Source organism: Trachurus japonicus, chromosome 7 (genome assembly GCF_045865225.1).
Source record: "Trachurus japonicus isolate A0001 chromosome 7, Traja_1.0".
NCBI lineage: Eukaryota > Metazoa > Chordata > Actinopteri > Carangiformes > Carangidae > Trachurus > Trachurus japonicus.
Genome location: NC_140913.1, coordinates 2,913,363 through 2,975,558, shown reverse-complemented (window position 1 = coordinate 2,975,558; position 62,196 = coordinate 2,913,363). Strand labels below are relative to the sequence as shown.

The window sequence follows — 62,196 nt, the reverse complement described above, 5'->3', positions numbered from 1 at the left end:
TCCTCCTTTCGTTTCATGCTGTCACATCGTATACTTCATACTTCAGACTGCAGCTTGTACCTGTGTCTTATTTAGACATTTCATAGCACTGCTGAATAATTAAGAATAATAATAATAACAATAATAATAACTAATACAGATGCTTTGTTTATACCTTACAAGAAAACAAACTACAAACACTTTTCTCAGACGTTAAACCAAACAACTGTACCATTTTGTCTGAATAAAATACTACTTGTCTAATACAACAGTGTTAAATCAGGAGCCAGCTGAACAGTGAAGGAGAGGAGGTCAAGGGCTTGCTGGGCCACATCCAGGTGAAACACACAATGGGAATACATTGGTTTCATGCTCACAGAGGACTTTGAGAGGATCATCAAAGCCATTGTTTTTTCAGTAGTTATAAATGGTCTGAAGGGATCCTTCCTCCTCTTTAATAAGAGACCAAAAGTGAGGAGGATTTTCCCTCAGCTCCACTGCTGCTCTGCATATCAATGTCCTCACTACTGTCCTGTCGCCATGGGATACCACCCCAAATTCATGTGCGAGAAAGAACATGCACAAGCACGCAGGCACGCACGCACACACACACACACAGACAGAGTTAATATAGAAACTTCTCTTTTCTAATCATTGAGTCTCTTTCTGGTTACCCCCTGACCACTGTTCTGTCCGTTCACACTTAGAAAGAAGCAGCTATAAGTGGAGTTTAGATGAAATGAAAATGAACTACTTCATATTTTATGTTCTTTTTTTTTTTACTTACAAGTTCATAATTCATGAATTGTAAACTGATTAGTTCTGTTTGGTGTTCACGTTATGGAAGTATTTCGGTACCATCTGAGTTTAAATATGAATTCCTAAGATTGAATTTTTTCAGCATCAAAATCAGACTTTGAATTTTAAAAATCAAATTTCTAGCACTGAAATTTTTTTTGCCTCTGAATTTTTTGGGGTGTTGAATTTCTTTACATGTTGAATTTTGAAAAACGAAATATTTTGAGACAACAATTTTTTTTTACACTGAATTTATTTCAACATTGAAAAAAATTCATTGGCAAAAAAAAAAAAAATCAGTGCTAGAAATGTGATGGTTTTTAAAATTCAAAGTCTGATTTTGATGCTGAAAAAATTCAGTCTTAGAAATTCATATTCAAACTCAGATGGCACAGAAATACTTCCATTCACGTCTTTAATGAATGTCAGTCACTGAAGGTGTTGTACAGCACTGGCCCTGACAACTCACAAAGAGGATTTAAAAATGTTAAATGCTATTGGAAAATGTTGTTTTCTGTCCTACAGAGGCTCACAGACAAACACAAGTTGGACATGTGCAGGAGATAATGTAAAAAATAAAGAAGAATAATTGAAAACAGGGTTGCATATGATCAAATATTAACAGAATAGTCTGAACTCCTGTTCATAGTTAACTCAGTAATGAGCATAGAACTATTATTTCAATTACTCGTCATTATGTTACATAACGTGTTGTTGTTAATAAACAGACAATCACCAGCATTATTTGATCCTGCTCCATGTGCTTCAGCAGAAAATCCTCAACACCAACAACTTGTAAATGACAGAAGTACTCTGAACTTTTACCCAAGTTAAAGTATAAACTGCACATTGTTGAAATACTCTGGTGAACTTAAGTCCTGCACTCATTTAGCCCAAAAAGTATAAAAGTAGGAACTCAAAGACACAGCAATGTGAGTAACTCTTAAAAGCTCTATGCTTAGAAAGTTGGATGACTAGTTTCCCATCTTGGTAGAAAAGCTCTAAGTTAGATGAATAAGTTTCATGTAGTTTGATGAAACCGAGCCTTAAATGACTCGGTGAATCATGGACAGAGAAGAGAGAAAAAGTGGGGAGAGGATGGAGAAACAGAGGGAGATTGATGTGGAGTTGGAGGAACAGAGTGTTTCAGGAGGACGGTGATGTTGTTCTCATTAGTAGTGATGAGAGCTCGCCCCTCTGATACAAACTACTGAACAGACCGCCTCTGTTCGCTAATGAAGCCACACACACAGGCGACTAGACCTCCATTGGTCATGCGACAATGTCTCTGGGACAGACTGGATGGGAACCAACTGCAGGCTGCGGTTACGTAACAACAGGAAGGTCACAGGTTCGAGTCCCACGCCTATCTTTAAGGTTTCTCACAATGACGTCCACTTATTTCTGGACTCTGCCTGTCTCTCAGGGAGGACGTGGGCTTGATGTTTGATTTCATCATGGGTGAGATGTTATTTTTCAGGTCCCCGAGGTTCCTGCTAAATTCAAAGAATTAAAGCAGAAGTAAGCGGAATTTTTCTGTTAATATAAGTCTTAAATAGTTATATCTTCCGACAGCAATCACTTCTATAGAGTGTTTGGTCTGAAACACGGGTCTGTCAGTCACTCTGCTCTGCTCTGAGCCGAGGAGAAAACTTTTCTTGTATCCTACAAGTTTTATCCAATGAGGAGAGAGAACGGCATGAAGGGCTGTGTGTGCAGCCAAGGGATGCGCGTGAATGTGGTGACGTAGGGACGAGGACCAATAGATCCATGACAAGGGCGGGGGCTGCTAACTCCATCGGCTGACAAGAAGTTATAGTGCGTTCAAGGCAACCCGTAACTCGTGTTTTTCCGACCTGTGAAGTCGTACCAGTTCGATCTGGTACGAGTTCATGGGTCGGAAAAACACGAGTGGCCGTTATAGTGACTTTCACAGGCAACAGGTCGGAAAAACACGAGTTACGGGTTGCCTGGAACGCTACAAAGTAACTTACGGTTTCAAAAGCCTGCCTGGAACGCAGCATTAGCCAAAACGACTGGATCGCTTACTTTTGAGAAGGAGTGGTCGAAAAAAAGTCACTCTTAGAGTTTGTCATAAAAGAAAATTGTTCATAGTTTGTACGTTAATGTTCATTGAAGATTGATCCATTAGGCAGAGAACAGCCCAAAAGGTCAAATGTGGCCTCCCAACAAAAAAGTCAGACCCCTCAATGACAGCTTTTTTTTTTCCTTTCCTAGTTCACATTTAGGGGAGACTAGGGACAGTTGCAACAAGGGACGGTTGCAACAAGCCTTATTTCTCAACCAGAAACATGCTGGAGTGATGACACTCACACTGCACATTCACAGTTAGACCCTCTACCCACCAAGAATAGAAAAGACATATTCAGCATCTGCTCCTGCTTGTACTGAGACAAAGTTGTTTTAAGCGTATGAAAGTAGCTTTTTTCACGAGTTGTATTTTTGTCATACTGTTCTGATCTTTTGTATGAATGAATCCAAACCTACCTAGTTTGAATCACTGTTTTGTTGACTAGTACATGATGTTTTGTCATGGCTGACAGGGTGGGGACGGTTGCAACAACTGCCATTTGAATATGGAAGCACTATGCAAATGTAAATGTATAAGATGAAACATTTTTAGCTTAAAATAGGCACAATATATCCATTTTATTCCTCATGATGAACAGAACAGCCAATTATATTAAACCATGAGAGACTAAGATTTCAAAATAATTCCCCAGATAACTTCCTATAATGAAATATGCAATTTTTGTCTATAGCCTAGTTGTTGCTTATTCTATGGGACAGATGTAGCCACATATATTCCTATGAAAATTAGAGAAAAGTACATTTATTTTATGTCATACAGTGAATAAATCATCCAAAAGTAGAGTACATGTTTATAAAAGTTTTTTGTATTGCAAATAGTTCCATCCTTCTTGTCTCACACTGAGCTATTGAGTTTTATTACCACCGTTAACCTCTGCACATTGACTCAAGGCCTATGTTCTACGCAAAACAAAACTCTCTGAGAAATATTACTAAATAACTAAATAATACTATAGTATTATTGTAAGACAATGCATATTTTAGGAATACTATGCTGATTGAGACAAAAAATGTAATGTTGCAACCGTCCCTTATCCATGTTGCAACTGTCCCCACGTTTGGGGTCAGTTGCAACGTCTGGATTCTTCCATTCAAATGAATATTGTGATTGATGTGTCATATGTAACCATCTTTAAATGGTATGACTAATTAGCTGACAAATGTATGTTTAATCTGTAAAGGTTTGGTGAGCCTAGTCCAAATAGTCTCCGAGTAACTGAGAAAAATGTAAAAAGTGTTGCAACTGTCCCCAGTCTCCCCTATGTGATTTCTCAAAAATCATCTAAGTAACAATGTGCTCATACAAGTGTGTACTCTACAATTAATGTGATCATGTCATCATCAGTTTGAGAATAATCAATGGCTTGTTCATATCATCTTGATTCCACAACACAAACAAAATTAAACTAGGGTATATTGACATGATGTAAAGGGTCGGGGTGGGAGTCAGACCTGAGACCAGCTGCTATAGTGGGCCACCTGAAAGTAAGCTTTTTAAACAACACACTTGCTACCAGCTGCCCTAGGCCTGTGCCTGAAGTCACAGTGGAGTTGTGGATGTGGATGCATTTTCTAGTTGCTATAAGGTATTTCTATAACTTATCAAATAAACAAATAAGCCACTGCCTATTCATCTCTGTGGTACCTGTTTCCATATGTTAATGACATCCACGATTGGACATTGGACAGAAAATTATTTTAAAATGACAAACAAAAAAACAATCCCAGCAAAATCACCTTACTCACACTAGCTGTTATCAATGCATTGGTATGCAAAAGTACACAATCCCACAAAAGTGTAAAACGCATTTTCAAATTTCAGAAAAACGGCGGCAGAGGTAGGAAGTCATGTGGACGGTGCTGATGGCGGCTTCATTTCAAAGTAGCGTGAACCGGCAGCATACAAAAGTAAAGTAAAGGTGAACAGAGCAAACAGCTCATATTTTGAAGGGCGACAATTGCAATCACAATGCAACTGTCACTTCCACTAAAATTTGCTATTAAGGTTAAGAAGTCCCAACGTAGAATCCACAAATTTTGGCCAATAGAAAATCAAAACATATAAGGGGAGTCAAAGAAATCGTTAAACAGTTATCAGAGTGTTATACAGCTCTACATGATCAGATGTTTCAGGTAAAAAATAAAAAGCCAGGGAGGGGCATGTCGCAGGGACGTAAAATTCAAGAAACAATTTTGGAAGGAAAATTATAGGACGCTCTTGAAATCATTTTACAGAAGGAGAAAATACATCGATTTAGATACATGTTGATACAGGATTCAAGCTGGAAAAGACGTTTTTCACTTAAAGGGGACATATTATGGAAATATCACTTTTTGAAGGCTTTGTAAAGGGACAACGAGGAGTTTCTATTTGGTTATAAAACATTCACGCGCATCCCTTGGCTGCACACACAGCCCTTCATGCCGTTCTCTCCCCTCATTGGATAACACTTGTATCCCACAAGGAAAATTTTCTCCTCGGGTTACAGCAGAGCAGAGTGACGGAGAGACTCGTGTTTAGGCTGAAATACTTCATGTAAGTGATTGCTGACGGAAAATAGGACTATTTAGGACTTATATTAACAAAAACATTCCACTGATATCTGCTTTAATGGCTCCATTTTTGATAAATATATTGTTTTGTCATATCGTTATTTTGTTATTTTAACTAATGGTGGAAATGCTGGGCGAGCCGACCAGTGTTTCCTTACTTTCGGTTTCGCAGACGCTACCTGGCGGGTCATGATAATAACGCCGCCGAATCGCCGTTTATGGTCGGAACTACGACGGTATCTGATCGTCTTCGAACCTCTGACTTTTATTCTTGATGAATGAAAACATTCATGGCAAGACGTCTGTCTTGCGCCGGTCCAAGAATTTCACAGTGCGCGCGGAGGCTCATGGTAAATGTAGTAGGAGAACACTTCGCTTTCCAAAACTCCTCGTTGTCCCTTTAACATAAATCTGGGTTTGTCTTGCCTTCTGGCTCCCAAAATGTGAGAATTGACAAAAAATTCTGAAATGTGCAGTTGCCTAGATTGAAATCCACGTGGTTTTATGAGCTGTTCCCTCAGTTGTCTTCCAGTGACGTGACTAGGATCTGAATTTGCATAACCCCACCCCTACCTGGTACCAGCAGAAGGGGCAGGGCAAGCAGTGGTTCATTTACATTTAAAGGGACAGACACTGAAACCAGCCATTCTGAACAGGGCTGTTTAGAGAGGATGAAAAGAGCTGTGATGTTTGATCCTTGGGGGATTTTGACCAAAGCACGTCACAGACATGTCTTTAAGACACCTGGGAACTATTTTAATTTGTGGAAAGGGGGGAGAATATGTCTCCTAGTTCAGTGTAAACTCTGGGTCTTAGATTTCCCATAATGCAACTTAAACACGTTCCTGGTATACAGGGCCCTCTGCCCAACTCCATAGCTCAGTTTAGCTATGAGTTTTCTCAAGGTAAAACCACATTGTTGTTTCCAGTCCGCACATGAAGAAAGACAGAAACTGAATAAGTGATGGTGTAGAACATAAGGCAGTGTGTTCAGGGTTTCTGTATGCTCAGACTTTATAAAGCAACCAGAACATAAGTATTATGGAGTAGTTTGTGGACACTGAAATCAACACTTTAACTGTTTCAAGGTCTGGATTCTCTGGTTGTGCCGATTCTTCACTGACAGAGACAGAAAAACAAAAGACTGAGTATTAAAGTCGGTGCCTCATTTATTTCATTTCTTTGTTTATGAGAACGTTTCACAGAAGTGGTGAACCTCTCGCTTAGGGTGTGAATTCCTTTGATATGAAGCAAAGCTTGTCTGTGTGTGTGTGTGCGCGCGCATGTGTGTGTGTGGGGAGAAGTACTTTTACTTAGCCCTTTCATCAACAGGATGAGGCTGAGTGAATGAAGAGCAACAAGTGTGTATTTGTGAGTGTGTGTGTCTCTAAGCGCAAGCTCAATGAACACAAACTAATCTGACCTGAATGTCTCTCTCACACACACACACACACACACACACACACACACACACACACACACACACACACACACACACACACACACACACACACACACACACACACACACACACACACATACAGAAAACCAGGGACACAATGTTGGTTTTGTTCTGTGGGAAAACTGATGAGGGAAGGAGTGAGGAGAAAGAGGGGGGGAGTGGAGGGGGGTCCCGTTGGCATGACAACGAGCACGGGGTCCTGATGGAGAGCTAGGTTGACTCTCATTGGGTACACGCACACATACACCACAGTGGTGAGACCACCTTGTCCTGCAGACAGGAAACACTGAGGCCTGCTTCTTTGTCGATTGCTATAAAAGTAGCTCTCCACACACATACATGCGCACACACACACACACACACACACACACACACACACACACACACACACATACACACACACACACCTCGCACTATGAAAGAAAAGTTTTACCCACTTGTTGACAAGTAGCTCAGAGAGAATAAAGGGGGAGGCACTGATGGAGAGAAGCAGTGAGGAGGACGAAGTTGGAGGAGTTTTTATCAGTGCGATCACGTCACAGCCAAGTGGCCAGATGACCAGCTTCTCTCCTGCTTCACTGTCTTCACTTCTTCTGAGTTACTGAGAAAGCTAAGCTTCAGGTTTTCTGTCCTGTCTGATAGTTATCCTCCAAAATAAAACGCTGACGGTGTGATGGAACACATCTCTCCAGGGAGCCATATTGATGTGACCAGAGGTGTTAGAATTTAAATACTTGGTCTGCTAGGAAATCTAATGAGAGAAACCTAATTGGAGAAAATGCCTCCTGAAGTTGGAATTCCAAATAGGGGAGACCGGGGACAGTTGCAACACTTTTTGCATTTGGCTCTCTTACTCAGAGACGGTTTGGATTAGACAAACCAAATTTTTATACAATAAACTTACATTTGTCTGTTAATAGTCAACACAATAAAAAGATGATTACAGAATCCACATTCTTCACAATTTGCATTTGAGTGTAAGGAGTCAGATGTTGCAACTGACCCCGGGCCCGGGGACAGTTGCAACATGTTACAAATACAATATATTTAATGTCTAGTAAAAGTATTATTATCAAAAATGTAAGTTCTATAGTGTTATTTATTCATCAGCTTTGATCAGATGGCAATTACAGTATAGATTTGTCTAGATGAGGAGGAATTACTGCATGTGCAGATGTCAAATATTCAAATTGAAAAAAAAAGACTTTCAGTGACATAGGATGAATGGAACAATTTGTGAGGTAATAACTTTTATTTTGCCATTGTCATTTATTATCTCATCATTTTAATATTAGCAATACAACAGTAAAAAATACTGTTTTGTGGTCTGTTTTTATATTCATATATTAACTGTCCCCGTCCGGTCAGCCATGATTAAACCCCATGTGCTAGCTAAACAAAGTGCTCTTGATATATGCTAATCATATCATCTTAAAGTTAACATATCACTTCTTTAAACCATATAAGTTTGAGCAGAATCACAAAAAGATTGACAACAGACAACATTTAACAAAAACAAAGCTCAAGAAAAAAATACTTTCATACCTCAAAAACAGTTTTTTTTGCAATAAATCCTGGAGCATCTTTTGAATTCAACTGATTTTTCTCTGCAAGGGGGGGAATCCAACTAAGCACGTGCAGTGTGAGTATCATCACTCTAGCTTGTTCCTGATTGGAGAAAAATTACATGTTGCAACCATCCCCTGTTGCTACTGTCCCCGATCTCCCCTAGTACCCCTTTCCCATTGGCCAAAAAAACCCGTTTAAACCCGCTAACCATCGGCTTTTGGTGCCAGTGGGAAAGGCGCACCCACCCGCGTCAAACACCTCGGCAAGTGACGCGGGTTAAAGGGATAGTTCAACATTTTGGCAAATTGGCCCATTGCCATAATCACTATAGTCATAGTAGTAGGTTCATTACCTTTATTTGTCGGTGTAAGCTGTTTTTAGAACGGCGGAGCCCAAACTAACCCTAACCTTCATGGGATTTCTTGGTTTCCCTCATCAAACTCATAAAATACACAATCCAACAACTCCAAAACGCTCTGGTGGACAAGTTGTGACCTGCACATTCACCACGCTATGAGATAATAACGGAACGTTACGAGACGGAGCTATTATAGAGGAAAATTCATGCAAAACTGCTGATGCGCGTTGCCTTCAGTCTGCAATCTCTGCAGGTCGACCCGCGTTTAAAAAACCGGCGTCGACCCCTAATTTTAGTGGGAAAGCAGCTTTAGCAACTTTAGTAACTCTAAACTGTCATTCACGCAGATGACACTACAATATATGCCTTGGCAGAGAATGATACAGACCTGAGTAGTGTACTTCAAGATGAGTTAATGCAGATCTCTCAATGGGTCACTCAAAATAAGTTGAAACTGAATGTATCAAAAACCAAATGTCTTGTTATCAGCTCAAATTATGCTCATAGAAAGGAACAAAAATTATATGTTTCTTTGCTTGGAGCTAATATTGAGCAAGTTAAGGAGGCCAGACTGCTGGGGATTACAGTCGATGAAACACTTTCTTGGGCTACTCACATGGACCTCATTATGCTGTGGAAAGCATGTTTTTTTCACAAAAATATAATTTTTGCATGTAAAAGTAAATTTTCTTAAGCAAATTGATTCAGGTAGAAAAACTTATATAATACATGATGATGAACTACCAACACATAAAACCATGTGATGATGCTGGCTGAAAATTAGCCTGAATTTCTGAAAGTGAGACAAATGCTGCGGGGTAAAGTGAGACCATGGATGTATTACAGTATTTATGCATAGGTGCCTCTGTAGCCTTCATATGCACACACGCACGCACACAATAATCCGCAATGTGAGAGGAAGAGAGAAAGGTCTACATGCGCAGCGCGCAGGCACGCGCTCACATGAATATCCACCGGCGGTCTCCGCTGAGTCCGCTCCGTTCTGACTCCGTTGCGAACAATCAGAGAATTTCCACCGGTGGAAGAGGAGAGAGGTGGCTGTGACTCACCATCAATGTGAGACGTGAGCCTGGTACGACGCATTTTTTTCATAGCGTCCGGTGGACACGGACCCTACTGCTCTGAGTGCCCGTGACCAACGGCCGTGTCCACGGAGCGGTCTCTCTCTCTCTCTCTCTCTCTGAACGCTGCCGAAACGAGCCGCCAGCGCCGCTTGATATAGGCCTACTGTATATATCAGGGGTGGAGTGGGGCAGGGTTAGAATAAGAAAAATAAGAAATATGGGTAGCTATATTTTGCTATTTCCTTCAGAAGTGGGCACCAGTTAGATCATGGATTTGTATTAAAAGCAGGCTACAGAAATGCTGAATGGGGTGAAAGAGCTGCAATTAGTGCCACTCAAGCATTAACGCTGCTGACCATAACATTACATCCAGTCAGGTATATTTCCCCCTCCCTACTCTGCTCTGCGAATGGATTTTACTGACAGCGCGCTGCACACGCCACGGTTTTGGGTCTTGTCCTACTCACCAACATGCCTCGGTGCCCATAGGTTCCGACTCTCAAGTGGTTAAAATCCAGAAGTAACGGTACCGCGTACCGACCAGGTACCGACGTACCGGCCCACTTAGCACGGACTGTGTTGTCTTGTTAAATTAATATAACTTAATGGTAACGTGACACACGGGCAGGACTGATAAGCTTTGCTGTTTAGCTTCCGTGAGTCGTTCTATTTTTAGCCGTAGCCGCTAGTTTAATGATAACTTTCTCAGTGACTTTTCTCTAGCGCGTTTCCCATTTCCCATGAGGCTTTGCGCCATTCTACAATTTAAGAACGAACAAACATTGCTGGTTATTTTATATGTTTGGTCATGAAAGTTCAGTTATATCTGAACAAAAAGAATTAGATAAAGACAGGAGGCTAAACAAAAATCATTTAGTAGTCTGGATTGATGAGAGTCTGCGTCACTATCGCAACCATGAGTGAGATGTAAAAAGACAAGAAGTGGTATAATAATGGTTGGACTGTTAACATCAATTAATTCAAGGAAACCTTGAAGATTATCATGAGAACATGATTGACTTACATTCATTAGCCTTAACTCACTGAGGCTGGTCATAAAGGCCGCATTACCGCGCAGGGCAACCTGCTCGCTGGTTCGCTGGAGCATATTGGCTGGGCGGCCGACCGGGAGATCTCCTGGTCGTCCTGATAGCCATTCCACAGCTGGTATATATATATATATATTTCAACTCTGAGCGCCGCGACAAAAAAAGGAAACTCCGACAGCTTTTTTCCGAGCTCCATAGGATCTGAATGGAAAGTAGACGGTGGACACGGCCCCTTTGCATATATAAAGAGAATGTATTCTATGAAATGTCAGAAGAGGTATTTTTTTCACGGCACCCTTGACGCAGTCAGACGGCACCCCAGTGTGCCACGGCACCCACTTTGAGAAAGGCTGGCGTAGGGGTTTGCGGGGTCGCAGACGGCTCTGTGGCTGGGTTTCTGTTATTTGGTAATTACTAGTAATTAAAAGACATGTACAAAGTGAGTGATGTTCCTGCTTTAATCACATTGAATCTTATTTTTCGATGCTGTTTTTATTGCATCTCTTGGCTGAGAAGTAACAAATTCAAACTAATTGTTTCTGTGCTTTTACTTTGTGGCCTCGGCCTTCAGAGCAGCTGACCGTCTCCATGACTGTGATGATGATTGTCATGAAGCAGCTGAACTGCTGAGCTCAGCAGCTGCTGCTCAACAGACGAATTAGTCTGAATTTGACCCAACATACACACACAAAATCGGGCAAAGAACTGCACACAATCAAACACACAACACACACAGCACAGAGACGCAACAACACTGATGAAGTTAGTATCTGTGTGTATGTGTGTGTACTGCCCCCTTCTGGCTCATCAGCAACACTGCAGGTCTAAGCCAGTCTGTGACAGAATGGAAAAGTTCCTACACAGATACAGAAAATACTGATTCCTGATTGGTTGGCTGGTGAACACTATTTGGGAGATACTCTCAAAGCTCCAATGAACCATTTAACCAACCACTGTCTTTTATGGCTCATTGTAGGTTGCCATGGCAATAATACTGATGCTACACTGCTGTCATCTTGTGATTACAAGGTAAGACGTTAACAAATTCGATTGGACCATTCTGTGACTTTGTGACATGCCAAGCTACAAGATGAGACTGTTGTTCACTCATGACATGACAAATATGGACACATGTGCAAACACACACGTAATCTGTATGTACTGTCTAGAGCTAAACTTCAGCTCTGTATACTACCTACTGCCAACATGTTATGTCAAAATGCCATAAGTAAAAGAATGTTATATCAAAATGTAAAAAAGCAAAAAGAAAAGAAAAGATTATGATATGATCTGTATACTACCTACTGCTGTAACATGTTATGTCAAAATGCCATAAGTAAAAGAATGTTATATCAAAATGTAAAAAAAAAAAAAAAAAAAAAAAAGAAAAAGAAAAAGAAAAGAAAAGATTATGATAAAGATTTTTATTCTGTGGGTAATGGGAGCGGGACTAGATAAGCTTTTGCTTCTCCCGCTTTCCCTTTCGGCCATGTGTATTGTATTATTTGAACTAAGATGAAGTGTGATGATGATGATTTAAATTGACATGCCCGAAATAAACAAATTGATTGATTGATTGATTGATTGATTGATTGATTGATTGATTGATTGATTGATTGATTGAAACTGGTGAAATAAGAAACGTTGCCTGTCGTTTCTCCATAGTATTTTTATTAGTATCATACACAAGCATGTTTCTATTAAAACACATTATATCAACTGAATCAAACTATAATGTACAAACAAGTTCAAAGTGACAGGCCGTCTCCACCGTGTTCATCCTGCATGTACAAACCAAACCTTAACCCCACCCAGTCCCACCCACCACCCCCCGAGCCTTTCTGCACCAACACCACAGGATCAGGAGCAAAACCAGAACCGGTTGAGGAGTCAGTCAAACGTGTGACCTGGTCGAGCGTCTTTGAGCAAGGCACTGCACAACCAGCAGCTCACCTACTGTGTGAAGTGACTTGAAGTGGAGCAGTCTGTGTTCATCTTGGGTAAATCCGTATCGCTTCCGTATCTTAAAATTGATTTGAATTTGAATCATGTCTGCACACTTTATAGGAAAAGTTCAGGTGCCACAAAAATTGACTGATTGATTTGGCTGGGACTGACATGTAGTTTTCTAAATACACTAGGGATCAAGTATAAATGTCAATTTAGGTGAAAAGGGCCTCAATTCCATGACAACTGATTAAACTAGAGAAAGCTCACAGCTTATGATTGAAAGCTGAAAAGCACAAGACTGATATGTCACTTAGCGCACCACTACACTACCAGACTGGCGTGAAGATAAAGAACTGGTTCATTTGTCAACTCAGTTCCACAGGTCTGGGCAAAATCCATTTGTTGATTAAAACTGAGCGATCTGGTCGAAAGCTGCTACAAGACCAAAGTAAATAAACCTTGATCTTGAGACTGTTGTGACAAACCAGTATTCTCTACACACGTTTGAACCCCGAAACCTGGATCAATGAAATGATCATCTACTGGTACACATTTCATTCTTGTTGGGATTAACAGTCATTGAGGTTCTGTGGTCATTATTAAGCAAGTTTCAAAGGTCAGAGGTCACGATTCTACCCAATAAACTGCCACTTGGGGTCGACACGGTGTTGTGATGCTGCACATTGTGTCTGGGTTTTTGGTCCTCATTCTGTTCTGAATCTCCAGTTTATGACTTTTTGATGATGAGTTTAACTGTACAGGATTATCATGAAACATTCAACATCACATCCTGCACAGCTTCAGTTCGTACATGCAGGATCACACGTTTTTACTGGTTTTTTTCCTCCCATTTAAAAAAAAAAAAAAAAGTTCAAACTTTACATTACAATAACCATATTCCAGTGTATTTATCTGTTGGAAAAGTACTGTAAGTACACCATCACTATGTACTTTAAAACATGTAAAAACACAGTTTAAGCATAATATCAATACTTGTGTTTTATTGAACTGTTTCAAGTACATATCGTGTTGTGCGCTTGTATTACTTTTCTGTAGATTAATACTCAGGCTGATGCACTGGATTAAGGCTATCCCATGATAAAGTTGCACCAAAGTAACAATTCACTTCATCAGGTCCTACAGATATATAATCCCCTGCCCTCAGCATGCAAACATAAGAGACCGGAGCCGGGAAGAGCACTGCTGCAGGGGGAGGTCAAGGTTCACATGTTTGGCCTGATAAGCAAGGACAGGAAATACCAGCAGCCATCATCTGAGGGTGTCGTCAGACTTGAACAGACACCTGGCAGGTTGGTAAACTAGGCAAAGTGGCTGGTGAATCTCGAGAGTTTACCAACGAGAGATGACGCAATCCAACTGGTCTGGTACAATCTGTCTTTTTGCCATCTGACGTTAGTCCAATTATTGCCTTTTCTGTTTCTAAATAAAAAAGGTGTTTCTAGTGTTAACAGGATTTCATTAAAAAAATGGGTGAGAAAACTGGTGTCCTCCAAGGGCTTTTATGCTTAAAATAAAGTGTTTGTTGGTTCTTTCAACAGCGCAAGAAACCTGGAGGGGCACCACAAATGTCTATCCCCATTTGTACAATTGTGTTTGGACAAGCTTTTTTTACGCTTCAGAACAGTTCCTTTTCAAGAATATCAAACCTTTTCAGGTCTAGACTGAATCCCTGTGGATTCCTGTTAACACTCAGCTGGATATTACCAAATAAAAGCAAAATGTCCCCAAAAAAAGCCATGATGTACCTTTGAAATTCCCTTGGCAATCTGATCTGTCTGGCGGTGATGTCAACTAATAATCACTGTGCTGGCTTGATCAGCAGATCAATAGGAAGAATCAGACAACAACTCTTGGCTGGTTAAGAAAACACCAAAACCTGACATCTGGAGCAGCTGGAGGCCAAAGGAGATTCAGTTTTTCCTTGTCAGAGTATGACGTAAAGAAGTGGCTTGATACAACCAGTGCCAGTTGTGCTTGTTGTTGTATGGGCTTTCATCTGGAAAGCATTGACATCTACTGGAGCCTCCATCTCCTTCAGACTGACTGGCCTCTGTCATTAAGAAACAAGCAGCTTTCCACTGTTGGGTTAAGACGACCAAACAACTGATTGGCCCTGTAGTAGAAACCACTCAACAAACATAACACAAGGACTTTCTCAACCAAAGGTACACCAGGATCAGACTTTTAGATGTAGCATTCTTACAAGTTTGATATCATGTTGGTGGGAGCTCAACCTCCTGATGTTGGGTCTTTTGAATTTTTAGCTGAGTTTTAATTTGGTTAAATCATAGCCAACATTTCAATAATTGGCACCATTTTTAAACTTTGAATTTGGGTATCATATAAGTCTTAACTAACCAAGTTTCTCTTGAGTGTCTAATAAAGTCCTTAAGTGTTGCATGAACATAACGCCAGGCTAATTCCATTTGGCCCGACAGTGTAAAGCAGGTGGAGGTGTATCAGCAGAACTGATCTCCCATGTATACTGCTGGCAGTTTAACCACTCTTAATCTAAACAACCTTTGAACAACATACAGACAGGAAATGTTTGCCCATTTCCTGTTTGTTCTGAAGTCTGATTGGCTGCTGTCAGGACCAGGATGTGTCAGAACGTGAGATGAACATTTGTGTTTCAAATGATACAGATTCATTTATATAATTAACAGAAAAGGAAATCAGAATTACAATTTATAATTTATCTAACTGTAAAAGTAACAGTGACCATTTAAAATGCATAATTACTGGCAAAAAAAATAATAAATATAATTTTCTGTGTATTAAGTGTAACAGACTATGATGAAACTAAATGTAAAATAAATATAATCAAATAGTCAATAATTGCACAGCATAAATTTGAGACTATATAGCAAAGTTGTGTTGTGTGTGTTAATTATGCTCTATTGATTTTGGTGCATTTTTGATTACAACAGGATGATAGGATTCTCTCAGGTCATACGGCAAATATGAGAATGGTTACATTTGATTATCATTAGAAATTAACTAAATCCAGGTTGTAATGAAAATTCATATTCAAATTCCACAATTTAATTTTTATGGATAGGTTGAACTTTTCCTGGCAATTTCATTTGATGCATTCAGGTTCGTCCTTAGTATGCCAGTGTTTATTTAGTATTTTTGTAAAGTTCAGTCATACATCATGAGTGCAAAAATGCCATATTAACTGTAAATTCAATTTTAAAATGTCGTACTGGCAGCCGCAGACCTCCATGTTTATGTTGTGGTTATTAAAAAGAGTGTCATTGTTAGTATTTTAATGTATGTTATCACACTTTGAGTTGTGAATCACAGAAGGGAAAAAATGGATGAAAATGAAAATATTTAAGTTAATAAATTCTAAAATAAAAATTTAATATGTAGTTTTCAGAGGCTCAAACACGAATAGTTACATTGCTCCGTTTTGATGTAAGCGTTGCATGTGATCACGTGACAACCCCTGGTGCAATCAGCAGACGCCTCAGAGCAGAGAACACTGAACTCTGGCTGTTCATCCAGAGAAGACTTATGAAGTCAACATACAGCAATAAAAAAAAGACAAAAAAAAACAATAACAATATAAAACAAATAAGAAATAAAAAGCTTATTACAGAAATATGAACAGAAACAATAACATTTCTTCTTCTCCGGTTAAAGTACCACTTCCTTAAATCTGGACAAGACCAGGTTATGTCACAATAAGAAGATTATTAACATTATTCTCATTATTAATATCTTACAAAACCAAAATCAACAGTGCAATAAAAAGGTTTTTCATCCCTCGCTCAGCAGGAGAGAGAGAGTGAAAGAGAGAAAGAGACGGCAAGGGGCGGGGTTTTGGCGACAAGGAAAGAGAGAAAGAAGGTAACATCCAAAAATAAGAAAAGAAAGGAAGGAGAGATCGAGGGACACAGAGGAGGACAAACAGTTTACACCAGACGAGGGAGGAAGAGGGGCTTCTCAGGATTATATAAATGGGAAATAATGGATGGAGAGATGATGTGGAGGTAGAGGGGGGAAATGGAGAGAGGGAGACAGCGAAGAATGAGAATCAGCGGAGGTGGAGGGGAGAGGAAATGATCGTGGCAGATTTGTGGATACTGTCTAAACGGTGATGAAGGTGTGGTTGTGGGAAAACAGATCCACAAAACAGGCTCCAGCTGACCGGTGTGTGTGTGTGTGTGTGTCTGTTCATCGGCTCTTTGAAAGTTGGGTGATGATAAAAGTCAAAATGGCACAGGTTGAAAGGAAAACAAATATACGGCATTCAATTTGGAATCTGCACCAATTTAAAAACGCAGATCACAACCGAGGCTGTTATGAGGATCTGTAAAGATGCACTGACACCTCTTTCCTGTTGTCAGTATCAAACACTTATGTAACTGTGGTGTTATCATTTCAATGATATAGGGTTAAAAAAAAAGAGTCTGCTTCAGTCTTGTGGTATCTGTTCACATGGATGGTTCTGGTTTTATTCATTCAGATTTAACCCTCAGCCCAAATACAAACTGGAAAGTGGAATTTAGATTTTGTGTCAAATAATTTCATTTTTAAAAGCTTCTTTACAAATAAAACAACCTAATTACTCGGCATTAATCCCCATGGATTGTTTCCCAGTGAACTGTAATTTGGTGAACAAACACGTGAAATGTCTGTGTGTACTGGTAACATGTGACACACCCCAGCAAGAAAGAGGCCGATCAGCCTCCAGTGACTGTATGAACTCAGGTTAGACACAGTTAATGGAGGGTTTGATATTTGCTTCCAGAAACAAACAAAACAAACCTTTGTGCTGCGTACTGTTATTAGCATACTGAAACACTTCCTGGGACCGTCACACACACGTTATTACTGTTGGTCTAACAGTACTGTAGCTGCAGAGCTGTCTTCCACTGACTCTTCATGCTCAGTGTTGAGTGTTGAGTGCAGGCGGACATCAGGGGCCTTATGTACTACCGTCGTGTACGCCAACTTTCACTTTCATGGTCAAATGTATGAAGAGTGAACTGGATGTGGGAATATGCATTCCATCATGATCGACTGCACACACTGCTATAAAGGCACCGTCAGAGGACGACTTTATTTTTGTCAACAGGGAACGTTTTCATTTGAAGTGCACATTGTGGCAGGGTGGCCATGCATATGAACTTAAGGTTAAATCGTTTAGAGTCAACCTTGACATACACAGGAAGCAGATACGCTGTGAAATATAAATATATGGAAGCGTCTTTAAAGCTTTATTAGTCCTCAGTGGTTCTTTTCCTGTTCAACTATACCAGCAGTGCTTTGTGGAAAGCCCCTGCTCGTCTGCCAGACTCATTTATTCCCATCAGTAAACTAATGCATCATGTCCTGATGAATCTCGGCATTAGTGTTTGTCCAAAACGGCGCGTGATGGACGCGTTGTGTGTGAAATGAACTAAACAATAGGCTGCTGTAAACATTTGTACTCATTTCAAATCAAAAGAAAGTGCATAAAGTTCAAGTGACATAATTCTGGTGCAGGACGTCAGGACCTCGCACCCTCGGCCACACTCTCCCACTTTGTTATCTGGCTTTAATACTAACGGCACTTTTTTTTTCTCTAACTACTTCTCAAAGCTACACATCTTCTCCGTCCCCCTGCAGCGTCTCCTACCAGACCTGCTGTGTTTCCTGATTGTGAACAGAGAGGTAGTCCTGGATTTTATACTCATTCGCTTATTACATTTAGGGTGAGAGTGTGGCATTTGTGCGTGTGCTCTAAATTCCACGTCCATTGGGATCTATAAATTAAACTGTGCATGGAGTTCTGCTGCGTCTGCAGTGTTTCATATATCTGAAATCTTTGGTGCGTGCGCATCTTCTCAGCTTTGTGTGTACGCCAGGTTTCAGTGTGGAATCAGTCTAAGGATTTTTTTTTTTTTTTTTACATGAGGCCCCTGATGCAGACACTCACCTCCACGTTATGACTTCATCTGGCCGCTGTATGTGACAGGGTTTCCAGTTACTGTTCAAAACGCAGCACAGACGGTGTTAACACTACCCCGGGTGTCTGCGTGTATTATACTCTCACATACTTCCAGCAGTCAGGAGTGTTTGAGCTGTGAGCAAACAGCCTCTGACGTTCCTGACCTGAACTGACGGAGGCTGAGGAGCTTTTTTACTTTGGCTTCTGACACCTTCCAGTGTTTGCGCTTGATTCGATACTAACACAAAAGGTGCGTTTCCACTGCAGGAACTTTGGGGTAATTTTACCAGGACCGTTGGTGTGTGTCTCCACTGCAGGAACCAAAAAGGGCAGCTTACAGGAACTTTTACAGGGCCAAGTCCCTGCCTGGGGGTAGGTACTCAGATCGGCCCTGAAGAAGTCTTGGTGGGGCTTGAGGTTTACTCTGTGCTGATTGGTCAGACTCAAAGCAGGATGTGACGCTAAGAGAAAGCCCCGAAATAAGCGGTGTTTTTAAAACCCAACGTTTCTAAAAAGGCGAGACGGCCGAAAAAAAGAAAGAGTAAGTCAGTAAAAGACGAGAGTAGCAGTAGGCCTGGTAAAAAAAAAAAAAAGTGTGATAAATACGTGATCGTGGGATTTCGTGACGATCGAGACGGCAATTAAAAACCCCGTCTTTTTTTTATTTTTAGAAAGCGTCTATATTGCTGGAAAAAAAACAACAACAGCAAGAGCAGTAAAAAAAAAACGCTGCACAACGACCGTGCGATGATCGAAACTGTCGCGCATCGCCATAAGAGCCCGGTGGGTTCCTGTCCCCAGTGGAGTCCAAGTCCAAGTTCCTACCCCCTCCTTTCACCAGGAACTCCTGCAGTGGAAACGCGGCTAAAGAGGTATCAATGGATCCTGAGGTGGGAGGGGAGGAGAGGGAGGGGAGGGGAGGAGAGGGAGGGCAGATGGGCAGAGGTGGGGTGCGGGCATTAATGCTAGATGGAAGAGGGGAGGGTGGATGGTTTGGGGTTAGGGTGCAGCGTTTTGGGGGGGGTATGGTGGGGGGCGGGTGGTTTGATCAAAGAGAAGAAGATGTGTTAGGGTGGGTGGGTGTGGCCTGTTCAGTTGGGGGGGCGTGTCTGTTCTCAGGAACTCCTCTTAGTCCTGGAGTGTTGGATCAACCACTGGAGAGTGATGTCTGTGAAGAGAGGTGTGACATCAGCAGAGCTCGAAGAGAGGGGGGGGGGGGAGTGTGTGTGTGTGTGTGTGTAGATATAGAGTGTTATTTGGTGTGACCTGGACCACTTTGAATTAGAATTGTATATCTGTGGTACATGATGTAATGAGTCTTATTTTCTAAATCTGGGGTTACATGACTTTTATTTTCTCTAACTTTGTTCTAAAGGTGCTCTGTGTTCTCATGCAGTAGTCTGGGTGGTTGTGTGATGAGTTTTAGCACAGATATGGGTTTCAACTCTATGACTGAGAGGTAATTGTCATCAACAACTCACTAAGCTGCTCAGGTATAAACTTAAAGGGATAGTTCACCCAAAATTGAAATTGCACTCATTATCTACTCACCCTCATGTCGACTAAGGGCTGGGAGAAGTTTCAGAGTTATCTGAAATCTATAGCCTCTCGGAGGCCACGGAGGACTCTGAAACTTCTCACAGCCCTTAGTCCACATGAGGGGGAGTAGAGAATGAGTGCAATTTCAATTTTGGGTGAACTATCCCTATAACAAGTTGAACTCTGTCAGTACGTTTACATGCAGAGCTTAATCGAGCTATGCGATTTTGGCGTCAAGTCGGACTTCTGTCCTTGTCTCAATATACATTCAACTGAGAAAATGTAATAACTGACGGGGTCCGCCCCCTCATGCGGCGTCACCCGTTGCTTCAGCAGGTTAATACCCCGCCTGTCCTGTTGACTTTTCTGTCACCTCGTAAAGAACTGAATATAAACAACTTAGTAAGCTTATTAATAAATTCTCTCTCTCTCTCTCTCTCTCTCTCTCTCTCTCTAATAAAACACTCTTGCTGGTTGCGCTGTGTGAAATGCATTGAATCTGCGCTGACGTTGGTTTTTTTTTCTTTACTTTGCGGGGTTCGGGCGGCTTCTCTGCTCCACTTGGTGCCGTCTCTACTGTTGTGGAGCAGCGCACATGCGTTGTCCAGTTCTACTCCGACTAAGGTGTATACATGACGGAGAAAATCGAATTCCAATCGCATTATCTGGGTGTCTTAATCGGAGTTCTCAACTCCGATTTCAGTCGGACTAAGGTGTTTACATGCACTTCAGTTGTCCAGTTATAGTCGGATTAAGGCAATAATTCGGTTTTTTCAAGTGTCATGTAAACGTACTTTGTATGTTAAAGGAGAAGTGCCGTCTTTTTACAACCTCCACCTTATTCCTGGCATAAAATACTAATAGTAATCGTCTACTCACCCAGATAACTTTGGTGTCATTAGGAGTCCTTCCTTTATTTAGATCCACCTGAGAGCGTATATCGATAGTGGGAGTGATCGGGGCAGCCTCTAAATAACACATTATCTGCCGCGAAACTCGTTCATTTCACCAATATGTTGTTATGATTCACTGGTGCTGTTCCACAACAACACCACCACCAGTTACCATCTATTTGCGGGCGTGCACCGTTTTTTTGTTCTCTAGCCAGCTGTTCCTCTCTCTGTCTCCACATCCTCCGTTTTTATTATTTTTTTTTATTTAACCTTTATTTAACCAGGAATAATCCCATTGAGATTCAGAATCTCTTTTGCAAGGGGGTCCTGGCCAAGAGAGCAGCACAGTAGATCCACATAAAGTACACATTTGGACAACATCGACAAAACAAACATAAAGACAGCTAAAACAGTTTGGCAAATCACATCATTACAGTATAATCACCAGCTGCGTTCGGTGAGAGAACATGTGCATGCAGTAGTCAAATAGTCCTTGATCCTAGCTTTAAAATCTTCCATACTTGGGAGATAATCCAGTTTAAGATTAGTTTCAAGAGCTCCTCATCCGTAAACTCTGGCTCAGAACGGTGAGGACGTCCATCCTATTCAAAGTCGTTGTCCACAACCTCAAAGTCTGACAAATATTCAGCCACGTTGCACAAAACTAGCAGGAGCAGATTGCGGGTAAACAAGACGACCGACCGTCGCACACACACACAAAAAAAGCAGACCGTCGCAGAGTGAAAGAGCCTTTTTTTAAATTGCATTATTAACAATTATATACAGAACAATACTGTTTAGTCAAGGGTGTTACAGTTATAAAAATGATACACGCAAAGTTCAGAGGTCAGTAGGTCAACCCGGATGATGATAACAGGCAACCCCGGACTGAGAGGGGAATAGCACTAGTGAATCATAACAAAATATTGGTGAAATGAACGAGTTTCACGGCAGATAATGTGTTATTCAGAGGCTGCATTTCTGTGCCCCAATCACTCCCTCTATATGGACATACGCAGCTCTCGAATGGATCTAAATATTGTCTGAAGGATCCTAATGTCACCAAGGTTATCTGGGTGTGTAGACGACTGTATTTTATGCCAGAAATAAGGTCCAGGTTGTAAAAAAAAGCGGCACTTCTCCTTTAAAGTCAAACTAACAAATTGCATCACACTGCGGCTCCTCCAGCGGCTTCACAATAAAAGCCCCCTGCTCAGCGTGTGTGCTACAGGATTTCACAGCAGCAATCATTTCTCCTCTTCCTCCTCCGCAGGATGAAGAGTAGAAACAAGCTGTTAACTTTGCAGATTGCTCTGTCAGAATTTATCGTAGTGTCCAGAGCAGTGCTGCTGGCAACCCAGTGTGCTTTGAGACCTTTAGTTTGGTGTTCCCACTGAGCCACAGCAGCGGTCTGACTGAGGCTTGACACCAATGAGGTGGCTGTGTTTTTCTTTCCCCCACACAGGGAAACTATTGGTCTGAACATAGCTTCAGGGTTTAGGGAGTGTGACTGTTTTATGTCAACAAGGGTTCCTGCTGGTGTGAAAGTGCAAACTTGCAAACAGAGTGTGTGTGTGTGTGTGTGTGTGTGTGTGTGTGTGTGTGTGTGTGTGTGTGTGTGTGTGTGTGTGTGTGTGTGTGTGTGTGTGTGTGTGTGTGTCGTACCAATGTTGTCTTTCTCCTTGCAGGAGATGGAGTAGCAGCAGATCTCTCTGTCCTGGATGGCCGACAGGTTCCTAAGGAAAAACACACACACACACACACAAATATGTTAATGCACACTAAAGGACCAACGCAAACATGTCAGAATATCAGCGGTATTTCAGATTCAGCTTGCATCAGCTCTTACTGCTTTAAAGACAGCTGTGTCATGTATGTGTGTGCCTGGCCGTTTAAGGCGAAAGCCCGCCCCCGCAAGTTGATGTCCAATCACTGTTGAGCCTCCACACTCACAGTGACTCCCTTCCTATCACACTGCTGCAACTGAAAGTGCAGCTCACTAGTCTGGGGCCGTTGACTCGCTGTTTTGGTAAGGAAACGGAACCAGGGCGAGAGAGTAGTGTTGCTTTCGTCAACGAAAATGATGACGAAATATCATCGTCAACGACCCTTTATCACGTGACGAAAACGAGACGAGACGAAACGTAAACAGTGGCCATGTGACGATAACTATAATAAAATATATAATGCACTATTGTTGACGAATAAAAACGAGACTAAATGTGGTTCACAAAACAAAAACTCTGCTAAAATGTCTCTTCATTTTCGTTGACCAAAACAAGACGAAACGAAATAATTATTATTTTTGAAGTATTTCTGTTTCATAGGCAGCGACGTCACTTCCTCAATCCCTACTCGTGGCATTATTTAGAAGATGCAGCTCTCTTTATACAGTCTATGATGCAGCTGCGCTGGGTTAGTGTTGACGAGTCTGACACAGAGAAGGGACCGACGGCCGGCAGCCGCGGATCGTCAAACCACTGAGACACGTGTGTGACTAGTCTAGCGTGTGTGTGTGTGTGTGTGCGTGTGTGCGCGTGCGTGTATGACTAGTGTGTATGTAGCTATTTGTTTGTGTGTGTGAGAGAGAGTGTAAAGTGGGTTACTACCAAAAATAAATATGTTGAGCAGCATCTTCCATGTCTGGAATGGATGTATTCTATAAGGTAACAATAATATAAAAATAAGATAACCATGTTTGAATTGTGGAATTGGTTTGACTAAAAGAAAAATTTGGTTTTGTCTATAGTTAGGCTACTATACAAGGTAATTATACTATATTAACTGGGTTAAATAGAATTACATTACTAGAACGAGATTAAAATAATTGACTAAAACTAGACTAAAATGTCATCAGTTTTCGTCGACTAAAACTAGACGAAAATAGTCATGGGTTATTCTGACTAAAATAAGACTAAAATGCTCAGAGTTTTAGTCGACTAAAACTTGACTAAACAAAAAAAGAGCATGAACCTGACTAAAACTAATAAAAACTAAAATGACAGTTTGGCACAAAGACTAGATTAAAACTAAAATTAAAACAGGCCGCCAAAAACAACACTACGAGAGAGACAGGCATTTCTGTCAAAATAAAAGCAAATAAAATGCCATGAAACTTGCTAATTTAAGGAATTTAATTTACAAGAAAGTCCCCGAGCCATTAAGTTAACATTTTGCTTTTATTGTATAACAAGTTAATGTTTTATGTTTTATGTTGGTGAACACTTTTACTTTGGTGAATTTGGTGATTTCTGGATCCGCTAGGAAAAAAATCGGAGTGACGCGAGGCTAGCAGCTCACACACAGAAGAAAGAAAAAGAAAACAAACAGACAGCAGCACAAGCGGTCGCTGATCGTGATCGCGGGGAAAATGAATTGGTTATTAGCGCGATTTAGCACATTTAGCTTTTATTAGAGTTCCAGCACATGCGCACCGCACGTGTGTGGTCACGTATCCGCGTTCCCGCGTGTCCGCGTGCGATAGAGAGACCGAGGTCCAGCAGGAAGAGTTGACTGACAGGGATGAGAGGTAGTGAAAGACTAACTCCTTCTTTCCCAGTGAGAGATTGTGGTGGCTGCCAGCATAGTGACGGTCAATATAGCGCGATCTCTGTTTGAAAGTGTCTTCAGAGTGTGCACCATAGACTGAAAGACTAAAGGAGTGTGCAGAGGGAGGAGCTAGGGGCTGTTCACAGACAGATCATGTGTGTGTATGTGTGTGTGTGAGTGAGAGAGAGAGAAGAGAGCTCTACAAGGAAATACTATAAAGAGTAGTAGCCTAATATTAGAAATAATATAAATTTTTTTCTCTGCACAAAACACATACCGAAACCGTACCGAGAACCATGGCCAAAAACCGAGGTACGTATTGTACCGTGGGCTACCTGTACCGTTGCACCCAGCGTCGGAAATTAGCGGGGGCCATGGGCCATTTGGCCCCAAATTTTACCAAGAATGCCCCCAAAAATCATGATCCTGGGGCCAAAATTGCCCCCAAATTTTCAAAACAAATATATTTATATCTATACATTATCATAAATTTATTTTCATTAATTTACCGTCGCGCCTCATTATTCTCCTGATGTAAACGAGATTGCGCTGATACGTGAGAGTCATGTGACAGCGGGGCAGTGCTGCAGCTGCTGTGCTGTGATGGACCTGATCAGACTGGCGGTGGCCCACAGTGAATCCCCCCGAAAGCCCCAGCAAATAATAGCCTACATCGACAAAAAGTTAAGTGGCAAGTTGCACCTTTTCGTCGGCTTATTATTTGCAGGGTTTAAAAAAAAAAAAAATCTTATAACGTCACTGCAACATGCGGCTCTCAGTCCTTGTCGGTGTTGTGTAGTTAGAGCTGTGTCTCCCTCCTGTTTCCCAGGTAGGAGGGGGACAATAGCCCACTTAGGGCTGGGTGATAAAACGGTAGAAATTGTGAAATAACTTTTCCTCAATAGAAATATGAGACATGGTCGATAGGTTTCATTCATCCATGTTTTGGCAAACAATACAAATAGCCAATGATATTGAGAGTTGCGCCGTGCCGAACCAATCATGTGGCTGGAATAGAGCCAGTCAACACGTGTATTTGTTTGGGTTGCTGCAGACGGGCACATCAGCTGACACCGCCGGTAAAATAAAAAATAAAAGAAAGAGAGAGAATGAATGTTGTCTCAAAAGAAAAAGTAAGGAGAACTCGGACGAGTGACTGAAAAGACGCATGGTGCGCAATGGGACACCAGGCAGTTGGAGTGGACCGTGGTCACGGTGCGGCCGCTCTGCTGCTCACAGGGCCGTTACTAGGAATTCTGGGCCCCCTGAAAGAATACTAAAGTGGGCCCCTGCCCCCTCACGTTTCCACTTTTTTGCTTAGACTACGTATGTATTATCATTTTTTTATTTAGCCTACTTTGTTTTGATGCTAATGCAGCATTACTATGAGTATTAGTCAGGGTCTTATGCAGAATAATTCAGTTATACAAAGATTAGACTACTGGGGTTTTTTGTGGGCCAGAACGACTGTTGAGTTCACAACAGCCCCCCCACATCGCCCAGCCCTACCTACCAGTGATATTCTCATATTACTGGTAATATCTAATATCTAATATTGACCAACCATAACTTTATATAACCCATTATTTATATCGTTTATAGACTATGATAGGTGTTTATATAGCTTATAGTTTGTTATTTATATATATATATATATATATGAAATGGCCCCCAAGTATTTTAAAAGGGCCCCACTTTTTGGACTGTGGGGGCCAAAATTGCCCCCAAAATATTTTCTTAATTTCGTACCCTGGTTGCACCCCTAATCAGAACACACATTTACAACAACAATAACCTTTAGATCAATTTCGTAGTCAGTATGGATATTATAGTATTACTGTTATAAAGCGTGTGTCTCTAAAGCTTTGATGTGAAGCACTGTGACGTGTGTGAGGTGTGTATTCCTCCTGTGTTCAGCAGTTGTGTTATGTATTCCACTTTACTGAGGTCACTGCGTTTACGGCAGTCAGACCCAGAGGGGGGAGAGCTACTGAGCTGAGGTGAAAGCACATGACAGAAACAACTGTGTGGGAGGAAATCGACATGTGACTGGAGTCACGTGACGCTGACAGGCGGTGGGCGGCGGTGTGATCAGGGGAAAGGGGAAAGCTGAGGACCAGAGTGTTGGAGCAGACTTACATCCTCTCTATGAGCTCCTTCTCATCCAGGGCTCCTGGTAGGTCTCTCTTATTACCCAGAACTAAAACCTGAGAGACACACAGGGAGAAAACACATCAGATGGAGACACAGGAAAACACATGTCACAGACTGTCTGCATCCACTTTGTCTGGTTCACTGGAGGTGGTGCATTGTCAGTGTGTTTGGTCACAGGCTAAAGATCAGCTGGTTCAGCCGGTTCATCCTGGTTCACTCTGATTAAAGGACAATTCCAGGCAAATTCAACCTGGAGCTCTAGTGTCCTAATATTTTAGGTCTAAAAGAATGAATCTGCAGGTTTTCTTTTTAATGTCTCCTGTTCTGCAGTAGTTCTGACTGTCCCCACATCGCCACGGCAGTGTATAATGAGCTCTTCCCACAAAACTGAATTTTTTTTCCACAGACAGCATGAGATGGGTTTGTAAACATGTTTGTAAACGGAGCTGTAATACAAAGTCCTGCGAGAGTGAAGTTGACCGTCTCACTGTCCGGACTTACTCAGTCTTACTGCTACGAAGAGTTGATACTTCTTTGTTGATAAAACAAACGGGAGCTTCAGACTACCTGTAAACATAGTTAGACATCAACTTGACACGAGACTTCACAAGCTGCACGAGACTTTGTATTACAGCTCCGTTTACAAACATGTTTACAAACCCATCTGACGCTGTCTGTGGAAAAAAAATTCAGTTTTGTGGGAAGAGCTCATTATACACTGCCGTGGCGATGTGGGGACAGTCAGAACTACTGCAGAACAGGAGACAATAAAAAGAAAACCTGCAGATTCATTCTTTTAGACCTAAAATACTTTCTTGTATTTTGAATAGCCCTATGTTGTTTGTGCGGTTTTGTGGGTAGGGATGGGCATTTCGAATAATTTTCTAACCGAGTATCCTAACCTTGTCGTACCCGGGTAACCGAATACTGTAATAAAAAATAAAATGACGTCATGTCTGACGGACAGAGCGCAGCCGGGGCATAAATGTGCTCTGACCGTCAGACAGTCTGCATTACTGACACACAGCGTCGTCAGACACAATATCAGGTGGATAATAAGAGTAGAGACTGGAGTTTAAGATGCACATATGGGGCATATGCATCTTTATGCTGGGGAATAAATGCGCTGCATGCGCTCTGAGCTCTGAGCTTTTTTCTTTTTTTTTAAAAAATCATTAGCGGTGTTTATTTATTAGTCCACACTACATTTTGGTGCCTTCGGTCCTCTCTGCCAGTGCCTCGCATTGTTTCAGGAAATAACTGGGAAGGTTTCAGAATGTTTGTAAACTGAAAGCAGATTTTCTAACAGACTTGATGACACCTGTCGTCTCCCTCCCGACGGCTTATGCCGAGGGAACCACCACAGATTATTGTAAAAGGTTTAAAAGTCCGAGGCTCGATCCAAAAACACTTTTACACAGCAGAAAATCACGTTGCTTGATCCGAAACTGTTTAACATTACAAAAAGCCGAACCATGGCATGATAATGTAGTTTGATCCGACACTATAGACTGCGCTCTAACGTGCCGTTTTTTTAAACCTAGGTTAACCGGATAATAAATTCATAATCGAGTAGCAGATTGCCTACTTGGGTACCCGGGTACTCGGGTAACCGTGCACATCCCTATTTGTGGGATGTAAACAGCCTAAACAGCCTAAGATCGGTCTGCTGCCACTATATGCTGCTGTGGCGGTGCGGGGACAGACACAACTACTGCAGAACAGAATGATTCTTTTAGACCTAAAATATTAGGAAACTAGAGACTCAGGTTGAATTTGCCTGGAATTGTCCTTTAAGTCAGTTCAGTTGTCCTGGGTTGAATTGGTCTTTCCTCCCTGTAGCTGTCAGACTCCACAACAAGAGTTGCTCTCAGCACTAAACATAATTGGATTGGAATGTATTTTTCTTATTCTTATTATTCATTAATCATACTCTTTGACTGCTTTCTTTCTGCTATTGATATTTCCTATCTGTGCTATTACATTTCTTTGATGTTGTCTGCAGCTGCAACCTTATACATTTCCCCACGTGGGACAAATAAATGATTATCTCACCTAATCTGCAAAAGAAGTACCAGGTACTAAAGAACAAAAAACAAAAGTCAATTTGAGCCAAGTCGTGCTAGTGGAAATGGGCCATAAGGTTCAAGTGGGTCATGGTGGTGGGTCCAGTCAGGATTAGAGGGGCAGCATGCTGGATGGTGGTCTGGTGTGACTTACAGGGATTCCCTGCAGCTGCGGTTTGTCCAGCAGGTTGTGGAGTTCGTTCTTGGAGGCTTCGATTTTCTCTGGGTCTGCTGCGTCCACCATGTAGCTGCAACAGTGAGACAAAAACAACTGGTCAACATCTGGACGTCCACTCCTGCAGAAGTGGTGCTGTTGCATTAGCGGTAACACAGCTGAGCTCTGATGCAACTTTCTGGTTAACGGTACAGTCTGGCTTTATGGCCTCAAAATTATATTTCACACCGGACTTGATTTACAAATTGTTCCATAAAAACTCACAGTACCTACAAATAACAACAAAAAACGCTTATATTGTATCAATAAAGTTTAACAAAAACAAACTGAATGTGACCTCTGGGGTCAAAGCATGAATTCTAATTTTGTCTTTAAATTGCACCATGTAGTTTCAGGGGGGGTTTCCACTGTGGTAACCACAACTTGAGCGATATGCAGCAGCTTTTCTCACCAAACTTGATGCAATAGGAAATGATTTGGCTGCTTTTAGCTTCTTGTTAGCGAGTGTTTGTGAGTTGTCCTGTCTCTTCTGCATCTCACTGAGACACATTTCTCCCACTAAGTTGTGCTGCCGCCTTCAGTTAAAAAAAAAAAAAAGAAGAAAAGTCTGACAGTGCATGATGGACATGATGCCTGGTTTGTTTGGTTCAGTGTAAATGAGCGGAGACGGAGCGGAGCTGTGTTCAACAGCTGAAAAATCCCAAAATCATATCGCACATCACATCAGTGTTGTGAAAAGTGAAAAAGAGGTGAAAGAAAAAGCTGGCACAACCCATCACTATCACTTCCACCACACCACAGCCGTGCCACACGACTTTGCTCTTTGTTATATAAATCTGACCCGTTGGCCCTGCAGCCCTCTTCCTGCCCCGTCTTCTCACCAAGACACAACTGGGCTGACGTGACACAACTACACAGCACAAGACCAGAGGACACTTCTGATGATCAGATTTAAGGATTTTAAATTTGTCTAAGATCCATGGAGCAAACTCAAACCATCAGCTATGATTTTCAGATATCAAATTCATCACTGACTATCTGCAGAAGAAACATCGAGGTCTGCCCCGGCCAATCAGCTAAGTCCTCTCAGGGTCGTCGTCATGTTTGGGCTCAGTGGAGACATCAAGCGCAGCCTTAACGTGATAGTAACCGCGGTTTAAAGGGTGATGACTTACACGATGGCGCTGACTCCTCGACAGTAACGCTCCCACATGCTCCTGAACCGAGGCTGACCGCCGATATCCCACAACTGCAGACACACAGAGAAGGGTTTATTGTTACAGTATGTAATGTATGCATTATAAAAAAAAACATGATTAATTAATAAATGATGAGCAGAATAAAAAGTAAAACTGTTGTCAACATGTTTATCTTCTTAACATGTTTGAGAGCTCATTTCTGACTGTTCATATTGATCTGAATATAAAGTGTTTCATGTAGTTATGGAGCATTAAAGGGATAGTAGCATTTTTTAAAAGTGGGGTTGTATGATCTACAAATAGCCCCTAAGTACTTTATTAATTGCAGTAGAAAACTCTCTGCACTCCTCCCGTTAGCAACGCCAGCCCATAGCCCTGCCCAGAGATTTACAACATACAGTGTTGTGAACAGACCCAAAGAAATGGCCTATTTTCGCGGCCTAAAAGAGGTTTTACGTGAAAAAAAAATACACAGTTCCATTGTTCGCTATATTATATTTTTTTCCAGCCCTTCAAAGTGCAGGAAAAACGCAGTTTTTATTTGGACCTAACCAACTCACATATCCCTCCGGCCCAGGGTTAGTGCCCGCCGATCAGCAGTTGGTTAGCTCCTAATAAAAACTGTGTTTTTCCTACACTTTGAGAGGCTGGAAAAAATTATATTATAGCGAACAATGGAACTGTGTATATTTTTTCAGGTAAAACCTCTTTTAGGCCGCGAAAATAGGCCGTTTCTTTGGGTCCATTCACAACACTGTATGTTGTAAATCTCTGGGCAGGGCTATGGGCTGGCTATTTGTAGATCATACAACCCCACTTTTAAAAAATGCTACTATCCTTTTAACAAATATTATGTATTATGTATGCATTGATAATTTATGTGTCTATAGTGTGTCAGTGTGTATGTGTGGGTTCTTATAGCTGAAAATGTGCTACGATTATAAGGATGATGAAAAATAATATAAAATAGTGAAAAATATATAATGTAATAACACATGGTGGTGTTATCTTATTAATGATCAAAATATGTTACTTATATATAATAATACATATTGTACTGCATGACAAATAGAATTTAACGATGTGAAGTTTTATAGTGGTGGATCCTTTTGATTTGGATGTTGTTGTTTTACTCAATCTTCACAGGGGAAAGAAGAATGTTATTTAAGCAAGGATTAATTAAAGGGAATTGCCATTTTTACAATCTGGACCTAATTTCTAGCATAAAATACGATCATTTACTCACCCAGATAACTTTGGTGTCATTACAAGTCCTTCTGAAGAAATGAGCTCCAGTCGAGAGCCGCATATCCGTATAATGCGAGTCTACAGGGCAGCGGAATGCAGCCTCTAAATAACACATTATCTGCTGCGAAACTCATTCATTTCACCAATGTTTTGTTATGATACACTAGTGCTATTCCCTCTGAGTCCTGGGTTAGCTGTTACCAACATCCGGGGTCTGTAGGTTGACCTACTGACCTCTGACCTGGATGATGTCATCTCCGACCGCTGCCCGGCTCATTCTGATAATAATCATTCCGCTTCAGCATTCAGGTCCATTTTTAGCTCAACTAGCCGGAGCTTTAGTGAGTCCAGGTTGTGGAGAGGAAGCCTGTGGAAGCTGAACTTCATCCAGCTGCTCATTTTGTTCTGACAAGTCGGAAACACGCAGAAACGAACCGTAGTATTAGTGGTAGCAACAAGCCGCACGGCGGTCGGAGATGACATCACCCAGGTCAGAGGTCAGTAGGTCAACCTACTGACCACAGATGTTGATAACAGGCAACCCCGGACTCAGAGGGGAATAGGATTAACGCATCATAACAAAATATTGGTGAAATGAACGAGTTTCACGGCAGATAATGTGTTATTTAGAGGCTGCATTCTGCTGCCCCGTGTACTCGCATTATACGGATACACGCAGCTCTCGGCTGGATCTAATTTCGTCGGAAGTTATCTGGGTGAGTAAATTATCGTATTTTATGCTAGAAATAAGGTCCAGATTGTAAAAAACGGAAATTCCCCTTTAAGTTAAGTTAACTTAGCCTCGTAAACCCGCCTCTCCCGGAACTGCATTTCATTTCATTCTGAGGGAGAGTCTGGCCTCATCCCCGCTCCAAGCGTCTGGGGTGGGCGGGAGCTGGGCGGGAGTAGTAGTGTTGACAGACAACCCCATTCAGCCAATCAGCAAGTTGGTGTAGTGACGGGGCTTTGCACCAGTCGGTCCCTGATTGGCCAACGTGCTGTGTCAATCACAGCGGGCGACGCTGATTGGCTCGGCCTTCTGAGGGTTTCAGTCCAAACGCTTAGAATGGGGATGAGGCCAGACTCTCCCTCAGAATGAAATGAAATGCAGTTCCGGGAGAGGCTGGTTTACGAGGCTAAAGTTAACTGGTTTGTTGATAATAATTAGGTGTTGGAGATCTCGCTCTACTTTCCTTTGTATTACACTGGTATAGTACATTTTCTTCAGAATAGTTCTGTTTTGTTTTTGTTTTTTGTAAGTTTGTTTATTAGAAAAGGAACAATGTACATTAATCAAACATTTTAACAGAATGTAAATGCCCCTGAGTTAGCTGGACGGCTAATGTCCATTGGTATGTACAACAATAAATCAATAAATCGTGATGATAACTGGGTGATGTTTAGCCAAACATGAGCCGACAACCAGCCCAACAGTGTGACTGTGTACAGACAGACCACAGGGAATTGAACTACCGACCTTGATGGTGACGTTGCCCTTGGTGATCTTCCTCATGTTGAATCCCACTGTAGGAATCATATCTTCACTGAACTGCCCAGACTGAAACACACACACACACACATCGCTGTTGATTAGAATGACGTATTCCAATGTGCCACAACCACTCATTAAAGGAATATGAGCATCATCACATGACAGCCGTCTATGGTTTCTATGAGGAAACATCAACAGATCAAGAGTTCAGATTAATATATATTATACAGCATACATTTGTACATCTATGGAGAGATAACAGGAAGTTGTCATAAAAAAAGTGAGATAAATTGATGGACGTGCTCATGGCCTACAGGATGAATTTAAAGTGCTGATCATAAACCTGGGTTGAAGTCCACCTGGGGACCTTTACTCCATGCTGCCTCCGTCCCCTCTTTCCCCATCATCTCTCCATTTTCAATCCTCCAATAAAAAGAAACAAAATGACCCTCCGCACTGCTACCACAGTCAAGACAAGACAACTCAGTCTTCATCCTCTAACTAAATCCAGAACCTGGTTTGCAGTCTACAAATTCCATCAATATCATACTTTAAAACCCATACTTTGATCAAGCTATGGTGGCTCTTTATACATACACTTCCATGTCAGACGCTCAAAGTTGATAAATAACAAGGATATCTAATCTAGGGGTGTCTAACTCATTTTAGTTCAGGAGCCACACATACAGCACAATTTGATCTCAAGTGGGCCGGACCAGTAAAAACTGAGCATAATAGCCTATAAATAACAAGAACTCTACATTCCCTTTCATTTTAGTGCAAAGAAGCACAAGCACATTATTATTAAGATGCTACTTGTAATGAACTATCCTTTTACAAAACATTATGAACAACCTGAAATTTCTGTGAGAAAAACATGTGCAATTTCAACAACATGATGTCTCTGCTATCTGCTATGGAATTTTCACACTTGGCAAATTCATCCCGAGGGCTGGACTGGACCCTCAGGTGGGGCTGGTTTTGACCCACAGGCTGTGCATTTGACGTACTGATCTAATACTGATACACACTAATTATATAATATCACTTAACTGCATTAGAAAATTTGGCCTTTCTGCTTTTATTCAGTCATGTCCATTCAAAGCTGTTGACACAATTTCAGTGTCCCAGCATCCCTGACCTCATGTGACCTCAAATGATAAATTATTCCAATGAGTTCTTGCACACTAGATGGAGACATTTGAAATGTAGGAAGAAAAAAAAAGAAAAACAGCATCAAATAAACATTTCAATCAAACTAAATTAAAAATGTTAATATATTTGCATTTTAATTTGGTTAAGCAGAAGGATTTGACAGTAATTGTGACAAATGGGCAAGAGTTTCATCAGTAATGAGTAACGGCCCTTAAGACAGGAGCCTAGTCCAAAGCAGACCTCATAATCTGCCACAAACCACTTCCAGAAACATGGGCTCAGGGGCTGAGGGCTTGGGAGTGGCCCCTGTGGCCCCCCACCACCCCCCAACTGTGACCTAAACATCAATGACAACGTCGGACCTGCAGTGTGTGCAGGAGTGAAACATCTCAGAGCTGGAAGAACGGAGGAAAGCTCATCAATCAACAACAGAGGGATCCTTTTGGACAGAAATCCTGCCGGACCTCCAATAACAAGACCAGCTTTGTTTGGGGGTGTGTTTGTTAGTAGAGGGACCCTAAACTTTTACACATCATAGTTGCTTTTAACGAATATCCTCTTCATTAATTCATAAAATACAATGTAACACAGCACATCAAATATCTGCTGTCTGAAGGTTTTATTCTTCTTAACTCTTTAAAAAAGAAAAAAGTATATTGAACAAATATGAATATCAGCCACCATATTAATCACCTAATTGAATTTATCTCTCGTGGACACCAATCAGGCCCTGGACTGCCCTCTCTAAACTGTAATTCAGACATTAAAAAAGGAGAAAAGTGAATTATATCACACAGGTGAAGGCAAATCTGTGTTAGTGGGTCACCCCAAAAATGTCATTTGCACATTGAAGCAGAGGAGGGTGCAGCCGGGGAGGGGTGATCAGCTGATGATGTATGACAGGGAGTGACTGTGACCGGAGAAGGAAGGTCACTCCGATGACAGGATGGGGGGTTCAAACCTCAAACCTCCAATACTGGACCTACACAATACATCCTAAGTTACCCCCCCGGGCCCTGTGAACAACACAGGGGACAAGTCGGCCTTCAGTTCTGATAACGATATCTCTAGTGATGGTGGAGGTCAGGACCATCTACCGGTGCAGATGTGAGAACAGCTGTGCTCATTTAAAAGACACTTCATAGTTTAGTAGGCAGAGCGTTAGCGGCGCCTGAGCTTATTAGAAACACAGCCGCAGTAATGGCTTTTCAATCCGACGTGATACCAAACACACCGACTCGACGGCCGTGTCGCCAGAGTCGAACACCCGACAGCTAGCTGACCTCATCACCGCAGGATAACAATGGATGGAGCCAGATGCTAACTGGCAGCTGGCGTTAGCACATCTGCGAGCGGTTAAATTCGCGTCGCTTACCGCTATCACATTGACGAAGGTCGTTTTCCCGGAGTACTGCAGCCCCACCAGGGTGAGCTCCATCTCCTCCTTCCAGAAGAGCGCCTTGAACCAATCCAGCAATTTGTTAATTAGCGCTATCATCTTTGTCGTCTGCTGCTGCTGCTGATGCTAATGCTAGCTGCTGCTTCTGCTTCTACGGCTAAGTGGCTGTGCTAGCTAGCTAGCTGGCTAACGCCCCGACAGTCAGGCTTTTTTTTTTCTCAGACAGCTGACAGTCGCAGCGACAACTTCTCGCGATAACAGGAAAACGAGCGACACCGATTAGCTTGGTTCTGAACCGAAGATTGGATTCAATAAATCGGTGTTTTCAGGCTCTGGTGTCCGCTGTGTGTTTTCCGTGATGTTTACTAGCTACGCCTTTTCCCACAGTACTGTCAAGAGATTTATTAAGTGACACCATGTCCGGTACAGCCCTTCAAAATAAACCACGGACCGAAAGGAATTTCCTCAAGCATGCAATCAAATTAAAGCCCAAGCCAGATATCAATATAATTTTAAAAAGCTATCATTTGAATTGAAACTTAGTCTAAAGTTTCTATTTTATTCATATTTTTGTTGGATTTATTGGTTTAATCTGTCAGCAGGTGGTCCGCTCCGCTTCCTGTTTGGGTGCGGTTGATACATCGAGCAGAGGAGAGCAGAGCAAAGAGGAGACACAGAGCACAGTATGACTGAAACTCCGCCCTCTGTTGTACAGATGAGGTAACTACAGTTAAACCACGGCCACTACGTGTTACCGTTTGTTTGTCTGCAAAGTACAGTGGATTTTTTCAAGTTATCTTAAATACAAGCTCTTGAATCAGTGAGCACATGACCACATATGCTTGTAGTTTTAGCAGCAGCTGCTGTTGCTCTGCCATTAGTTGCAGTTTCAGGTTTAAATCTGGCGTCAACCATGTGTCGTCTCAAACAACCTCATTAAAGCCACTGCTGTGTCTTCAGAAGCTTCAGCTGTGGTTGAGTCTAAATCAGTCATGTTTCACTACTACTACTCAGCCAGTCAACATATCTAAGGTTCAACATGCAACTCAGACCAGATTTACAGTTCAGAGTCAGTGGTTCTATTTCTATAACAATTTCAGCTCTTAAACAAATAAGAAATTATTATAATTAAGTAGTGTGATCACTTAAGATTGTGATTGATTATCCAACAAACTGAAAGGGTCAGAGTATGAACTAATGCTGGAGCAAAATATCTGTAGACATGAGGTCAGTTTATTAGTGATGGAAATGTACACACAGTAACCCACAAAAAATCTATGTCTAAGGTCATGTGTTTGAAGAATTATTGAAAACGTTCTTAATTTGTCCTTAATTCCTGTGGAATTGGCACTAGGCTACTTGCCTTGCAGTAGTGTTAATGTGGCAGTGGACGCACAACATTCGTGCACTGCCACTTTAACATGTGATGTGACAGAATACGTAATACAGGAAGTGCAACTAACTGGACAACCTCACAGTCAGACATTCTCATTTAGGTTATGATAGAACAGCTGCTTTCAGTCTATGAAAATTTCCCTTTACTCATCTTTTAAAACTAGACTTACTTCACCCACATCATTAAAAAAAGAAAAAAACAACAACTCTGGTGGCATGCAGTCATAGTGCAGATGGTTTTCTTCACACCGTTGACACATCACAAATTTATTAAGGGGGGAGCAAAGCTGTGGCAGCTGTGTGTATTATCTCCACTGTTTTGGAAGAGGTCGGAGGTCATCTATGTTAGAGGCAAATCAAATAAGACATGGCGGCTCGGGGTTCAGCATCTGGGACTCAGATCCATCACCAAAATACATCCCGTGCCGCCCGTCTCTAATGTTGTGCTTCTGTCTGAGATGCTGAAAATCTGAATACGCGCCTTGTGTGTTGGACCGATGAACCTACAGTCAGACTGGTGAGAGAATGGGCCTACTGGGCACAGAACTGAGGGGTCAGGGGTCGTCACAGAGGTCTAAGGGCCAGAGCCTCTGCAGTAAGTGACTGAAGTTCTGGTTGGATGAAAAGAAAAGCCACAAAGACACTCAAACTAACTAAAAGAAGACACAAAATGACTAAAGAGAGACACAAGATAACAAAAAACTACAAACTCATATAAATACGACACCAGAGACACAAAAAGACCACAATTAGAGGAAAAGCAACTACAAAGAGACACGAAAAGGCTGCAGCGAGCGTCAAACCACAACGACAGACAGAACAACCATAGTAGATGCGAAACCACGACAAAAAGACACAAAATGGCCCCAAAGAGACACAAAACCACTATAAAGAGACCCAAATAACAAACCCTAGACAGAACCTAATGTCTGTAAAAATGCTCAGGTAACCACAGAGGTGCGTGGGTAATGATGTTTGTTAAAGTCTGCTGAAGTTACAAATATTGAATTTAAAAAACAACAGACCACCCTTATGAAAAACATTATGTGACGAGTCACATGAGAAAGATACAGAGGTGAATTTTAGTTATTAAAATGATTATAAACGTCAGTGGGATTTTGAGTGTGCTTTCTTTCACCCCTTTGGTTTTAAATTACATTTGTTTGAAAATACTTTATTAAAAACACCATTGTCCATGTCAAAGAAAGTTTATTTTGTCATTACAGTTCATTCATTTGATATTAATATTGGGAAGGACGTTTTGTGGGTGTGTTTTTTTCTACTTGGTTGTTTTGGTTCAAGGTTCTGTTTTGTGACATTTTCAGTTATTCGGGTTCTCTGGATGTCCGGTCTAACGCTGAGGTTTTGGAGTTTCTGTCTGATCCTGCTGGTTCACTCCCAAACTCTCCACCCAGAAGTGCATCAGGTCTTTGGGCTCTGCTGCTGGTGTCAGGTGCTGCCTTGAAGTTCCCATCTTTCTGGTTCTGAGGTTTCTTTAGGTGTGCGTCTGGATCTCTGGAGGTTCTGTGTGGTTTCAGTTCCTCTGGTTCTGGTTCTGTGTGTTGTCCAGCTGGAGGCTTTGGAGCTGTATGCTGACTTGGTCCTCTGGGTTCTGCTGGTTCTGATTCTGCTTGTGAAGAAAAAACATTACCTAAATCACTCACTGTTGCAACATTATCTTGCTGGAGTGGAGGGTCTCAGGTATATATGTTAGAAATGATAAATGCCCCTCTGTGTAGTCCAGTCATTTTATGAAAAAAGGTTGAACAAATTGCAACAGAAGCAAACTCAACTGGTTTTGTATCCTCAACATGTCCTGAGTGAGGGGAAAAAAGCCCAGAAGAATCCCATTAGGGGAAAGTTTCGAAAAACACCCAAATATAGCCCATTCATACGCCTATTAATTATTTTTCTCACGTGAATAGGGTAAAATTTTTAACCTTTAAATATCTCCATGAAAATTACTGAGTTGATTACTTACATTAAGACAAATAAAAAATATATTAAAAGTTTTTTGAAATTCTTTGTTAACATGAGCAGATTTGCATAAATGTGCATAAATTCCACCGTTTTGACGGCACATGTATACGTAAAGGTAAAGGTAAAATTGGAATGAGTTGACTCCTGGAGTTCCTAAAGGGAGTTCACTTTCACTTTCGTCAACTTACCAACTGTAGCTTTAATGAGCTAGGGTGCTTAGGCTACCATGCAAAACGAGTGCTTCCTGCAGCGACGGATTCTTGAAAAATTGCAGTCATCTTGAAATTTAAAGTGGTTTCTTGTCGTGTGACCGATGGAGTCAACTCATAACAATTTTCAAGCTGGTACCACCACAGCACCTTTATATATACATGTGCCGTCAAAACGGTGGAATTTATGCAACTTTATGTAAATTTGCTCATGTTAACAAAGAATTTCAAAAAACTTGTAATACATTTTTTGTTTGTCTTAATGTAAGTAATCAACTCAGTAATTTTCATGGAGATATCTAAAGGTTAAAAATTGTACCCTATTCAGGTGAGAAAAATAATTAATAGGCGTATGAATGGGCTATATTTGGGTCTTTTTCGAAACTTTCCCCTAATGGGATTCTTCAGGGCTTTTTTTCCCTCACTCAGGACATGTTGAGGATACAAAATCAGTTGAGTTTGCTTCTGTTGCAGTTTGTTCAACGTTGACCCCTTTTTTGGCCTAAAATTACTGGACTAGTGGGGATTGGTACCTGGTTGTGTTGTAGCTGACAGCTGTACTGGGCCAGAGTGGAGTACAAGAACTGGTACTGCTCTGTTGTTTGAATCATACCACCCCTGCACAGGGAGATTATGGGTTAGATATGTGTGGAATAATTACGAAAAAGCCAAACCACAGAGAGACACAGGATGAAAGTGACAGATTCTGTTTTCACCTACCTGTCGAGCCGGAGCTGACACACTGTCTCCAGGATGTCAACCTGAGCCGTTTCTCTGAGCTGCTGACAGCCGATACTGCTGGCTATGAAACAACCCGTTCTGCCTATACCTGCACTGAGGAGAGGAGAGGAGAGGAAAAGTGGTACAGGTTACTTAAAACATCCAGTGCTCCTCATTAAATAAACTGTGTTGGTCTGGAAACTGAAGCTAATGTGGAAGTTCCTTGAACCTGCATTCTACTGAATGACCATCAGGGGGCAACTCCTGTTGTCCAGTTGTATGGAAGTCTATGAGAAACTGATCCTCTTTCTCACTTAGTTTATGACCTGACCAAATGTTTTCCTGCTGTTTTTATGGTCTTAATCACTAGTTTGAAGTCTTCTTTACTACAACGTGGTGTTCATTTTTCAAATTATGGTCTTATTTAATAGAAAAAGAAAATAAAGCAAATTGATCTTTGGGCTGTGGTTAGCCCTACCACTTGACTGACACACTGACAGTGTTTACTGTTCTTGGTATTATTAAAGTTTTGATTTGGAACCGTCGTCTTAGAGCTTTTTTAGAGGCTACAGTTTGAGAAGTTTGAGTTTCCCCATTGGTCCTGGCAGGACGGGGCCAGGTTTGGACCTGGTCTAGTCTGCATTAGGAGACAGACTGTGGGTCTGTCAGATCCTCACCACAGCTCTCCTCTCAGACTCTTACATGGGTCCTCTCCGGCGTGGTTGGCTGCTCACCTACGACCATCAGCTTTCTGGTACAGGAAGTAGCTTTGAACACATCACAGCTGGTTTTACTGTTCACTGACTCAGATCATAATCTGCTGCTGTTTTCTAGACAAAGTGTGTTAAAATGAACATTCAGTGTGTCAGCCAGAAGAGCGATAACTAATGAGTGCTTTCTAATGCTTGTGTTTTACCATAATCTGTCCACACATTACATTACTACTCCTTTGACTCATTTTGCTGTAGATTATTGATTGTGGCCAGTGTTAGGGGAAGAGTTTAAATGAGCAGAGTCAGAGTGTATTGGGGGGAAAAAATGTAACATTATGGGAATAGAGATACAATTTAGTCATGGATGAGTAGTTTTAAGTTGAGTGTGGTTCCTGTGGTGACAATAACCTGCAACTCAGTAAGAAAAATGGCTCTTATTCTGAGAAACAAGCCATAACTTTTTAAAACAGAGGAGCTGATGAACCCTGTGATAAAGAACCAACCTGCAGTGGATAATGACTGGTCCAGGACCGGCGGCGGGGTCTGTGATTGGCTGAGAGCTCTTCTGTAGGAGGAGATTGCTGTACATCTCCACCTCCTCCACCATCCTCAGCAAAGGAGCGGTGCATTGTGGGATGTGGTGGTCAGGCCATGAAGTGAACCAGTAGTGTCTGACTGACCGACGCTCCGAACACAGCTACACACACACACACACACACACAAACAGTCGAATGATAAAATGTCAGACCCTATAATAAAGTATGTGGTCACTTATGCATGTGGTTCTCAAACTTTTTTACATCAAGCACCCAGCACTGACACAAATTAGACCACGGACCACCCCATTGGACAAAAATTTGAAACAAATACCAGAAATACACAAATATTTCTTCTGAATAACATTACTTTTTTTAGTCAATGTATATTCAAATTACTGCCAATGGCAAATCGAAAGATTTCAAGAAATCTCTGGAAAAAAAATGTAATATTTATGGAGAAAAAAATTGATACAATTTTGAGAAAAAGTTGGGGACCTCCGTGAAACCTCTCAAGGACCCCTGGGGGTCCACAGACTCCACTTTGAGAACCACTGCTCTATAGGATGAGAGGCAAAAACCATTGAGATTAGGCGTCACTGTTGATATAAAAGACTGTCACTGACATGTTTATTGGGTGATTATGATCATATCTCAGTTAAGATACACATTCTTCATTCATTACTGTTAAAGGGACATTGTGTAACATTTTCAGTTGTTTACTGGCCAAAATTGATGTCTGCATTGATATGTCATAGGTTTATTATGGTCTCCGCCAATAATCGGACTAATTCTTGTAGGTGAAGAATTTCAGATTTGTTTGTACATTGGGTGGGTAAGTCAACTGGGGAGCTCCATGGCGGTCTGCCATCTTGAAACTACATCTGCCAGCAAGGCAGTGATTACCAAGGATTGATGGTTTAAGGGTTGCATACCCACTACCTCCATCAGTTGTTTTCTTTCTATCCATCAGGTCAAAGGCATTTTTTTCCAGCTGCAACTTCTGGCCAAGGTAAAACCATATACCTCTCTCCTAGTGGTTGCCTAAGCTGTGTAACAGTTTACCGCTGCATATCCTGTCGTCAGAGACTCTGGAGACTTTTAAATTCCCTTAAAACTCAATTTTTTCTCCCAGGTTTTTGGACCTGTGTGAGACGAAAGTTGTTTTGTGTGTTGAATGTATGTATGTATATGTACTATGTATAATGTTATTGCTGAAATTGTCTCTTTGAAATTTTATTGTTATTTATTTTATGTAAAGCACCTTGGTCAACCTAGGTTGTAAATAAGGTGCTCTATAAATAAACGTGACCTTGACCATGACCCTGACCATCTTTTCCCTGACTCCGCATTCTTAGCCATGATTTGTAGTGAAGGCCAGTTACACTCCTCCGGTGGAACTGTATGTTTACGTGGTTTCGTAGTTTCGGTAAACGCCTACCCAACGGTTTTTAGTCCTGCTTTACTACGACTATGAAAAGTGCAGAAACCACGTAAACATACAGTTCCACCGGAGGAGTAAAACCAGGTTTCATTACATGTGTCAGATGACATGGTTTCACCAATGTTGTCAAAGCTTTTTGATACACAGCGGCTACCATAGTTGCAATATGCATTTGAAGAAGTGTGGCGATTTGAATGCAATACACGAGTACAACATTAGATGGGAGTAATTCCTACACAATATCCCTTTAACTCATCCACATAACAAGCTCACCCCTTTGACAGATATGTACTTTTTTTGTTGGTCCTTCGTCTTTTCATACAGGTTCTGTCTGATTTCAAACACTCTCTGAACACAATTTGAGAGTAAATGATGTTGTGACACATTTTACCTTCAAAGCTAATATTATTTTGACTAATGGAAAAACATGAGATGCCACTATGAAATCAAAATTGATGTTTATCTCAATCAGCACAGGATGTGGTTTGAATAGCAGATAAATTTGCTGCGGCTGAAAAAAATATTTTTTTCAGTAGAACACGAACTGTTGTTTCTCAATCAGATAATTCAGTCACAGATACTTGACATTATAGAGGAATATGTGAGTTTTAAAACCAGGTCAAATGACTTCAATCTAGTCTATGGACACAACAATACTGAAGCGTCAGTGCTTTATCATCCAGATAACCAATTCTGTTGTAGTAGTTACAGGAGATGTGAGGTCCAGCAGGTGGAGCTGTTCCACTGGGAGCTGCAGCTTTTTAAATTTCACCTGTCCAGGTGAGATGAGGATTAATACATACTGTCATTCCGACATCCCACTATTCCAACATCCCCCCACTCCGACATACCACCATTTAAACATACCGCTATGTCATCGTCCCACCATACCAACAAGGCTTTCAATATAAGGAAATGTGCGTTACTCAACAAGTGACTCCCTCCTACTTATCTGGACTCTCTCTATCTATCTGGCCTGTCTAGCCTCTACCTGGTCTTTTTACTAAACTTAACCAACTCCTTTCATCATTACCTTAGCACAACCAGTGCAAAATCTTTTGGGGAAAAATTACGCTATTAAAGGAATTGTCGAAAAGGCAGGATTTTAAAAAAACAACATAATTCCGACCATAGGAGTCAAGAATTGTTGGAATGACGGGACATTTGATAGAAAATTAAGTGTTGCCATTAAGACAATTAGAGGCCTATGTCGGACTGGTGTGGGATGTCGGAATGGCAGTTGCCCCCCGAGATGAGGTTTTCTCAGTCAATAATTTCTCCTCTTTAATAATACCAATTGGTGTTGTATTTTATATTGTTGGAAGGCCGGATTTGTCACCTTTACAATGAGGTACAACTTGTAAGAATCATGCATTGGTGGAATGAGCAACACAGCTAAACATGTACCCCCCAAAAAATGTACCTAACTCCCCAAGCAGAACCTGTCATCATTGAATCTCAATGCAGTGAGATTTTGGAATGAGCTTCTGAGTCAGTGGCGTTCCCATATTTCCAGGATCTGGGAACTACCTCCAGAGCCAGTTTGACAATGCTCTCCCCCACAGAACCAGGATCATTACAGAGCACTTCCACAATTTGGAAGTGGAGATGGAGCAACCTGCCGTGAAACCAGACTTCAACCCAATTGAACACTTGTGGGATCAGGTTGGGCATGATGTACCTTGTAGAATCACCAACACAACCAAGCTGGTTGACCTTCAACAACTCCTGGTGCAACTGTGTGAATATAGTGTAAAATTGTGTGGTTTTTTTCCCCCAACACTGATTACTGTGGGAGAGTGCAATCATCCAATCCACCAAGCAACTCAGAACAAGAATGAACACCAACATTAATGAAGGGTTGCTCATTCCACAGATGCACGATTCTTACAAGTCGTACCTCGTTGTAAAGGGGACTAATCAGGCTTTCCAATGTAATAAAATACAACATTATTTGGTATTATTAAAGGGGAGAAATGATTGACGGAAGAAACGTTTCTAAACTTTTTTAAGGAGTAGTGTAGTTCTGCTGGACCATGCTGTGGTACAGCGGTTGGCACCACTGACTCAAGACCCCTCCGTTCAAACACATGTAGGTGAGATTCATTGTCTAAACTGATTCTTTATCTCTGGGACATTTGGGAGTTTTGGAAAAACCTGAGTTGGAACTTGAAGAGAGAAACATCACAGAGTTAAATCATGATTTTATGGTCTGCTGTACCTGGATCTCCATGTCAGTGACAGTGAACCCGTCTTTCTCTTGACTGTTCCTCACTTTGAGGAGGAATCTCCCGAATCGACCCGTCTCTCCTTCCTCCTCGTCCTCTGTCCTCTGCCTCATCTCGTCCTCCTCGTCCTCCTCCTTCACCCTCATCGCCCCCTCCACCAGCTGAGGCCAGTACACTTCACATTTCTGGAACATACCAACAGGCTGATGATGCTTTTGTTGTTTTCACGTGCTTCAGCCTCATTTGAGTATTTCCAGGATACGATTAAAGGCAGAGGGGGTGGGAGGGGGTATAGGCCTACATCTCCTCACCTCGTTGTTCTCCTTGAGTCTGGTAACCATGACAATGACGCTGCTCCTCTCCTGCCACACCATGTCCCAGAAGTCCCCCACAGTGTGAACCATCGGCCCCTGGGTGGCAATGTAGGCCCTCGGAGCCCCCCTGTAACCCTGCGGAGAACAGATGATGAGCTCTGTCACCTCAGCCGTACATCAGCGCTCACACAGGTCAATGTGCTGCACAGCAGAAGACTCATTATAGAGATATTGAAGGTAAACACAGGGAGGCAAAGAGAAGACAAAGAATCACTATGAAGCCTTTACAATATTTATATACATGCGGTAGGTCAGTGGTTTCACACTAAACCACTGACCTACAGGGGGCAGCAACACGCCAGGAGGAGCAGTGATGTACCAGTGATGAGGGAAGACAGCTTTTTAACATGAACAAGAAATCTGTTCTGCTAATGATTTAAATTCAAAAGGGCTCAGTGAACACAGAAATGCATTTTACTTTAAAGGAATAGTTCACCCAAAATTCAAATTGCACTCATTATCTACTCACCCTCATGTCAACTAAGAGCTGTGAGTCCTCCGTTCCTTCTCTGAGTTACAGGGGGGTCCGCGCAGCAGTATTTGTACATATAATGGTTGTGAATGGATACCACTTTTCTTCGTCCAAAAAGACACACCAAAAAACATCCAAATACCTCCATACTGCTCGTCTGTAATGTCCCTCTTGTTCCGAAAAAAAATTAAATAAGTCTATATTTTAAACTTGTTTGTAGTGGAAGCTCCCGGTGTCTCAGTTCACTGCTCTTCCTGTGTCAGAACAATTTCTCATGTCAGGGCTTCAATACAAGAGGGACATTACAGATGAGCAGTATGGAGGTATTTGGATGTTTTTTGGTGTGTCTTTTTGGACGAAGAAAAGTGGTATCCATTGACAACCATTATATGGACAAATACTGCTGCGCAGACCCCCCCGTAACTCAGAGAAGGCACGGAGGACTCTGAAAATTCTCACAGCTCTTAGTCGACATGAGGGTGAGTAGATAATGAGTGAAATTTCAATTTTGGGTGAACTATCCCTTCAAGAACCATTGACACCAATTTCTCTGTTTGAATATAAATTGTGTGTTTTTTCAAAGGAAGACAAAGGAAATCATTTTTTATACCCTGATATTTACGTTTGAAACGAAAGCGTCTAAAGGTTGATATGAAAACATACATTTTAAAACTGTAAAGATCTGTCCAGCTGCCAAACTCCAGATGAGGGAGCAGAGCTCATCAACATGTTGATACACACACACCTGAGTCACCTGTGATTCTTCACGTGTACACACAGCAGGCTGCAGCTTTGCCAGCTGCTTATGAACTCTTTGCCCTCGGTTTTGCCTCTCAGGCACCATAAACTCTGCCCCACTGTTTTGTGAGGCGCTAATTTGGAACAGCAGATAACATTCAGGTCGAGGAGCACCGCTGCCTGCATGATGCACATATACCATTCATCACAACAAAGAAGTGTTTTAACGGCTGTACCGGCAAATAAAGTTGTAAAATATTCATGCTGAACACACTGTACCTGCCGAGTGACAAAGTATTCTGTTTGTTTCTCTGCGACAGCTGCTACTGGAAGGTTTTACATTTATACACAAGCTGTGTTATCTTAGTTCAATATTAAATAGCGTGAATGGCTGAGGATGTGCTTTATTTCTAGATATTTAACCGACACTAGAATCCTTTTCAAACAAACCAAGGAAACATAGACACATATAGGATCTCAATGCAACACATCACTCAATTCATCCTGACTTATTTCCTATAAATATAGGAGTTATGGGGCATGATAATTTTGCTCTCTCAACCTCCATTGTAGGGATTTATGGAAACAGGGATTTGAGAGAACAACATTAGAGTGAACTGTGTGAGCCTCCTACAGATTTCTTAAACTATAACTGTCAAACATAAAGAGAAACCATCTGTCTGAGATCAGTGTGGTAGAATACAAAAGACTGTCTCACCTAATTAAATATTAACAACTTACACACACTCACTTTATGACACTGGTGTTAATTCTAAATCAAGTTCTTTTCATTTTTCAGAGAAAATCCAGAGGCTGATGTTCGTGGCAAACTCATGTCTTCCCTCTGACAGAAAGTCATGTTCACATTCTTACTTTTTTTTTTTTTTTTTCAATGAGTACATCTGTATTTACTGCCACAATGGATGGAGCTTGTGTTTTCATCCATTCTGCCAGTTACTTTGCTTTTCATCATTACACACATATATTCACTCTACACTGTGTTCATGCATTTTCAATAATATTGCACCCAGATGGAGGGATGCTCCATACTGAGTTTTTTTTTTTTGACTCAATTATTTTATTCATTGTGGTTAAAGAAGAAGAATTTGTAACTGCTATCAATAACACTAAGGCTGCATTGCTAACTGATGACTGACACACTGTGACAGCGTGGGACTGCATTGTATTTGCTGGCTTAGCATAAATGTCGTGTCTATTTTCTGTAAACGTGGAAAATAACTTTTTTGTCTGACTGAATAAAGAAAGTCAGAACTTTGTCACGTCCCCTCCACTTTTGAAACTACCCTCCATCTCTGACCTGGTAAGACAGGAAGTGAATGATTAAGACTGTTCTGTTCATCAATAACAACCTCTGCCTGCATGTCGAGCATCTCTGCAGCGATTCAATGCCATACAAATGCATTTACATGTATTTTTTCATACTTGTAATTAAGGATATATTTTATAAACCATATTTTTATTGTATTTGATGAACTGTATATGTTGTTTTGCAGCAGGTACCTGACTCAAAACACTGTGCTGGCAGATTAACAACACACACACACACACAGCTGAGGCTGCAAAGTGAGAGGGATGCGTGGGCCGCGGGGGGCGGGAGGGGGGGAGATAGGGACGTGTCACTTCCTCCCTCACTTCCTGTGGTTTTCCTGGTTGTCAGACTCCCACGCTGACAAACGGATGGCTCATGTCTGAGTTTCTGTTTGTTTAGCTGTCCAACACACGCACACGCACACACACACACACACACGCATGCACGCACACACTTGAAAAGACGCCCACGCTGGGTGACAGCGATGTCACACTCTATCAGCTTGTTTTCTTTTTAATAAAACACTGAAGGAAACCAATTTTCTTCGCTGTCACTAAACTCATTTAACCAGCGTTGGAATAAATTAATAAAATAATAAAACGAAACTCAAAAGCTCAAACTGAAGAGGAGATGTTGGGACCTTGTTTGTTGGAGGTTTTTATGCATCTGCACCAATGAGAGGTGGAAGGATATTGTTTATAGGTTGTATGTCTGTTCCTCAGTTTGTGTGTCCCATTCTCATAGACACAGTATCAATGTGAATTTGGCACATATTCACTTGGACTTGAGGATGAACTGATGCGTGGTGGTTAAAAGTAAAGGTCACAATGACCTGACAAAACACAGTTCTGGTCTCTTGTGAATGCAAAATCTACATAAGGCCTCAAGGGAATGCCTTCAAATTTGGCAGAAACATTCACTTGTACTCAAAGACAAAGTGATTAGTTTTCAGAAATCAGATGTAAAGATGAAAATACATTTTATTTCTGGATAAACAGGGTTGTGAGCTGAGACTGAGCGGCAGAGGCAGACAACCCAACTGATGGACTTCACCACATAGAAGGGTTCATATGCATCTTTTTATCTTTAAAGCTGTTGCTGCCAAATTTCCTGTTTACCATGTTACATGCTATCTCAAAACTTTATCAGTAAACAAACAGACCAGATCATCTTTACCAAATGGATAACATGTAAGTGCCCATACCATTGGCAAGTATAATTAGGCTACTTGATGGTTATGAATATTTTTCTATTTTTGCTAGTGTAAAAAAATGTGGTGTACTATTCCCTCATTGATTTAGTATTTATTTTATTGAGGTTTTTTTTCTTCTTTTTGTTTTTATGTTGTTTTATTTTTGGTGTATTTCTTTCTGGCTATTCGATTGTATTTCTACTTGAATGCTGATGTGTATGTGTGATTTTGTATATTTTTATGTGGACCTCAGGAAGACTAGCCTGGAAGACTGCCATGGCTTCAGCTAATGGGGATCCAAACAAAATGTGTGAATTGTTTTCTACAAAAAGCCCCATTGCAGAACTTCCATTTAAAATAAGTCTAAATACCAGACTGGTCAATGAGAAGGAAGCACTCCTACAAGCTCAACCAGGCATGGGCAAACGTTGGGCTTTAAACAATGGTACAAAATTGTCCAAATTATAGCAAAAATGTTGATGCCCCGGCAAAAAAGGGTGAGCAACAACGCTGCTCCCACTGAAACTGAAAAAGTAGTAGTTTCTTCTACTTTTTTATGGCTTTTACATATTAGTTCACACAAACACTCTTTATCCATCTGATACTGGCCCGGCTTGGACGTCAACTTTTACTCATTGCCCCTGAGCCAAAAGGTTTGCCCACCCCTGAGTTTAAGAGACCACCAGCAACATTCAGCTCTCTGTGCAGACTTCCAATATGGCCGCCTCACAGAAGGGCTTGTGTTGTTCCACCATACTGAAACAACACAAGGAGCAAGATAATTTGACTCAGTTAGAGTATAATATAACATTAGACTCTAACCCTGATGTAGTTGGCATTGATGTAGCGGTCCGGTCCCGCCTCCTCTTCTGGGCTCCTCAGGATCACTCGACTCTCAGGGTCTAAACAGTAAAGAAAAAAAGAGTGAAAATGGTGTTGACAGACAGACAGACAGACAGACAGACAGACAGACAGACAGACAGACAGACAGACAGACAGACAGACGAGTCACTGACTGGGTAGGATGGTTTTGTATCTGTCTTTCATCGTGTGTCCTGGGATGTCGAGGTCTGCAGCATTCACAAAGTTTGGAGGGATTTTCTGTAAAGGAGACAGGGACGGGCTGGATGTTAAAACAAGCACACCTTTTTATTTGGGGGGGGGGGGGGGGGGGGGGGGTAGATATGGTACTGTCTTTACCTGGTACTCTACATTCAGTGTGTTGGTGTCCATGGCAGCCTGCTGCAGCAGTGTGTGAGTGAGCGGTCGTGTGGAGGTGTGAAGCAGCTGGAGCCACACCTCCTTGGGGGTGGTGACAGAGCAGACAGGCTCCACCCCCAGGCTGTTCATGTCCAATAGCAGTGACAGATTGGAGCCACGCCTGTAAAAAAAAACCAAAAAAAAAACAACAACAACAAGTTAACATAATGACAAACTTTTGAAAGGTGAAGGTTTTTAGAGAGTGCAGACATTTTTCAAAGATGTGTCACTTGTGACTAGGGATGTCATGTATTAAACGCCACAATTAATTTGCAGATATGTGGCAAAGTAAAGGTAAATGCACAGATACTGGTCCATTTATCTAAACTAACACTAAATTGGTTATATGATAGCGTGTCATTTTTATAAAATAAACTTAAACTTTTGGTATGGATGACAATTAATGACTCAAATATTATATATTATTATATTTCAAATATTCAAATATTAATATTTCAATCCCGGGGGATTAATAACTGGTCCTATATTAAGAGATTAGTAATGTAATTATATTTTGACTATATTTGATTTCACACATTCATAGTGTTGTGAAATTTATTGATGCATAATAATCGTGATGATCGTAATACCATGATTATTTCTCTGACAATAATCGTACCAAGAAAATCTGTAATCGTGACATCCCTACTTGTGACACTTTAAAAAACATGGGAACTAGTTGTTTGAACAGTGACAACATTTTAAGGAACTACAGTCACAAATGAAAGCAGGGACACATTTGTAGATCTAGGATATTCTTGGAAAATAAGTGTATTTGACAATGGAAAATCTTTAAGAGATGCTCGGGGACAGTCCACATTTTAAGAAGTTGTAGAAATTTTTGTGTGTGTGTGTGTGTTTAACATCCACCTCTCCTGTAGGCGAACTGAGGCTTTGCGAGGAGGCGTGGTCATTGGTGGGGGTGTGGTTGGGTCCTCAGCGGGAGGGGAGGCTGGACGCACTGCCGACGTACTCATAGTGTGTTTGTCTGAAGCTGGTCTTAGGTGTTCATCACAACATTGTGCTGCAGAGAGAGAGAGAGCATATTAAAGGGATAGTTCAACATTTTGGCAAATTGGCCCATTGCCATAATCGCTATAGTCATAGCAGTAGGTTCGTTAACTTTATTTGTCGGTGCAAGCTATTTTTAGAACGGCGGAGCGAAGCAGCAGGCTGCTCAGAGCTACGCTATGGAAGCTCATGGGATTTCTTGGTTTCCCTCATCAAACTCATCAAATACAAAACGCTTTCGTGGACAACTTGTGACCTGCACAATCACCACGCTATGAGATAATAACAGAACGTTACGAAACGGAGCCGTTTTCGAGGTAAATACAGGGTAAATACAGAGTCTGCTTGCTGAAAAACTGTCCCTGAACGCAACGCGCATCAGCGGTTTTGCATGAATTTACCTCTAAAACAGCTCCGTCTCGTAACATTCTGTTATTATCTCATAGCGTGGTGAATGTGCAGCTCACAACTTGTCCACGACCGCGTTTTTGAGTTGTTGGGTTGTGTATTTGATGAGTTTGATGAGGGAAACCAAGAAATTCCCTTAGCCTCCATAGCATAGCTCTGAGCAGCCTGCCGCTCCGCCGTTCTAAAAATAGCTTGCACCGACAATTAAAGGTAACAAACCTACTGCTATGACTATAGGGATTATGGCAATGGGCCAATTTGCCAAAATGTTGAACTATCCCTTTAAGTTCTGACCCAATAGATCAGCAGGAGCACCGCTGTGCCCACACTAACACACAGGGGGCGCTGCTTCTCATCAAGAAACAACATGTGTGCTTCATCTGCTGAAGAAACATCTGATTTATGTTAATCTGCACTTCAATAGTAATCCAGTGCTCAGCAAGGTGTGCAGTGTTTCCACAAAGGTAAAGTAACAAAGTAAAGTCTTTATTCATGAGTGGAATGTGGATTTGATCACAAAATCTAGGTTCTAGCCACATCTCAATCTCAGTGGAGATTGTGTATGGATCTGGTGAAGGTGTATTCACCTCCGATTTCCAAGGGGGCGTGGCCAACAGACATAGATAGATAGATAGTCTTTATTACGGACTCAGGTCCATTATAAATAAAAAGAGACAATACAAAAATACATACAATACAAGATAAAAAACATCATCATAGTTTTAAAACACGTACAGACACCTGTTCCAGTGTCTCCAAAGACCTGACAGGTAGGCTATTTCGTATCACTATGTGTAACTAGTGTCGCTATGATGCTATTGCTTGCCTGGTTAAGTCGACACTTAAACCTATACATGTAGTTTCTTAAAGCAGAAGTAAGCGGGATGTTTGTGTTAATATAAGTCTTAAATAGTTCTATCTTCCGACAGCAATCACTTATATAGAGTGTTTGGTCTGAAACACGGGTCTGTCAGTCACTCTGCTCTGCTCTGAGCCGAGGAGAAAACTTTCCTTGTATCCTACAACCTTTATCCAATGAGGAGAGAGAACAGCATAAAGGGGCGGTCCTCTCTGTGTGTGCAGCCAAGGGATGCGCGTGAATGTGGTGACGTAGGGACGAGGACCAATAGATCCATGACGAGGGCGGGGGCTGCTAACTCCATCCGCTAACAGGAACTTAGCCAAAATGACCGGATCGCTTACTTCTGCTTTAAAAGAGCATGAAAGGTGGATACATTACAAGATACAAACATATGACTCGCGCTTGTCCATCTTGGGCGCCTAAGTAATATTCGAAATGCATCATTGTAAGCTACCAACAGTTTTCTCATTTTTGCAGCACTGTACCTGCACCACAAGTGTGGCGTGTACAGTGTAGTACAATATGATCTGAACAAGGCTATCTTTACATCCTCTTTACATTTATTAAATTTCCTTGCAAGCATATTGGCCTGTGCATAGAGTTTACAACACTGACGCTGAACGTCATCATCATCACATAGATCTTCTCTGATTATGTGGCCCAGATATTTAACTTTTTTCACAGCACCAAGTGCTTGACCAGCTACTTGAGAATTTAAGTTTGAGCGAAAAATTACTCCAACACTAGTATTAGTATATGTTCATTCATAGTATCAACAACAACATAATTTCAATCCACTGATGGATTTATACATCTTCTGCCCATCTAACTGTAACATCATCAGCCACACCACCATGGTCAGATTTATCAAATACATAAGATTGTACAAAATAAACACACTCACATACAACAAACAGCAGAAATGTAAAGTCATCAGCTGCACATGACCAACAGGGAATAAATTGACCTTATTAAAGAAGCAGTGGCACACAGGTCAAACTAATCACCGCATCCTGCACAAAGTCAATAAATAAAGGCTGTAAATCATACAACATGTGAAAACATCATGTCAAGTAACATAAAAAAATATCCAAACATACGATTAAAAAGCTGCATGTTACATGAAAGTCATCACTCACAGTTCTGAGTGTCATCAACTCTTCGACTCCTTCGAACCTTTCAGCCTCTTTTAGATCCTCCTGTTTCTAGTTGTATGGCACATTTCCCGTCTGGTGGAGCCTCAGTGTTTCCAGCAAGAAAACAAAAATACCAATCACACCGCTCTGTCCTTTCTGAGGTTGCACTCGTCGCATTAATTTCAATCCATCACGTGATGGTTTTGTCACCAAGGAGCCGCCATACAAAATGAGAAGTTATGCTTTGACACTCCACGTGTTACTTCTGCCAGCTCTCGCAATCGATTCGGTCGGCTTTTTTCTGGTTTTGTCACCGGCCTCAATGGAGGAAGTTTGTGAATTACTGATGTGACACCGGGACGCAGCTGCTGTCAGACTCCACAGATCTGTCAGCAGTCACTTCATCAACAAGAACGCATGTTATCCCATAAACTCGACCTGCCTGAATCCTGATGAAGAGATTAAAATAATGACTGAGCCATGTGTGTGCGCGTGCGTGTGTGTCAGTGTGTTTCCACATAGGCTTGGATCCGAAACGTTTCAGTGTGTGTCCATCGGAAGAGAGTTTCCTCATTTCAGGAAGTCAGCACACCCACAATGACTCAAAGCACAACACACAACACACACAGACAGCACACTCAAACATAAAGTCCACTCTGATGACTTACACTGTTTTTATTCTCGTACAACTCAATTCACATAAAAGAGGCACACTGTTTTATCTGTATGAGCCCGGGCCTGAGGTGACTGTTGTTACTGAATATGTCAAATGATTAGAGATATGAAACCTTGGTGTGTCAGTTCTTGTCTGCTCTTGTTTTATTGGGAAACACCACCACATCCTGAGTCTGGCTCTAATTCAGGCCACATTCAGGCTCCAAAATAATCTACTAAGAAATCTTTTGAGGTTCTTTTTGGGAGTGCTAAAGGTTTTCCGAGGTTGTCCATCATTACCAGTTTGGGTTGTGGTTTTCATTTTGGATACTGTCCGTCTTGCAGATGGTTGTGTTGGTATCTTCAGATCTGGAACCCACTGGGTCGGTTTGCAGTAGAATTTGAACTGGTAGAGATCAGAGATAGACTCAGGACCTTCACACTGTGGGATGAACGGCATATTGCTCCATTTGTGGTTGAGGTAAGTCACAGTAAGGAAGTTTAGGCATCGTGGGGTTCTCTTTTAATAAATGTTACACTTCTGTGTGTACAGAATAACAACCTCATGGACAGGCATCAACTTCCATTAAAAGGATAGTTCACCCAAAATTGAAATTTCATCACTCATTCACTCATTATCTACTCACCCTCATGTTGACTAAGGGCTGGGAGAAGTTTCAGAGTCCTCCGTGGCTTCTCTGAGTTACAGGGGGTCTCGGCGTAGCAGTGCATGTCCATATAACGGTTGCAAATGGATACCAACTGTCTTGGTAACAAAAAGACACACCAAAAAACATCCAAATACCTCCATGCTGCTCGTATGTAATGTCCGTCTTGTATTGAAGCCCCGAAATGCGAAATTGTCCCGAAAAAAATTTAATAAGTCTATATTTCAAGCTTGTTTTATAGCGGAAGCTTCTCGAAGCTCCTCTTCCCGGTTCGTCCAATTTGGACAAACCAGGGTCTGTCCTCTTCCCAGTTCGTCCAAATTTGACGAACCGGGAAGAGGAGCTTCGAGAAGCTTCCGCTATAAAACAAGCTTGAAATATAGACTTATTAAATTTTTTTCGGGACAATTTCGCATTTCGGGGCTTCAATACAAGACGGACATTACATACGAGCAGCATGGAGGTATTTGGATGTTTTTTGGTGTGTCTTTTTGTTACCAAGACAGTTGGTATCCATTTGCAACCGTTATATGGACATGCACTGCTACGCCAAGACCCCCTGTAACTCAGAGAAGACACGGAGGACTCTGAAACTTCTCCCAGCCCTTAGTCGACATGAGGGTGAGTAGATAATGAGTGAAATTTCAATATTGGGTGAACTATTCCTTTAAGGTGTAACACATGAATAAAGAAAAACAAAATCGCAGGCTGTTTCTAGATAACGCAGCATGTGACTGTTCATTTTCAGTGTATCAGTTTAAAGTTAGGGTTGGAGATCTCTTTCTGGAGCATTTTTTTCATTTAATTGCTTGAAATCCTCTTCACACCCCAGTTGCAACCAAGTAATGTAATGCTTCAAGTCAGTTGTCAATCAAACTGCCATCTGTCCCTCCCTCCCTCCTCTACCACTCTTAGTGCACTAATCACACGCGTGCTTCAGTCTTCAATGAGTTATGCCACAGAAAAGACAACGCCAGTAATCCAATGTACCACACTCCAGTTTGGTAGGTGGCAACGTAGCCTACCCCTAAGCTGGATGCTGGCTAGTTTATAATGATGTCAGCTGTTTTCTTACCTGTGAATAAGCCATGACAAAAAATCTACGAAAGTAACAAAGTGATTTTCTCAGAGCCCATACAAGTCTGATATGTCTACCTTTGTCAGCATACAGCATGCATGACCTAACAGAACTGCAAAAAATCTTGAGGATGCTTGAGGGCTGAGTCACATTCAAGAACCAGTTTTCAATGATGGAAAGTAAATTCAGTTGAGCTGTCATTTTTTTTCCAATCGACTGGCTGTGTTCACCACTTCAGGTGCCATAGTTACGATGGATAGACAGATAAATTAGTCCTCTAACACATCCTACAGTTTGACATGACATGAGTTTTTCAGTAGCAAGTCAGGTTTAAGAGTCAGGAGGAGTCACTGTTGGGGCGACAGTGCTTGAATATCAACTCTTGACTTGCTTGAAGTAAAAAAGATGTTTCCACAGACAGCGTCAGGTGGCTACTCAAACATGCACCGAGAAGTTTGTTTATTTCAAGCAAGTCAAGAGTTGATATTCCTGTGTTTATGACACAAACAGGAGCTTCCGACTGCACGTGAACACACCGAGCGTCAACTTGGGTCTCACACGAGACTCCAGGAGACTTTGAATTAGATCTAGTTTTACAAACATGTGGGCTTGCTTGAAGTAAATAAACTTCTCGGTGCATGTTTGAGTCGCCATCTGACGCTGTCTGTGGAAAAAAAATGCGGCTTTGAGGGATGTAAACAGCCTAAGCAGCGGAACTTACATCCACTCCCATTCATCGCTGCCGTGGCAGACACAACTACCGCAAAACAGGAGCAATTAAATTGAAAATCTTCAGACTCCTTGAATTTGCCCGGAATTGTCCTATAAACTATATCATGAAATCTTCTCTCACCATCTACTGGACAAATTAGATTTTAAGTGCCAATAAAACTCAACAACTTGATCACTTGTCAGTATGCTTTACAAAGACTGTCCTGTATGAAAATGGGTTCATGAAATCCATTTAATAGCTACGTTTTGTTGCTAAGCAACACCTAGTGGTCATAGTAATTATGACAGGAGCAAAGGAAAAAGTTTCATGACGTATAAATAGCGACCAAGTCCACGTCAGGAGGAGGTTGTGGTGGATGGATTAAGACAACAGCAAAGAGCAGGTGTTTGATCTGATGTGAAACTAACTAACTAACCTTTGTGATTAAAAGCCATAGCTGTTAGGGAGAGCAGGTTTTATATTAGAAGCCATTTATGCTGATTCACCAAGGCTAACCATGGTTTTACAACTTTACTCATGACAACAAAGACTGTCTAATGTTGAGAAAATTATTATTTTAACTCAACTCATCATCATTTTCTAAACCTAACCAAACATGACCGCTCTTGTAACAATGGTGACAGAATAAATGTGGTTCAGTTCTGCTACTGCTAGACTTTCTTTTATATTGAGGCTGTAATGACTACTGCAGCCTGTAGGGGAGCTGTACAGCTTTGTTTGTATTTACAATCAGTAAATAGAAACATTAAAGGGACAACGAGGAGTTTCTCCATCGGCAGAACGAAAAATTCCGCGACAATAAAAAAGTCTTATATTAATGTGGATGAATCTACGCTACCCACACTTGTTAATGGGCCCATTTTCGATAAATACATCGTTTTGTCTCTATCGTTATTTTGTTATTATTAGTGGTGGCGGAAATGCTGGGCGAGCCGACCAGCGTTTCTTTACTTTAGGTTTTGTGGCGAGTCATGAGAATAACGCCGCCGAATCGCCGCTTATGGTCGGAACTACGACGGTATGTGATCGTCTTTGAACCTCTGACTTTAATTCTTGATGAATGAAAACTTGAGTCTGTCTTGCGCCGGTCAAAGAATTTCACGGTGCACGTGGAGGCTCATAAATGTAGTGTGAAAACACTTCGCTTTTCCAAAACTCCTCGTTGTCCCTTTAATCATTTTGAATAGCCAACGTATTGTTTTTGCTGATTGCACTGGATTAACTACAAACACCGGATTACAGATGAGATTTAGAGAATTAATGACACCTGTCAATAACTGTTAGTAGCAAATATATTGATCAGGCTTACCAGGTATTTGACAGCCATGGTGTTCTGTTTGTAATTCGGGCCGGTAACATGTGAATCCTCCTGTGATACTAGAGCTGCTGCTGACTTTCTCCAGCTCACCTACAACAACAACAACATATACCTCACAGCTCACACCTCTGACTAGTTCTAACTAACTAACTAACTAACTGACTGAACAGTGAAGAGAGGGGAGCTCTCCGTTTCTTCCTTATACCCTCTTCAAACGAAATCAATGACTTTCTGACAGACCAGGGGCAAGAAGAAACAAGTGAACAGGGAGAGAAAGGGAGTGAGATAGAAAGTGATAGTGAAGGAGAAAACAGCAGTACATGTGGTGAGGGAGAGAGAAGAGGCAGCAGGAACAGACATGTCCTGTTTTTCTGGCCGTTATTACACCAATTCAAAGTGTTCAGGTAGCGAAAGAGAGAGAGAGAGGAGAGAGAGAGAGAGAGAGAGAGACCCGAGGGGAGAGAGAGAAAGAAAGTGAGTCAGAGAACAAATGAAGAAGAGAGAGAGAGAGATATTGAAAGAGAGAAAGACATGCTCCAGGTGTTGATTATTAACACACCAAGAACTGCTCATGAATCATTCATATCAAATCATGCAACATGGACCGTGAACACCAGCAGCACAAAAACACGCATAACACTCATTCATACAGCACAACAAAATAACAAACACTAATATAAAACCTGCTCTCCCTGACAGCTATGGCTATTTACCACAGAGGAAGTATGAAAAAAAAAATCAACCTTTTTTATGAGCAAACAGTGACTCAACCTCACACCTCCACATTGTTTTTCACTCTTCAGTCGACAATGGAAAATTATACCCTTTTGAACTTTGAACCATCAACTTATGACTTTGTTTACTTGTCTTCAGTAAGCCTGGTAGCAGGCCTAATGGTACTGACGCCAGCCATATGCTAAGCTCACAAAACGGCAGATGACCAATCATAGCTCAGCAACAGCAGCTAAGCACGTAGCGGTGCAGACGTCACAAACCACGACTGGTCCCCTTTTCAACCTTTCCAAAAAACAAAACAGTGTGTTTATGTCTTTTGTTCATGCAAGATAAAGCTGCTAATGTTAACATCTGCAAGGCCAAGGGTTAGCAGATAATACGCTCCATGCATCATTAAGTGGTGGCGAATCATTTCCTCCTCATAATATCCTGTTATCCTGGGATATGAAGCTTTATATGAAGATAATGACAACAAAATATTTGCAAGTCTAGCTATGTCTGCTTCCATATGATTCAGGGAAGTCACATCTAGCCTATCTGTCAGTCTCTGTGGGTTTTTATATAGATAAATACAAGATCAAGTCTCCACCAACTACATCAATCAATAAATGCGTATTATGGACCTCAAGTTTCATATGACTGGCCACTTTTGAGCAAATGCACTTGGGGCCCAGCTGTCATAAGCTCATATTGAAATGTTAATTACTTTTTTTTAATGAAATATTTGTTTTATTAAAAGTAAAATATATTTCTCCCCACAACCATGTGATTTGATTACCTTCTCAGAAATCCTAATTTGCAATAAGCGAGCAGCAAGTGAAGCCGTGATATCCAATACCAAGTCAGTCCCCGTGGACTCTCATGTTAAAAAGTTCAGCTTCACAGCAAGAAAAAACTTGTTTACAGCCTGGAACAAATACAACATTGCCCATTAAGTTGGAATAGAATATTTGTTTTTACTTCATCTCATGAAACGATTGTGACAATGTGATTTATTCTTGATAGATAAGGGTTGTATATCTTCTCAAAACTTTACTGATCAATCTGTTCCAAACGTATCACTGTGAAGATTAAACCACAATTAACCTTTATAATAGGAATAAAATGAGGAATGTGTCTGAAAACAAAATGATTCCAACTTTGTGGGCAACAGTGTAAAAAGTTTTGCTTTCTACAACTAATTTACTCCTTCATGCTAACTGTATCAGGGGTGAATATTCATATAGCTCACTTGCTTACATTCCTATTTATTAAAGCGTAATGTTCTGTACAATTAGGGGTGTGCCACTTGGAGTGACAGGTGGGTGAAAGAAGCTTCTTTTTTTTCATCAAATGTAACATGAAGTCTGCAACATGATGCTCAGCAAGTTCAAACAAAGAAGCACCAGGAGAATGAGGATCAAAGACAACAAGTAGTTAATGGCTAACTTTTAAGGGTTTTACTAGGGTGTGCTTCTTGTTCATCTATATGCACTGTTAATGGAATAGCCAGATTCTAAATGGCTATTTGCATAAATTATATGTGTGGATAGATATCATATAGTGGAGAGGAACTTGACCTTCTGCAGGTGTTCTACTACCACCCTATAGAACACTTTAATAAATGCACTTAAACAGAGCACTTGTGGTTGTGACAGACCAAAGATGGCCCTTTAAGTTTGGCTTCTTCCATTAAGTCAAGAAGTGAAATTGTATCTAAATTCAGCAGACGTAAGTACGACATGAAAAAGTACTGCCTTCAATTTTACTTATAGCACTAGTACAGCTTTAGTTATTATTGTTGATGGAAAATAAATTAATTCAACTGAGTAAATTTGAGACATGTTTCTGTCTCAGCAACTCACTTTTGCAAGATCTCATGTGGCCGACATCGCCTTCCAACTGCAAGTTTAGTGGGACTTGAATTTGAAAACATTGTGTATGACATTTTTTACTGCTGCTTGAAATGCATCATCATCCTTTAAAGAATGTCTTTGCTGATTCATAGTTATACTGTTTTATCAGGCTTTGAACTTAAACTTGCGTAAAAGTAGAAATACCACAACATAAAGATACATCATTCAAGGGTCAAATATTCAAATATTGAAGTGCAAGTATCAACAGCAAAATTTACTCCAACTATCAGAAGTAATTGGTGAGGCAAAATGACAGATATTGCCTGACACATTATACATATAATACAATGACATTTAAAAATGTCAAGGTAATTAAATAATAAATTAAATATATAATATAGATAAATATAAATACATTAAATAATGTGATAATATATATTGCATGTAAAATTTAAACTTACATAATTTGAGGAAAGTGACTTTAACTGACACATAAGAAGAACTCTCTTCACTTCAAATGTAGTATAATTCTCTGTCAAGAATACATGTTCTCAATCTTTAGTTGTTATTTTTATAAAATAGTATAACTTATTACTTGATCTGTTTTGCTAAGATTTACTGTTAATCAGATTAAATAATTACATTTTGAAAAAGACTTTTACATCTCACTATTTGTTTGTATTCATCCACCCATCCATCCTTCCATCCATCCATCCATTCAAAGTTAGCTTTCAGGTCAAGTTTTCATCTCTCCTCTTCCTCACCATTGTGCGTTTGTCTCACTCCCCCAATCCTTGCTCTCGTCTTTTCCTCCCTCTTTTTTGTCTTTCTCCTCTTTTCTTCTTTTTGGTCCTCGTCTCTTCTTCCTCTTCTCTCATCTGTTGCTGTTGCTTTCTGTCGTTGTCTTTACTTCTACCTTCTCCGCCACTTCCTTTTCTGCACCCACCCACTCTCTCATTATCTCACACACACACACACACTCTCTCTCTCTCTCTCTCTCTCTCTCTCTCTCTTTCGCACACACATACACTTTCTATTCCCCTCATCCAAGGTTATGGGTCCCCTTTAGACTGCACGCCACAGGCTTCAACATTGTGTATTTGTGTATTTCATCTTGTGCATCTACTGTGTGTGTGTGTGTGTGTGTGTGTGTGTGTGTGTGTGTGTGTGTGTGTGTGTGTGTGTGTGTGTGTGTGTAAAGCCATCAGCAGTGTTTCACAGTGGGGCTGTATAAACTGATTTTCCACGTCTTTTTCTCTCCAGCTGTCAGATGAACAGCAGCAGGATACAGTCCTGCCGGGACACATTCAAGAAGGCTAACCTTCTAGCGTTATTAGCAGTCACCATAGAAATAAAATTAATAGAAGAGACGCCAAGTGCTGTTCACCACAGTGCTCTATCAGACAAGAGGATAATCA

General features: G+C 41.2%; 2 protein-coding genes across 10 annotated transcripts; both read right to left on the bottom strand.

Moving 5' to 3' along the window:
- Positions 1-12,618: 12,618 nt before the first annotated feature.
- Positions 12,619-36,161, bottom strand: LOC146983970 (ADP-ribosylation factor-like protein 8A). 4 transcript variants are annotated; one of them, XR_015036129.1, is made up of 8 exons: positions 35,726-36,161; positions 33,181-33,261; positions 30,432-30,505; positions 29,236-29,329; positions 27,001-27,068; positions 22,978-23,048; positions 18,623-20,048; positions 12,619-18,514 (listed from the first exon to the last, which is right to left on the bottom strand). XR_015036129.1 is itself a non-coding variant. In XM_085780809.1 (7 exons), the coding sequence occupies exons 1-7, from the start codon at positions 35,846-35,848 to the stop codon at positions 19,996-19,998; spliced, it is 564 nt and encodes a 187-aa protein (XP_085636935.1). In that variant the 5' UTR covers positions 35,849-36,161; the 3' UTR covers positions 12,619-19,995. The 4 variants fall into 4 exon arrangements, 1 of the variants encoding a protein (XP_085636935.1); XR_015036130.1 differs by having other exon boundaries at positions 12,619-18,672; positions 18,709-20,048; XR_015036128.1 differs by having other exon boundaries at positions 12,619-19,013; positions 19,077-20,048.
- A 2,089-nt stretch (positions 36,162-38,250) lies between these two features.
- On the bottom strand, positions 38,251-61,707 carry LOC146983969 (tyrosine-protein phosphatase non-receptor type 7-like). 6 transcript variants are annotated; one of them, XM_085780806.1, is made up of 11 exons: positions 61,543-61,707; positions 51,211-51,364; positions 50,281-50,461; positions 50,097-50,181; positions 49,903-49,982; positions 45,286-45,423; positions 44,968-45,159; positions 41,270-41,463; positions 40,054-40,167; positions 39,867-39,951; positions 38,251-38,771 (listed from the first exon to the last, which is right to left on the bottom strand). In XM_085780806.1, the coding sequence occupies exons 2-11, from the start codon at positions 51,315-51,317 to the stop codon at positions 38,679-38,681; spliced, it is 1,269 nt and encodes a 422-aa protein (XP_085636932.1). In that variant the 5' UTR covers positions 51,318-51,364; positions 61,543-61,707; the 3' UTR covers positions 38,251-38,678. The 6 variants fall into 6 exon arrangements, with proteins under 6 accessions (XP_085636932.1, XP_085636928.1, XP_085636934.1 ...); XM_085780802.1 differs by having other exon boundaries at positions 38,251-38,774; positions 61,543-61,706; XM_085780808.1 differs by lacking the exon at positions 61,543-61,707 and adding an exon at positions 58,200-58,760.
- Between the last annotated feature and the right edge of the window lie 489 nt (positions 61,708-62,196).

Bases quoted from the DNA above. Each gene is read 5' to 3' on its own strand.
- LOC146983970 (XM_085780809.1), bottom strand. From the start codon at position 35,848: ATGATAGCGCTAATTAACAAATTGCTGGATTGGTTCAAGGCGCTCTTC. The intron at 33,262-35,725 runs GTAAGCGACGCG...TGTGTGTTTCAG, and splicing joins CCTTCGTCAATGTGATAGCG to TCTGGGCAGTTCAGTGAAGA. The intron at 30,506-33,180 runs GTCGGTAGTTCA...GTGTGTCTGCAG, and splicing joins AGGGCAACGTCACCATCAAG to TTGTGGGATATCGGCGGTCA.
- LOC146983969 (XM_085780802.1), bottom strand. From the start codon at position 51,317: ATGAGTACGTCGGCAGTGCGTCCAGCCTCCCCTCCCGCTGAGGACCCA. The intron at 40,168-41,269 runs GTTGGTTCTTTA...TCCTCTCCTCAG, and splicing joins CCAGTCATTATCCACTGCAG to TGCAGGTATAGGCAGAACGG. The intron at 38,775-39,866 runs GTACCAATCCCC...TTTCTTCACAAG, and splicing joins GTCAGCTACAACACAACCAG to CAGAATCAGAACCAGCAGAA.